The sequence below is a fragment of the Akebia trifoliata genome, chromosome 13 (assembly GCF_017979445.1).
Source record: "Akebia trifoliata isolate Shusen 1 chromosome 13, ASM1797944v1, whole genome shotgun sequence".
NCBI classification, from domain to species: domain Eukaryota; kingdom Viridiplantae; phylum Streptophyta; class Magnoliopsida; order Ranunculales; family Lardizabalaceae; genus Akebia; species Akebia trifoliata.
The window spans coordinates 30,571,950-30,643,782 of record NC_141387.1 but is presented as its reverse complement, the minus strand read 5'-3'; the positions used below and the strand labels follow the sequence as shown (position 1 = coordinate 30,643,782).

Genomic DNA, 71,833 nt, shown 5'->3' with positions numbered 1-71,833 from the left:
GGTTTTAAAATCTAAAATTCCAGGGTGTTTGAACATGCAGGGTATCTATGTGAAGAAACACACCACCTTTGAACCAATGGTTGATTTGTAAATCAATGAGTTGGCTAAGTTCAACAAACATTCACAAAGCTTCTTTTATTTATTTATTTTTTTTTTTTTTTGTCTCCTTAATTCTTATAGACAAAACACATAATCTTTCTCATTTCTCATTGATAGAGAAACCAGTAGACAAACACACCCCACCTTTGAAACCAGGGCTGATTTAGAGTGGGGGCACTTGCCTCCACAAGAATTTTCAAATTCTATGGATTAATGTGCTATTGCGACAGATTTTAAGGACAAATAAAGAAATTTATCACTATTGCCCCCATAATTTTTTTTCACTCTTAGTTGCCCTCACAACTATTTTATTCACTCTTAATTGTTCTCACAATTTTTTTTCAACTCTTGGTTGCCCCCACATGAGCAAAATCCTTGCTCCGCCCTTGAACCAATGGTTGATAATGCAGGGTATCCATGTCCAGGGTTCCCCACACCTAACTCACCTAAACTTAGTTGTTGCTTGTAGCCTCTTTAGGTGTTTAAATAAGGTAATAAAGGGGGAGATATTTTTCAAGGATAAAAAGTTCAAGAAAATAATATTTGATTGGAGCTATAAAACTAAGATACTATTGTGTGAATGTTAAAGGGGAAAAAACATTTTATTGTCTTTGATGACTTTTTTGAGGTAGTCATTTGGCATATTTTATTTATTTTTCCTATAACTGGGACTAATGTTCTCATAAACTATTTAAGAAAAGTTTGTAACTATCAAATAATGTAATCAAAAGAGGATAAAGAAAGCATTGATACAGAAAAAAAAAATTGAAAAATAAAAAAATGCTAATTTTTTTCTACTATATATATTCACAATGACATTAAAAACAAAAACAAAAAGAGGATTCACAGAGGAGTCGAAAATCCAATATAAATCTTTATTTTTTTATTGTATACATGCTAGATCTAGGGATCCATGCTCTCACATATGAGAGCATAGAGAACTAATCATATTGGCATCATTAAAATTAAACTATTTACAAAGAAAGGGAAGAATAACCCATACTAAGATTTTAATTTTTTGGGATATAATTACAGACTTGTTGGATACACAAGATAATAAAAAATAAAAAAAGAATCGTGATATTCTGACTACCCCATGTGAAAAAACTTCATTGACTACCTTGACGTTACAAGTTCAGGAACCGTAGATCTGCGCTCCTTAGGATACACAGTTCCCTTGAGATGCACTTTTTTTATGGGGAAGTGCAGCCATGTATCCCAAGGAGCATAGATCTTCAGTTCCCAAACTTGTCACATCTGGGTAGTCAATTGAGTTTTTTCACATGGGGTAATCAGATTATCATGATCCTATATATATATATATATATATATATATATATATATATATATATGATACTGCTTTCTGCATCTTAATAGTGCCAAAAAACATGTAATTCAAGCCCATTTGGCAAGTAGAGACATACAACCGGTTCCTACAAGGAGTGAAATATATGCCATCAACTGAAGCCTTCCATTGTTTTGAACCTTAGAACTCATGAAATCAGCTGCAAGTAAATCTACTAGCGCCATGTAGATTAGGATCCCAGCAGAAGCAGCATTAAAGACCCCTTCGACTATAAGAGCTGTTGGACTATTTTCATCATAAACATTGGTTATTCCTATACCAATTGCTATTCCAACTGGGGTTGTAAGGGCAAAGAAGAGTGCCATAATAGTGATTGCTCGACATTGGAACTTCGCCTACAATATCCATGATGATAATAAGTCCCTTAAGATGGTATCTAAAATTTTACAATATAAGATCCTAAACTAAAAGCTTTTTTCTATATGTTCTCTATACGATGATGTGATTTACCAAGTCTGAATAATTTTATCTTACAAATGGGACAAATAACCTTCACACATGCACATCTATAAAGAAAAAACAAAGCTATGAGACATAACCACTACCAAGAAAAATAACCTTCACAAACATTTATAGAGACAAAACAAAGCTATGAAACATAACCACTATCAAGAAAAAGTTAGACATTTTGTAAATGAAAGTCATGTGTTTCTATTCTCATAGTAAAAGCTTCACTTCTTTTAATGCTTTTGTTAATATTGTAAATTAAAGTAAGCAATGTAGTAGTTGTTTCATTTTGAGCATCAGAGCTAATGATAAAACGCATCCAATAGTCCAACATCAACTACAAACGCAAACCAAACCAAAAATACTAGAATTGATACCTGAGAGATACAGCTACCCAGTCCCATGCCTTCAAAGAATTGATGGAAGGTTAAAGCTGCTACAAGAGGCTTTATTGTGGAAGGACTTTCAGAAGCACCCATAGCAATCCCAATAATTACGGAATGAACCACAATTCCCAACTCTAAAACCTGTATCATATATATCAACAATAAAATCCTAGAGAAAAATTCAAGTACATACATTTAGTGATGAAACAGCTGAAACAAACTACCAAGTAAAACCTTGCGACGAAAATTAGTAAATAAGAATATAGAGATGGAGAAGAAGATGAAATCGTTGAATCCATTTCAGAAGAATCAGAAATATAAAAGAAAAATCCATCAAAAAGTAGAATTTGTTAAACACGTTTCAGAAAAAATGGGAGAAATTGTTGAACCTATTTTACAAAATTCTTGAAACATAATAGACAATTTATTTAAAAGTTTCCTAGAAAAAGAAGGAGGAATTGTTTTGCACGCATTTTAGAAAATGAAGCAAAAATAGTTCTTACTTGTGATATAATTCGATGCCTAATAAGTTCCACCGAACCCAAACCCGAATCATCCACTACAAAACCAGAGCCATGTGAATGACCATGTGTGGCATGTGTATGAACATGTACATGACCACCATGTTCTTCATTCCCCTCCTCAACTCCCTTCATATGCGATCTCTTATAATAACTAGTCGCAATTGTATCCACCATCAAAGTTCCAATAGCAGACATCATTGCAATAAAACCCGTAAAAGGAAACTTCCCCCATGGATTTTCTTTCAAACACGGAGACGTTAGGCGATCAAACGCATCGGGCAAAACATGAATGAAACCAGTGGATAGGATCACACCAGCAGCAAAGGCCTTGATCAAATAGAAAATGCTTTTCTCAGGTCGTAAAGCTGGAATTGTTTTTCCTAATACAGGGATACAAACACCAATTGTGCTTGCAACCAAAATTGATGAAAGAGCAATTAATTTGAATCGAAGTGCCTTACTTTTGTCACGATCTTCTTCTCCACCAACTTCACATGTGCATTCTCCATTGATTAATACAGGAAAGAGAATTAAAGAAAAGAAAATAATTGATGACTTGTATGAACCAGCCATGTTGAAAAAGAAACAAAAAAACAGAGGGAGAAGAAAAGATAAGGTGTGGGAAAATGGTAACTAGGTAGTGAGAAGGTGTGCCTATATGTTTATACACAGAGAGAGAGAGGTGTAGCTAGGGTTGCAACTTGGACTGGTTCAAATAGAGAACCGAACCAATCCGATAGCTTTCACGTGGTTTGATTCGCTTTGGTTGCGGGTTACTAATGATTTTTATGGAATAAATATATATATGGATTAGGATCCGTATACACATAAATCTACTCATAAAACTACAATGTGTTTTGTCTTATATGGCAAAAATGTTTGGAATGGGCTGATTTTTTGTGAGGATGATCTCTGTAGTGAGGAGATCATCCTTGCCAAAAATCAGCCCATTATGAAATTTCTAACCCCATGTTTACAAGTTGAAAAATTTTAGACCGTCCAATTTTTGTAAATCACTTTTGATGGGGTTAGAAGTTTTGGAATGTAATGATTTTTTGCAAAGATAATCCCTTCACCACAGAGATCATCCTCACAAAAAAATCAGCCCATTCCGAACCTTTTCAACCATATAGACAAAAGTATTGTAGCTTTATGAGTAGTTTTATGTGTTTACCGAACCCAATACTATATATATATATATATATATGGGAAGGGATCAATAGAAAAAATCTGAGACCAACATCCATAGAAATGATCGTGATCGTTAGATGCCCACAGATCCAACGGTGGATCTCGTTTAAAACAGTCACTTAAGTCACGTTTCTTTTAAGTTTTCTCTATTTGCAACTGCCTCCCCGCACATACCTTAAAAAAATTAAACATCTTCATGATCCCTCTCTTCACTCTCTCTGCCCTAAACTCTTTACTCTCTGTGTTCACATATCATCGATTGACGCCTCACCTTCTCTCTCTCTCTTTAACCCTAACATTTCTCAGGCAATCTCTATGACTAACAACAACTTCATCTCAAGAGAATGCATCTCAAACGACTTCACTCACTCCAAAATGGTTATTCTCTATTATGGTCTTATTAGTCTCTAAGGCTTACAAACTATGTATGGTTATATAGAAGCCATTCTCCCCAATATCCTTTAAAACATGTTTAGAACAAAATGATGAACCCATATGATCACCTGTGCCATTATCCTTTAGACCAAAAAAGTAAAATTTTCAACTTAATTAAACCCGTTATTCAGCAAGATGGTGAAATATTTTGTCTATTTCTTTAAATACACTCAGAATATCAACCAAATCGAGCAAAATCCTCGATTAAGAGAAATCAAGATAGAGGGATTGATGTGAGTTATGCTTAGAGATAGAGAGAGGGGGAGAACAAGCAGGGTTTAAGAAGATGCCTGAGTGAATGGTTTTGAGTCGTTAGGGTTAGGGAAGAGAGTGAGAGTGAAGACGAGGTGAAAACTTCGTCGTCTTTAATGGTGGATCTCGCTTAGATTAGACTGTTAGGATTGTGCGTAGGAGAGGTGAAGAAGAGAGAGAGAGAGAGATTTGTTTTATTTTAACTTTTGAAGATTTGCAAATAAGCGGGGATATAATTATAAATAAGTGGGGAGGTAGTTGCAAAGAGAGAAAACTTAAAAAAAACGTGACTTAAGTGGCTGTTTTAAACCAGATCCACCATTGGATCTGTAGGCATCCAACAATCACGATCATTTGTATGGATGTTGGTTTGAAAATTTGTCCACTGATCCCTTCCCTATATATATATGGGAAATGTTCAACACCAAATATTTTGCCCAAACATTTTTCAAAACATGGGTTAGAAGTTTTGGAATTGGCAGATTTTGGTGGTGAACATTTCCTGTATAGGGTCCCGTTCAACGCCAAACATTTTGGCCAACCATTCTTGTCTTACATGGGTTAAAAGTTTTGGAATGGGCTGATTTTTTGTGAGGATGATCTCTACGGTGAGGAGATCATCATCACCAAAAATCAGCCCATTCCAAAACTTCTAGCCCCATGTTTACAAGTTGAAAAATCGTGAACCGTCCATCTTTTGTAAATCATATTTGATGGGGTTAGAAGTTTTGGAATGGGCTGATTTTTGGTGATGATGATCTCCTCACCGTAAAGATCATCCTCATCAAAAATCAGCCAATTCCAAAACTTCTAACCCATGTTTTAAAAAATGTTTGGTGTTGAACGGGACCTTTTATATATATGCGGTTTAGCAGCCTTAAAATTTGCCAAACATTTTTCAAAACATGGGTTAGAAGTTTTGGAATGAACTGATTTTTTGTGAGGAGATCATCCTTACAAAAAATCAGCCTATTCCAAAACTTTTAACCCCATCAAAAGTGATTTACAAAAATTGGATAGTCCACAATTCTTTAATTTGTAAACTAGGGTTAGAAATTTCAAAATGAACTGATTTTTTAATAGGATGATCTCTTCACTGTAGATATCATCCTCACAAAAAATCAGCTCATTCCAAAGCTTTTAACTCATGTTTTGAAAAATGTTTGGCACAATGTTTGGCAAACTTTAGGGTTGTTGAACCGCTCCTCACCATAGAGATCATCCTCACCAAAAATCAACTTATTCCAAAACTTCTAACCCATGGGCTGATTTTTAGTGAGGATGATCTCCTCACCATAGAGATCATCCTCACCAAAAATCAATTTATTCCGAAACTTCTAACTCATATAAGACAAAACACGTTGGGCAAAACGTAGGGTAAATAGTAGAGTGTCGAACGGGACCCTATATATAGGGAAATGTTCAGCACCCAACAATTTGCCCAACATGTTTTGTCCTACATGGGTTAGAAGTTTTGGAATGGGTTGATTATTAGTAATGATGATCTCTATGGTGAGGAGATCATCCTCACCAAAAATCAGTCCATTCCAAAATTTCTAACCCCATCAAAAATGGTTTACAAAAAATGGACGGTCCACGATTTTTCAACTTGTAAACATAGGGCTAGAAATTGATTAATTTTTGGTGATGATGATCTTCTAACCGTAGAGATCATTCTCATCAAAAATCAACCCATTCCAAAACTTCTAACCCATGTAAGACAAAACATGTTGGGCAAATAATAGGGTGCCAAACATTTCCCATATATATAGGGGTCCCGTTCAGCACCCTACACTTTACCAAACGTGTTTTGTCCTACATGGGTTAGAAGTTTTGGAATAGGCATATTTTTGGTGAGGATGATCAATATTTTTGGTGAGGATGACCTCTTTGGTGAGGAGACCATCCTCACCAAAAATCAACCCATTCCAAAACTTCTAATCCCATCAAAAATGATTTACAAAAAATGGACAGTCCACGATTTTTCAACTTATGAACATGAGGCTAGAAATTTCGAAATTGACTGATTTTTGGTGAGGAGGATCTTCTAACCGTAGATATCATCCTCACAAAAAATCAGCCCATTCCAAACTTCTAACTCATGTAGGACAAAACACGTGGGGTAAAGTGTAAGGTGCCAAACATTTCCATATATATATATATATATATATATATATATTATGAATTATTTTATGAGTTAAGATATATATTAATGATTTTTATGGATAAACTAATGATTTTTTATGAATAAATTAGTGATTATTATATAAAATTTTATGTTTATTATACGCTTATTTTTTCATTAAAAAATATTACTTACAATTTATATAGAATATTGACAATTCGTAGTATCGAATCAAATCAAATCAACTTTAATTCGATTTGATTCCAATGGAATTTGATTCAGTTTTAGTTCTTATTTAGTGGAACCAACCTATGACAGTTCAATTCCAATTTGACTTCAAACCAAACCAAACCAAGGAAAGTTGCACCCCTAAGTGTAGGCATAGGTTTAGAATGAATGACCCAATTATTTAAGAAAAAAAAAAAAAAAACTTACTAAATAAGTCGTGATAATCTGACAACCCAGGTGGCAAATGCAATCAACTACTCTAACTTGACAAGTTCAAGATCTGTCGATCTGCTCTCTTCTGGATACACGGCTGCACTTCCCCATAAAAAGTGTATCTCGAGGGAATCATGTTTCTCAAAGAACATAGATCTTGTCACATCAGATAGTCGATTGAGCATACCACGTGGGATGGCCAGATTATCACGACATTTAGTACACTGATCATTCTGGCGTTAGCCCTTTACATCTGAGTAAGACTAGTTTTACTACCTTAGTAAAAATTAAAATCTTACTAAGTATCAGTAGGTGCACTTTGTAGAATTCAAAAACATCATCCAACGACATGATGTAGTGGAAACTTATATTTAAAAAAAAAAAGAATTTAAAAGATTATCTTTTTGTTAAATTTTAATTTTAAATTTGAGAGTTCAATAAGAATTTAGTAGTTGTCCATTTTCAAAATCTTGAATCGAAATAAAAAATAATAATTTATTATTATTATTATTTTTTTGTCGAATTGAGTTTTATTTCATTTACGAGATCAAGAGCGCTACGTTCTTGGATTGGCAATTTGTGTTCAAAGACCCTTGGTGAGATTGCAAATGAGTAACTTTCAAAACCCAAAACGCATAAAATAAGAGGATTTGGGTGTTGTCTACTGTATTATATTTAAGCTATTGTTTAAAACATTAAGTCAACCCGAGCCTCAGCCAAGTCAACTTGACTCAATTGAATTTAGTATTAACTTGATATAAAATTTGTTTGAACCAACTCAATGAGTTGACTAAAAAACTCCACCCGATTAGTTTGAGTTTATATTGGATCTCAATATTAGGATCCAAATCCTTTTGATATAACAAAAGTAAATATAATTCTTAATTTTAAAGAATTATTATTTGTAATATTTAGATATATATGATATATATTTATTTCCTTGTAATTTGCAAATCATTGAGTTGGCTCAGCTCGACAAACATTTTAGTTGAGTTTTCAGGTTTTAAAATATAGATTGTAGGGTGTTTGACAAAAGTATTTTGCAGAAATTACTAAACCATCCATATTTTTATTTTTATTTTTATTTTATAATTTAACGAAATAGCCATATACTCAATTTCATAATTATTTATTTTTTTACAAAAATTGGTTATATGTTGTGGAGTCAATATTGGCCATTTAAAATTGAAGCTACATTCAACACGAGGGTATAAAGGTAAACTCATTAAATTGTCCTACTTTGGATAACCGTTTTTTATAACAAAAATAGAAATTTAAGAAAGTTTGAAATATGATCATTTGCATAAACTCATCAAATTGTCCTGCATTAGATAACCAATTTTGTTAACAAAAATAGAATTTAACAAAATTGGAAATAGGGCCATTTTAATAAATACTTAAAAAAAAATAATGGCTGATTCAGTAATTTCTGCAAAAAATAAATAACTGTTAAGTTGATATCCTCAAGATTTTTGGAAGTGTAATATAAATCCTATACAGACCCATTATGCATGTATTATACATGCCCATCAATCTGAACCATCTAAACAATGGACCCACCCAACAAGTCTCGATAGGATCAAAACGAACATTATTAAGTGGTCTAAACATCGCATGGCTTGGATCATCTGATAAGGGTTTTTTTTTTTTTTTTTAGGGTGAGGGGTTTCTGGTAGATTGACTTAGCAATCCAGATTATAATAGAATTAATATATTATTATACTTAAAGTGCTGAATTAGTGATCCAAAATTGATCAAGTTAGAACTGAGCCTGGCAAGGTTTACATGAACCATCACCGCCCGATCAAAACTGAACGATCATAAATAATTGGTAGTAAAAAATCATTTATAACTAAACCCAACATATTAATCTTACTATGTTAAAATTCAAGAGACTGACTAAAGTCACTAAACTACACAAAAACACAAGTTTTAGTGAGATTTTTGAAAGAAGTTGAAAATGATGAGAGAGAGAGACTTTTTTTTTTCTTTTAACATACCAACATACCAATTAATGAAATTAAATGAAACCAAAATAATAAATGAACACCAAATATCTATTACTGTCTTCTGTTAGGATTTTTTTTTTAAATAAGAAACCCTAGAAAGAGAAGATCCCCTTCCTTTCTTTAAGAATCATAGGAAAAGAGTATAAAATATAAAGTAAGGAAAAAAAAAACACTTTCTGATTGCTCAACAAGAATCCATCCATTTCAATCCAAACAAAGAAACCCTTTTATTTTTCTTAAAGGAAAATCTTCTCTACAATCTTTCCTTAAAGTTCATTTTCAACTTTTTATAGGACTTCTTCAAAGAAAAGTCTCTACTCTATTTAGAGCTCTTGAAGTCTTCCTCCTGTGGGTTTCTTTCCTCTCTCTATGTGGATGATTGTGTGAAAAAACTCTAGAGGAAGAAAATTTTGAAGATGACAAGCTTTTGGCAAGAGATTTTAGAGGATGGTATTTCAGTTAATTTCTTTAGTCTTTCATGGAAGACCATGGCCAAAGGTCAAATCCACAGTTCTAAAAACTGGGTGGGGGAGGACACTTCAAAATTACTCTCCTCTTTTTGACTGATCAAACTTAAGAGGTGACAGTTATCTAGAACTAGAAAGTCCAGTCAACAGAAGGTTAAGTGCTACAATTAAAGAAATCATAAATAATCCAAAGAGTAATCATAAAAAATTCAGTCACTAATAGGTAAAGTTTAAGGAAATCCCAAACACAACTGTTAAATGGGATAAATGGGAAAGATGCGTGGCATGCAAAGAAACACTACGAAGTGTTTTGATTAGTTGATTCTAATATATGTTTTCTAAGTGGTGTCCGAATCAGAAGAACACACGGTAAAATCTCATTTTTCCTTAAAAATACTATTGAGGAGGCGCCCGAACAGGACTGCAATATGAAATACAGACTATGAACTAACCTATAAGAACAAGACCTATTTAACAATCTTTCAAAGCATAATCATCAGATTCAGCAACTTATTGAAAGAAAAAAATAACACAATTAAATAATGACATTTTTCCTTCATCAAATTAATCGCAACTTCTATGAATTTCGTGATTAAATTAGCAAAAACAAAAAAAATGAGATGACCAGTCCTAGATGATGTACTAGTAAGAGAAGATGATGACAACCATTTCAGTGATAAAGCATCAAAATAAATATGCAAATAAATGAAATTAAATTTGATGATTTCAATCGGTGAATGTGTCTTAACTTGGACTCATAATTGTACTTTTTTTTTTTAATATTTTAGACAACACAAACCTTGAATATGTTGTAGTGTTAGTCTTTGTCGATATATGGATAATATCAAAATGGGATTTGGTAATTTTTATAGTCAAATATTACAGTTGATGATATAATTCGGGAAAAAGACTCAGCGAGGACAATTATACAGTTCTAAACCTAACCCTAACCCAATTATTTCTTTATTTTTTTCCTAATTTTTTTCTGAATTTCCCCATTGTCAACTTGTTCCTGATGACAATTTTTCAAAGAGAATTATTTCTGCTAAGTACAAAAGTCTATCAGACATCAAATGATGGACCTTCAAACACAATTCAATCAAGATGAGAAGATGATTTGAGACTTAACATCAAGATTTTGGGAATGTAGTTCTCAACAGAAGTTCTAATACTTATTTTAGCCTAAGGGAATGTAAAGAGATACACTTGGTTCCTAATTATCATAAAGAAGTAGAAAAAGTATATAAATAAAAAACACTTGTATTTCCTAGCTAGGCCATAGTTTAAAGTTTCACATTATCTCAATCAAGACTAGACTGAAAAAATGATCCCAAAACATTCACTATTTTGAGAGTCAAAATTTCACAGTCGAGACAATCTCAATTTTTCTCCAACAATGCCTCGAGAGAGATTTTAAACCTTGACATTGACTTCAATTATCATTTCTTTCTTCCTAGGAGAATCAGCAGAAATGGAACTGGTCTTTACTTGAGAAAAAAGAATAAAAAAATAATAATAATAATAAATGAACTGGGTCTTATTTGAATAAAGAACCAGTAGAAATGGACTATAGATTATGCATTGTTTCAATTTGGTTTTGTGCACTTTTGTGATAATCGTTGTACCTCCATGAACAAATGCAAGCACATGCAAGGATAAAACATCAAATGATTATAACTAACATGTAAGAACAGATGTATTAGAATAAAACATCAATGGGAACAAATTTTAATAATTGGGCCTCTATGGAGCTGAAGGTAATTGGTAGCTGTTTTATCTAAGAAACATGAAACAAAAAAATAAAATACACCAAACATATTAAATGAACATAGCATACTCTGGTTCAGCAGAAAGGAGCTCAACCTTTTCCTCAATGGATAATTATAACTTTTAAGATCTTACAATTTTCTATCTGAATACATTCCTTTTGGCAAGAGATTGAAGAAAAGGGTATTTCAGTTATTTTTTGTTAGTCTCTGGTGGAAGACAATGGTCTAGGAGGCATAACAACAGTTCATAATAATGGGTGGGGGCCATCTAATTTTTAACAAAAGCTAAAGGGGTGACTCAAAATTACTCTTTCTTTTGACCGATAAGAGGGTGACAGTCATCTAGAACTAGAAGGCCCAGTAAATACAGGGTAAAGTGCTCCAACTAAAGAAATCATTAATAATCCAAAAGGAAATAATGAAAGATTCAGTCTCACAAGTCACAAATAAAGTAAAGTTAAGGAAGACCAAAAGACAATAGTTAAATAAAACTTAACTTCAATACATTAAAGTTGTTTAAATAATCAGAGGAAAAAATGGCAATCTTCAAGCATGGAGTGTGTAATGAAAAAAGAAACACTAGGGAGTGTTTTGATTAGCTGATTCTAAAATATTTTTTCCGAGTGATGTCTGAATCAGAAGAACATAGGATCATGAACAAACCTATATCTTTCAAAGTACAGTCATTAGATTCGACAATTTATTGAAAGTCATAGTTAAATAATGACTTTTTTCCTTCATCAATTTAATCAAGACTTCTACAAACTTTGTGATTAAATCGGGAAAAATGAAAAGGAGATGACCAATCCCAGATGATGCACTAGTAAGAGAAGACGACACTATTGAAGATGATCATGACTTCGTGACCATATTACCGATGAAGCATCAGAGGATGTAGTGTGGTGGAAGCGTAGAATTTAGAGTCAATGGACTCGAGTCGAACCTATTCAAAAAGTTAAATCAATGGATTTACAACTCAACTAGAAGATATTAGAACAAAGAATTGTATTGATTGATAATGATCAATTTTCGAATTTGGAACTCCTTATATATAACTCCATCATAACAACTTAGAATCCTTTTAAAATACTAAAAATTAACATTCCTAACCTAACTATAACATAATAACAGTTTTCTAATCTTATTGTAACTCAATTGGAATACTTCTAAGTATTTTTAATTGCAGTCTAAATAATAAAAACGAATTTTAAAATAAATTAGAAACTAACAAGGAATTATACTCCTAACATAACTATGAAATATAAATCCTACTAGAACTATAAATATAAATCCTACTAGAATTAAGAAACTACTAAGACTCTAACTAGGATTATAGATGTCTTACATAGGGCACACTTCTTTGAAAGAACTCGTCCTCGAGTTGGGAACAAAAAATATAACATCTTCAACTGGAAAGTAAGGGAAAATATCCTTAACATTGATAGTGGAGGAGATGTTCATATCAACAGGGAGATTGACAACATAAGCATTATCATTGATCTTGCAAAGAATGCATAGGGGACCAATCTTCTTCTGCTTAGCCTTGTTGTAGGTGCCTGAAGGAAATCTACCCTTGTTAAAGTAGATCATTACCAAATCTCCTTCCTCATATGATTTGAAACGCCTATATTTATACTCGAAGAAATGTTCCACAATAACAAACCAATTAAGGTAATCATCGATGTGGAGAAGGTCATTGAATTGTGGGATGTTCATCTTAAGTCGATATTCTACCTAATTGATTCGCGTGGGTGATGGTGTATAGTAGGGATCTAATTTATTAAGATAATCAGTGTAAGGGGCTGGTTGAGTTTGGCAAGGATGTTGATGGTCATTTGGAGGGTTTGGGTTATGAGAAACATGTTGTGAAGGCTGATATGAGGCTGTTGTAGGGTCTGGGTTTTGATTTTGAGGTATAGGAACTATGTAGTATGACAAGAAGATTGAGGTAAGGGGGTATGAGGTGTGGGAAGTTGACTATTGAAAGGGTTTTGATGAGAAGGTGCTGTAGGATAGGTAGGGGGTGCTGGTTGGGAGTTACTCGTGGCTGAAAACTTGTGGAGAACTCTCTAATTGCCTAGGTTGATCTTCTCTTTCCTTTTTCTTACCATTTTGTTTTTCAAAAGTATTGGAGATCATCTCTTTCATGGCTGCGATGGACTCTTTTGTCAAATCTATCTGGAATTCCTTCAACCATTGATCAAGATGATCATTAGTCACATAACTACCTCCATCATCCATGGTAGGCTCTCAATCGAGGCTCTAATACCTCTTAGTGTAGTGGAAGCGTAGGATTTAGAGTCAATGGACTCAAGTCGAACCAATAGCTTTAAAAGGGTCAATCAATAGATTCAAAACTCTAAAAAACTAGAAGATATATTTGTTCTAAGCAAAGAAGTGTATAGATTGATAATGATCAATTTTCGGATTTGGAGCTCCTTATATAGATAACTGCATCATAACAACTTAGAATCCTTCTAAAATACTAAGAATTAACATTCATAACCTATCTATAACATAATAGCAATTTTATAATCCTATGTAACTTAATTTGGATACTTCTAAGCACTTCTAATAACAGTCTAAATATAAACTAAAATAAAAAGAATTTTAAAATAAATTAGAAACTAACAAAGAATTGTACTCGTAACATAACTATGAAATAAAAATCCTACCAGAACTAGAAATATAAATCCTACCAAATTAGAAAATATAAATCCTACTAGAATTAAGAAACTACTAAGGGTCTGTTCTTTACAGAAGCCAACTCCAGCTTCTGGAAGAAGTAGAAGCCCAAAGCCTGAAAAGCCACATCCAGCAAAAGTTTGTTTGTTACAGAAGCACTTAAGCCAGAAATTGATGTTTATTTGACAGCTTTTTATTGCTGGATTCTGATAAAATGACTAGAATACCCTTAATATTGATAATGCACCTAGAATGCACAAAAAATTAGCAGAATACCTTAATAAATATACAATTACACTAAATATATATAACTATAATAAATTTATATTAAAAAATTATAAAAAATATTATTTTTAATTTAAATAAATTTATAAATTTTATAATTCTATCGAAATTTCAACAACATATACTTTTTCAAATGAACATATGATAAAAAAATACTTGCATAATACACAATCCAACATCCACATACAGATGAAGGGTGTTTTGGTAATAAAGTAGTGATGATGAATTACTTGATCTTTGTAGTAAAGATGAAGGGTATTTTAATAATTTCTTTTATTTTTTAAGATTAAGTTTGATTGGAAATTTGATTAAAGATGAAGGGTATTTTAGTAATTTCTTTTTATTTTTTAAGGTTAAGTTTGATTGGAAATTTGATTTAAGATGAAGGGTATTTTGAAAATTGGTAAAGATGAAGGGTATTTTGGTAAAAATGAAAGGTATTTTGGTAATTCCCTTTTGTTTTTAAGGTTAAGTTTGGTTGGAAATTTGATTAAAGATAAAGGGTATTTTGGTAATTCCCTTTTTTTTTACGGTTAAGTTTGGCTGAAAATTTGATTAAAGATGAATGGTATTTTGGAAGATGAAGGGTATTTTAGTAATCTCATTTCATTTTTTAAGGTTAAATTTGGTTGGAAATTTGATTAAAGATGAAAGGTATTTTGGTAACTACACTTGAATCATTTTACGTTTTTGGCTACCCGCAAAAGCCATTTGAAGAAACCCCTCTTGAACGATTTCTTTTAGGAACTACTTTTGGACTTCAATTGAAATTCACAGGAGTCAAAAAATTTCAAACGAACATCATTTATCTGACTTTTTTGGCTTAAAAGCAAAAAAAGCAGAACAAACTGGTTCCTGATACCCAAAAGAACAGGGCCTAAGACTCTAACTCGGTTTGTAGATGTCCTACATCAAAATGAAGATACAAATGAAAATAACATTTAATCTTATGATTTTGATCAATTGATGAATCATAAACTGGGCTCATGATTCTAAGTTTTTTTATATTTTAAACAACATAAACCTTGAAAGGATTGTGAACCTCAATGGTTACCTTTTGTACATGTTTGAATAATATCAATATGGGGTTTGCTGATTTCTTTTTCTTTAATAGGTAAAAACTTTATTGACAATAAGAAAAAAGGAGAATGATCAAGGAAGCCACCCACCGAACAAACAAAAATGAAAATAAAAGAAATCCAAGCAAAAAAGAAAGACACCAAAACCTACTAACTCATGCGTCACATGCAAGATCCCATTTGAACAATAAATCCTAAAAGAATACTCCTCTAAATTCTTTAAAACCCATGCTCCAGTATAACAAGAGACCCATGACAGACATGATAACCTTAGGAAGAGACTGCTCATTCCCTTCAAAAACCCAACTGTTTCGTTCCAACAAGATGCCCCAACAAATGGCGAATGGCGTTAATGACCATAGGATTCTTTTCTTGAGGAAGTTCTTAATATATTAGTATGTGATTTGAAACGGCGAATGGGGTTAATAATTTTCTTGGTGATCTCTTATGATAGTTTAGTATGTCATTTGATGATATAATTAGGAACACCACTTAGTAGGAAAAATTAAAAAGTCCTAACCCTAGCCCGATTTTTTTCCTTTATTTTTTCGTGATTTTTCTTTTTTTCCATTTTTCCGAACTTTCCCCTTCCAGACTTATTCCCAAAACCTTACTTGGTGAATATATTTCAAGGAGAATTATCTTTGCGAGTACTGAAGACTACCGGACATCAAATGATGGACCTTCTACATCAACAATTCAATCAAGACGAGGATGATGATTGAGACTCTTAACATCAAGATTTTGGGAATGCAGTTCTCAACAAAAGTTTTGTACTTATTTCAGGCTGAGGGAATGTATGGAGATACATGTGGTTCCTAATTATCACACAGAACTAGTAATAGCATGCAAAAAACTCTTACAGCAAAGGGTCTTTCCTAGGTTGGCCATTCCTTTTTTTTTCTCTTTAAATGCTACATGGCATGTACAGGTGGGATTATTTGATTTACTAACATTTCAAATGCGAACCATCATTTTTACACGTTCAATGGATAGATCTACTGTACAGGAAAATCAGAGGTGCTACATATTAGCTTACATGTTGGTTTCAAGAAAAGCAAATACGGCCAAACCTGCAACCCAAACATCATCATCCAAAACATGCTCTGCAGGAGAGTGGCTTATGCCTCCACGACAACGGACAAATAGCATACCAACCTGCTCCAGTATTAGCACCCCATCACCACACAAACAAAACAAAACAAAACAAAAAAAAAAACATAATTTAACCATCAAATGTGAGGCACAAGAGAACCAACCTTAGATAAATGAGACATTGCCATAGCGTCGTGTCCTGCTCCACTCATCAGCACGGGCACTTCATCTTGAATCTCACCTGTCTCAGTTGACACTCTCTTGAATGCAGAATAAGCTGCAGACATCAGCTGTGAGCTTAGCCCAGGATCACACATCACTGCTTCTGCATCATGCTGTTATATCCCAAAGCAGCTTGAGTCAGTGAAAATAATTCGAGCAACATAAGAAACATCAAAATACTATGAAACTCTCAGACCTTACGTTCAATGATGCAAGAAACGGAACGCCGTTCACATATTTGATGCATCTGGTTTGATAATTCAAATATAATAGCCTCACGTGCCATGTTATCCATTGCACGCAAATCCACAGTGAAGGTTACCTGCAATCAGCAAGTCAATGTCCATCACATGTGTTACTACCAGTCACCAAGTTGGCAGTTCAGGTAAGTCGGCAAGGTAAAAATTCGAAAAATACGGTAAAATAGGGAAACAATCGGAAAAAATTGTGAAAAAATAGAGCTAGGGTTAGGATCATGTAACTGTTCCTACTAGGTGGTGTTCTCCAAGTATATAATTAAATACCAAGTTAAATTACAATAGCAAATCACCAAAACCCATATTAAATCATATCAAGTAACCACATGTCTAAAACACAATCAAGGATTATATTGTTGAAAATATAAAAAGATAACAATCATGAGTCTAAGTTGAGATTCATCAATTGATCAAATCAATGTCATCTTCATTGGCATCTTCATTATCTAACACTTCATCAGTGGTCATCTTCTCTTACTAGTGCATCAAGGTCATCTTTTATTTTTTTTCGATTTAATCACAAAGTTCACGATTTAATCGAGATGTTCATGATTTAATCGTTAAGTTCATAAAAGTCGACTTATCAAAAAAAAAAAATTCATAAAAGTTGAGACTTAATGAAAAAGTCATGATTAAATCGTTGAAGGAAAATGACACAATTTAATCACGACTTTTCCAATACATCGCAGATTTCGGCAACTATGTTACTCGGGTATGGGAAAGATACAGCCAGGGGTGTGCCATGGAAAATTTAAAAACAAAGCGTTCGACATGAGTATGTCATCCACTTTGAAGAGGCCAGTAGTGATAAACTATATCAGTGAACCAAAAAAGATATAAGAAACAAGCTCCAAAAACAGAATATGAAACATCCACCAGAGGTTGGAAGAGGAGATATAACTATTAAAGTGGGTTAAGAAAAGATTTAAGAGAATGGGTCATTGCCTGGCCTGGAATGACGTTACTTGCACCTGGCCAGCTGGATATCTCTCCAACTGTACATACAAGGGATCCTGCAAGCGATTCCGTGTCGAAACCGTTGCAGTGGCCATCATAAGATATGAAATTCTCTGGATGTTTACACAGTCTTTCCAACAATAAAATTAGTTCAGCAGCAGCAGACATCGGATCTTGACGCATAGCCATTGGGACCGTTCCTGCATGACCTTGTGAACCTCTTACTGTTACCTGTCAAATAATTTAAAGGAAAACTTCAGTCACTTATAGAAGACATTTGATTTTTGGACTAAAGATTTGGTGGGTGGTCCCTTTTCAAGGTTCAGGGACTAATTCTGTGACTCACATAAATGAGGACTTCAGATAGTTAAGGTTTGAAACTAAATTATACCATCTGATATGCAGATTTATTTGTGTTTTGAGGCTCTAATTCTTATATGGAACGGATATTTATGTCTATATGACAATAAGTTCTTGGAAGACCTATATGCCCGAATACCATTTTCCTACAAACAATAAATTTATCCCAAAAAAGTGAATGAAAAAACGAAATATTTCATAAATGATTCGTGCTCCAGCAACTTAAACATTAAACATGGAGCTGCAACAAAGTCAAATAACACTGGGACTATATGGAAAAATAAACAATGATCAAAAAAGGATATCCGACATAGAATAGCACACCGTTTCTCCCCTATTGGAGACCAGGTCAAGTACTCACTTAACAGGTCACATTCAATCAAGGGTGTTAAGATGCTGTCAGTTCATTGCATTGAAAAATTGGTGTGCTGCCTTCCTTCTTCCCCAGAGACTGTTGAATCCCGGTTGCAGAAGTCCAGAAATCTCTTCAGCATCGCACATAGTGCAGGTGTGTGTGCATGCGTGTGTGAGTGTGAGTGTGTTGTGTGTGTGTGTGTGTCTGTCTGTCGAGGAAGTGGTAGGGGCAATTCTGTCTTTGGACAACACATTGAATGAATGCCTCAGCTTGCTTCACTGCCAAACAGTTAAATTCTTCTTTTGCTCAATTTATTTACAAATATATTAATTACTGATTACTAGGTACACAAGCAGAGCCAACTTTTGGTTGATTTTATACCCTATGTTTTTGAGATAGCCCTGGCATGTGTTTTGAATTGTTTACAGGCCCTTTGATCTTATTGCCCCCCCCCCCCCCCCCCCACCCCCTGAATTTTTTTGGTGATTGGACACCCCTCTACACTTGTTGAATATTTGAGTTACATCCACCTTTTGTTTTCAAACTGATAACATACCCCTTTCGACCTTATTCCCACCCCCTCCACCCAATTTTTTGGGTGACATAGACACCCCTCTATCAAATTTGGATATTTTGCTTTTTCAAGCTGATGACATTTTCTTCTTTTTTGGACTAACAAAAAATAATCAAAATACCTTCCTTTTTAGCTTGTAACAAAAAAACCTTAGTTTCCTTGTAAAATTATTCGTCTTCAAGAACTTCAACCTTTATAGAAGATTAATTTAATCTATTTAATTATATCTTCAAGCCATCCTTTTGAACATTGCCTTAATTCCTCTTAGAATAACTTAGAATTTTTATCAAAAATCTCATCGTCTTCTATTTCAAAAAGCTTCTCTCGTTCTTTAGATTTAAAGGCTAAAGTAGATTAAATTTAAGGTTTGAAATTATAGTAAACAAATTTCTAAGAGGCTGAAGATGACTGATATTTCAAGCTGAAGACGAGGGTAATGAGGTCATTTTGCATTTGTCTAATGGAAAAGACCGAGGTCGAGGGGGCATGTAGGCATTTTGGAAATTACCTAAATTCCCTTTACTTCAAACTCTAACCAAAAGCACTTGAATTTCCTCTTCAAAACCAGTGATCATCAAGCTCTTCAACATTACCATTAACTTTGCCCCCTTGCCCCACCCCTCAGGTGAGGGAGGAAATCCTGGCTCTACCTTTTAGGTGTATATGCTATGCTTTTTTGTTTGGATGTGGGCTGCCACTATGAAATAGGTTAGAGAAAATTATATTTTATTTGGCTGCTTAATTATTTTTGTTTCTTTTTTCTGTTTAACTATAACAATGCATAGCCTGGAACCATAACCTTCATCCCTATTGATTAGCATTCACTAAAGAAAGACAAGGATTGTGGTAGAAAAAGATCACTACTAGCTATTAATTTTAAGCTTCAGTGAGTGATCCTTGAGGTATGCTTAGAATGTTTAAAATCTCATTTTGACATAATGTTTTGGTCAGGAGAAAAACAGAAACGGTCTCAACTGAACATTCCAAAAAATTCCCGAAACACTCAATGGCTCGGGTTCAATGTTTTGTTCTGCTCTCTACTAAAACCAGAATATTTCTGCCAAAAACATCCTGAAATGGCACAAAACTTTGAACCATACACATAGCTGAAACGAAATTCTGATAAGATAGAAAAGTGATAGGTCAAATACCTTTAACCGTGTCTGTCCAGCTATGCCCTTAACCACTCCAAGAGGAAGACCAAGAGATTCCAATAGAGGGCCTTGTTCAATGTGAACCTTTGACATGTAAAAGATTAAAAAGGAAAAAAGAGTTTTACAATGCACATTGTCAAATATTTATTTTTAGTAGTTAATCTACAAAGAATTCCCACCATTGGCTGGAATTACCTCAATATAGCCCCAGACAGATTGAGGGTCATACTTAAGCTGAAGAACACTTTCTTCAGTAGCTTCGAAAGAGTTCTCCTTAAGAACAGATTGCATTGTTACCCCACTGAATAAAGTTCTATGCATCAAACATACTGAGAAAAACAGTGTGTATATAAATGGAGATATAGAAATATTGAGTTTTTTAAGCAAACCTCTTGTCGGATACTTGCAATATTGAAACTGGTAACACGCCAGCAATAGCAGCACTTCCTAAAAAGGTGGACTGAAATCTAACACCCTCCTCGTCACTAAATGCAATTACCTACAAGCAGAAATCAAGGTCGCAAAAAAAAAAAGATACAATTAAAACTTATAATGTAGATGGGTTCTGAACATGTTAAGAACTCCTTAATTGATATAAATTCAAAGTTTCAGTTTTCTGGAGCATTTGAGTTTTGTCTAGTGAGGAAGCAGTGAAACATTTAAGAGAAAAGGCATTAATACTTTCGAACTTCACAATCAGGTGTAAACTCAGTGTGTTGGGGGATTTGGTTGGAGAGAAACAGAAGAGTTTTCCAAGGAATGGAATCCTCAACTCAGGAGATTTTAATTAGCATGCTACGGCTGTTATTCTTTTGGTGTAAACTCTTCATTGAGTTCAAAAGTGTATTTTTAGAAGATTTTGCTTTTAGGTGGAGTCCTTGTGCTCTTCCTAGTTTTTCTTTTTTGCACTCTTTGTAAGGTTGGTCACCTCGACTACCTTCGTACATTCTTCTCTTTTTATGGAATAAATTTATACTAATAAAAAAAAAAGGTACTAGAAGAATAAAAGATATTGGCCTTCTTATCAAGGCAACCAAGTTTCATTTCTATGTTTTATTGTCTTAGATTCTGTTTAAGATTCTTAATTTTCAAACATTCAGCAAGAAGTTGTGCTTTGAGTTGTCAACAGTTGGGTCCGACACTCTGTATATGCTCGGCATTGGCAGCACAAGAACAAGACTATTGTTATAGTCCACTCAACCCAACGTGGACATAGCTGTGTTCATTGAAAGATATATATTTCCTTCAAGAAAATTGTTATAGGCATGAAAATAATAAAATATCTCATAAAACATCTAGAAAAAAAGAAAAAAACCAAGAAATATCCTGGAAAAAAAAAAGGCAAATAAAGCATGAGAGCTGCTATTGGAACCCCTATGTATATTTATTACACCCCAACTAAAAGTAAAGAAAATATTGAATGGTTGAGAATAAGTAAACGTTGGGGCACCAATATAAGCTCTCTCGTATTTTTTTGCTTTCTATTTTTTGGGTTTAGTATTTTATATGAGCCTAATCATGATTGTAAACAACTACTGAAATTGTTTGAACGAGTGTTATAATGTTTTGTAATGTTGAGACTATAATTTGAGCCAAATCTTTGGAATTTTTGAAGAGTGTCTTTAAATCTTTAATTGGGGTGTGATAAATAATTAAGAAATTGGGGTGTAATAAGTAAAAGTTGGGGTGCCAATAGCAGCTCTCTAAATCATTAATATAATGACACTTAAGCAAGTCTACAGCAAGCAATAACATCGAAGTATCAGATGACATCACCAACCTCTATCGGTCTCTTCAGATTTCCTAACTTCCCGCTGATCTTCATAACCTTCAGAGCAGATACTGCACAAACTATACCTAATGACCCATCAAACATTCCAGCATCGACCACAGTGTCCTGTTTTAAAAAACCAAGAACTGTCAGCCACCAGCATGTATAAATATTCCATGTAAAGGTGTTTTTAAAAAAGAAGCTGATTGTATCACCAAATGAGAACCAATTAATAAAGCTTCAGCACTTGAATTCCTTCCTTCAATTCGACCATGAAGATTGCCCATCTGATCCTCCCATCTGGAAATTCAACATCAATATCAGATATATTTCTGACACACCGTGCTCGAATAATAAAAGAGAGAAAAAGCTAACGTTCTCAAACCAGCATCATCCATCCAACTACGAATAAGATTGCGAGCTCTTTCCGAAGCTGGACTCAAGAACGTCCGCTCAAGATAGTGTTCGGCATCACTGACCTTCAAATAAAGATAAATGAATGTTTAGAAATAACTGGGTAGTCATGTCAATTATAATGGTCCTAACATGATTGAACAAAAAGCAGGAGCAGATTGTCATTTTCTTTAATCGGTCTGGAAATGTAGATCAATCAAGGATAGCTCTTACCCATCAAAATAAATAAATAAAGCATCACTCTTCCCTAAGGGCCACTCTACAGGGTGTTCTTCACACCCTACTCATTGTATTGATGTAACATATTCCCTTTTGATAATCCAGTCATAAATGCAGAGGAAATTTTTTTTGGATTCCAAACAATCAGATATAAATTCTTCGAGAATCCAAGACTAAATAATGTAAAATCCATTATAGTGAAATTGATCAAAACATTAATCATTAGTTATATAAATAAATAAGTTTGCTTTCATACCTTCCCTAACTCATGAATCCTGGCCACTGCCTCTTCCCTTAGAATTTCCGGGAACAAATCATATTTCCTGCTTTCTATATCTCCCACATCCATGCCTAATTAAAAGCCAATTCAACAAATAAATTAGAGATAAACACTATATAGAACCTCTACGTTACTAGTCTTGTAAGTAAAGAAAATTCAACTCAATTTTCTCACAAAATTTATTATTCCTCATTTCCAAAAACTTTTCTTAAAACTGCATTGAATTTGAAATTATAATTACGATAAATAAATGAGAAAAGGTTCTATCTACACCCAAGAGGCAAGAATTCTCCATTATTAATGTTTTTCTTACACGTGGTAGTTGAGGTGGAAGAAGAAAAGGGATTCACGTGTTGTACCTCTCCTATGCTAAACATACAGCAAGTTTCTACCCAATAATACCATCTCTTCTTTTACTCTTTGCAGATGATGCCCAAAAATACCCTCCACGCTTGCAAGACTACATGTCGTTGATTGGCACAAGGAAGGCCACGAAGGCAGTGTCGCCGCGTCATCCATTAGAAGAGTGCCATGTGTCATGGGCCCCTTGCAAGGCACCATGTGGCACCCGATGCAAAGCATGGGCTCACTCCTTGATTTTTTTTCTTTAAGAGCCTTGGGCTCACTCCTAAAGCAAAAAAAGGCACCCTTTTGAAAAGAAGAATTCATTCCACCATTCAGTTATGATGTGATAACCGTACATTCTCAAATCTAAAAGGAGTCGGTCTATAGCAGTTCCCAAAAATGCTTATCTTCCAAACCCCAAGGGGTTGGCTCAATGGCAATTTCGGACCGATAAGCGGTTAATGCCTGTAGGTTGTGAGTTCAATACCCAATATGAACATTATTTCCTCAGGGGCCACCCGCAAGGGCACACCCTCACTTACCTGGTGCGTGTGATGTGCGAGCGTTGCACATGCCCCAGGACTAATCCTTGGACAAAACCATGGTCTATGGACTGGGCAAAGCCCAAATACGGAGCTGGTCTATTGTCTTCAAGGATACCTAGTTATTTAAAAAAATGCTTATGTTCCTGCTCCATAGCGGTTTCATAAACCCCAGAAAATACCCATGAAAAGTCCTCATTCACACATTTACACGAAATTGAACCTGAGAAGGCTCCTATCAATTGATCTAACAAAGTCATGTAATACTTATTCCACATAGTGATGATGTCTCCCGAGGAACCTATTGTCGGTGGTACTACCCACCCTTTACCACGGCCCCACAACTTTCCAATCACTCCCCAAAACTTCATTCAATTTGGATTCTTGTAGTGTTACAATATGAGAATTCCTAGATTTAATCAAATCTTTCACTGAGGCCCATTTTGTACTTTTACCCAAATCCCTTATGCTCTACGATAATATTTTGATCACAATAATGAACCACTTTCTCCCCTCCAATACCTGGTTACTACACACCCATTCACTGGATGTCCAACTATATTTATTATGAGGCTCTGGATTTTTCTATCCAACCTAGGTTTTGTGTTGTATGTTGATGATACTATACCCATTTTCCTATTTTTCCATGTGATGTGATTGCTCTATCATTTGTCCCTCCTTTTAAGTAGATTCCTTCACAATTTGTTTTGCATTCCCCTTTATTACTTCATCCATTTCTAATAATCCCACTGTATCCTGGGTTTCTGAAAGGTGACCCCTAATTCCTTTCCAATCACCACCTTAGATGCTAATGTTGGATCCTCATTTTTACCTAAGTGAACGATTCTCAAGGATACTGCATCGTTCATGATGTGCTCCATCAGCTAATAGAATATCTCCTATTCGATTCTCTTCCTCAAAATTTCACATTTCCCCTCTCCAATGAAAACTCCCCCATCTCCTCCCCTTCTCATGTTCTAGGTTTTGTAATCAGACACTGTTATTGAATTTTTCCCCCAATATTTTTGTTGCATTGATGTTGGACCTCATGATTTGATCTCAATAAAGCTCTCTAACGATCAACCAACCAACTCTAACGACCCCACTATCATTCTGCCAACAAATAACCATTTGGCCTATAATAGAAAACCTTTTTCCTTTAAAATTTAAGAAAAATCTCACTTTTATTATGGTTTTGATTGAAAATTAAGTTCTATCCAAAAGATATGATAACAACTATTGGGATCTAATAAATCACAATTATAACTATAAATCCATCGGATCTAAAACTTTATAGCCAATCAAAATCAAATAAACAAATTATCATTTACAAAATTTAAACCTCTACCTTTTAATCACAAAAAATAACCATAACTTAACAACAAATTTTCTCATGTTTTAACACCCAATTTGTAAGAACATCGATAACAAGAACAATAGAAAGAGAGCACTACCCCCAATCCCAACATAACCAAAGTGATGAGAGAAAACTAAAATAGCAAATTAGTGTGGAAGGGAGGCAACTACCCTCCCTACATAGAGTTGCAATCCTAAAGTTCTTTCTCATCATGGAAAATAGATAATGCAGAACGCAAATCAAGTCAACGGTCAAGGGTCCCAACGATTTTTTTTAATTATTTAGGTTTTCACTTATTTGGGTCTAGATTTATCGTTTTATTGTCCGTGGTTATTTTAGAGTAGTTATTTATTTATTTTTCTATTTTAGTAATTTAATTTTATATTTGTTGGGCTTATTGTGATGTTTTATTAGGCCATGATCTTAGTATAATATTTAAGGGCAATTTAGTAACTTTAATTTATCTTTTATTTAAATTTATTAGGGTTGAAAAATTAGGAGAGAGAAAGTTATGAAAATTATATTATTTATTTTCTTTATATAGATTGTATTAGGGTTTGTTGTTATTAATGAATGAATATGATGAATAAAAAGAAAGCTTGATCTTGATCTTCCCAACAATGAGTGTGGTCTGAGGCCATTTTGAAGTGAGTCCAATATAATATTTTTTTCTTCTAATCTTTATTTTTCTTTTCTATTCTTTTGTTTTTCTTGATTTTCTTTTAGTTTCTTGATTCTTGAAATCTCATTCTTGATTCTTGATCATCGATCCTCACAAACCTCAACCCTTAATCCTTTCCCCATTTTCTTTAATCCTTATTTCATTAATCTCTTTTCCAAATCTTTAACCTCATCTAACCTTGTATTTTTGGTCATTGGGATTGTGGTCATACTTGAAACCCCTTTCTTGATGTTTGATTCTTGGTGTTTGATTATTGATTCTTGAAACCTACAAACCTCAACTCTTAATCCTTTCCCCATTTTCTTTAACCCATATTTCATTATTCTCTTTTCCAAATCTTTAACCTCATCTAACCTTGTATTTTCGGTCATTGGGAGCCTGAATGATCGTGGGAAAATTATCCATAATGAAATTGATAAATAGAGGGGGGGTGGTTTAAGGAAGACCATAAGATAAGTTTTAACTTCTATCTGAGAGTCACTAACTTAAGCATCAAACTTTTTTGAGTGGGTACCACACAGGTGGCCCCTAGGCAATAGCAATCTAGGAGAAGATCGCATCTACAACAAACTGAAGCTCACACATTGGCATCATCCATAGTACCTAAATCTATTAAACCAAATATGTCATTTTCTAAAACCTATTGATATTTGTGTGGACCAAGTGGGAGAACATTTTCAATATTAAAATTATTAATATTAATATATTTTATAAAATTAGAGAAACCTCCTTGGTGGTCTTACACAAATATAGTTTTCCTAATTTTGATTGTAAAATTACCTAAGACCAATTAGAATACAATTGAAATTTTCCATTTGACAATATAATAGGGATTTTAATTGCTAATATAGGTTGTCATTTGCCATTAAAAGAATAATTTCTACCAAAACTCTAATTTCCATGATGGGAATGTAACATTTTAATTCTATATATAAAAGATAGTCATCCCCCTCACACACTAATTAATTGTTTCAATTTTCTCCCATCATTTTGCTTGTGTAGGGATTGGAATAATTTTCTCTTTCTATTGTTCTTACGATTTATATTCTTAAAAATTGGGTATTGGAACATGGATAATTCTTTTGTTATGCTTGGATTAGTATTTGCAATTAAAAGATACAATGATTTAAATTTCATAGATGATATCTCGTTTATTTGGCTTTGATTTATTGTAAAACTCTAGATCATGTGGATATATAATTGTAATTGGGATTAATTCCTAAGAATTGGTATCAGCGCCTTTGCATTGAGCTTTATTTTCAATCTAAATTGAGAGAAAATGTGATTTTTCCATCAATTTTAAAGAAAAAAAATAAAGATTTCCATTTGTCGGCCAACTAACCATTTCTTGTAGATTGACTGGCATAATCACTAGAGTTGATTGCTAGGTTGGTCAATGGTTCCAATAAGCCTCAATAACCCTCCTCTATTAAGTCTTTCCCATATTTGGCCTTAAAAAACTTCCTCCACAACCCATTCCTTTCAATCCCAAAATGCCACACACTTACCCAACAACGACTTATTCACTAACATAAATCTCTTAATTCCTAGACCCCCTTTATGCTTGAAACTACAAACCATCTTCCAAATGACTAAATGGAATTTGCGATTGCTAGCTTTATCATTCACTCATTCCAAAGGAAATCCCTCACCATCAATTTTAGTGGAGATTATATCTTTTTCAAGATCGAAAACAGAGACAAAAAATGAATCGTAATGCTAGATCTATGGCTTTCCACAACCCCAATCTTTTCCTAGCATGCTCAATTATTGGATCCCAAATGCTTGACATTATGTACACCCCGGGAAGGCCCAAATAGGTTGAGGAGAAAGCACCAACTTGACATCCAAAAAAAACTGCCCAAGCATATCGAGAGCAAAACCTACTTCAAAGATCATACTCTACCTTAAATTAATGGGGAGGGAAGAGACTACCTCAAAACAACTCAACATATCTCTTCGGAAGTAGACATGATTTGGGGAAGCATCCAAAAATATGAGTGCCATTTGCACATTGAAGGTGAGAAATTTTAGGCCCAAACTCGCCCACCTCAAACCCTCTTAATGCCCTCACTCTCAATGCTTTGGATGTCATCTTACCCAAAGCTTCGAACAATATGTTCAAAAGAAATGGGAATAGAGGATCACCTTGCCTTAAACCCCTGGAAATCTTGAAGAAACTTGCCAGACTGCGATTTACCAAGATAGAAAAAAGTAATGGATGAGACACATTTACCTATCTAGGAAATCCATTTTTCACCGAAGTCCATGAGCCTAAAGAGGTACCAAAGAGAATCTCAGTTAACATGATCATACACCCTCCCAATATCAATTTTGCATAACAACCTTGGTCTCCTTGGTCCTTAACCTCGAGTCAATGCATTCATTTACTATCAATTCAAGACCCCATCCAAGATTTGCCTCCCCTTGATAAAAGCTCCTTGATTTCAACCAATAATGTTGGGAATTACTAATTTGAGCCTAGAAGCAAGAACCTTCGAAAAGATCTTATACACCGAGAACATAAGGCCAATGGGTTTGACATCCCTCAACTCCTCCACTCCATTCTTTTTTTTGGAATTAAGGATATAAACATGGCATTTGAGTTGAAATCAAGGAAGCACCACTCATGAAATCCTTCAAAACCATCAACATATCATCCTTAATAATTTCCCAACAAAACTGGTAGAAAGCCATGTAGCCTTGTCTCCACAACATGCCACCAATAGCATTAACACCTCTTCCTCTCCAAAAGGTCTTTTCATCCACTCCCTCAAGATATTTTCCATATTAATAATTGAAAAAAGTCCCGACACTGACCATGTGCATTTTTCAAGCTAATTCAACCAGATTGACTTGACAAGTTCGTTCCGTCGAATGTAGAGGCCAAGTCACCTCAAAACCTAATCAAGTTAAGTTGACTCGGCCAAGTTTGAAGTAGGCTAGCCGAGTTTTAAAATTATGCTACAAACCAACTCTCTTTTTGATAATTTTCCTAAATACAATCAAACGGTGAAATTCATTCTCCTATAGCATTCATTTTACCATGACCATCTTCCCTATGAAATTTCTAATCCCTTGAAAACAAAAACCTTGTTATCAAACAAACCCTAAAAATAGAAATACGGAGAAATCATCCAGAACAGAAACGAAAATATAATTTTTCAGATATCTGAAATCTCATGTCCAACAAAAATAAAATGTGAGAAAAAGAACAAGAACATATACTGAGAATTCTTCACCAACTAAGCCAAATGAATCAAAGATAATCTCTTTAAAACCCTAAAATTTACAGAAATCGAGAGAGGAAAGAAAAAAAAAAAAGACTCGCTTATACCTGTGCAAGTGCAAGAGTAAGCCAAGGTGATTGTGGAGACCAGTAAGAACAACAGAAAAAGAGAGAGACTCGCAGTTTTGTCCTTAGAGATACTATGTTTCATGAGGAGAGACGCCATGGCTGCACCTGTAAAGAGCAGCCACAATCACAGAGAGCTCAGACAAAAGACGATAACAGCGTGGCTTTAGTGAAGAATTTTCCTCGAGAGCTTCTAATTATTCTATTAACACACCCATTTTTTACTATAAAACACCAAACTATGTGTAAAGTGTAAACTGTAAACTTGGGGTGCAACTTAGATCGGTTTGAGTCAAATTATAATTGGTTCGGTTCCACTAAATTGGAACTAGAACCGACTGATGCAATTTAGTTCAGTTTGGGGCAAATTAGAATCCAATTGACATAGGTCGAATCCACTAAGTAAGTGCCAGAATCGAATCCAAACATAAATGAAACCAAATCATACTAAAGTCATTTGATTTGGTTTGATTTTCTGAATTATCAAACCAAATTAATCCAAAACTATCGGTTTGATTCGATTCTTAATTTGAATCAGATCAAGTTGCTCCTAAGTGTTAACAACCTTTTAATTTTCAATAAAATTAATGTGCTGTAAGTAAAAGTTGGTGTGCCAATAGAATATCTCTAGCCTTTTTCACGTGGTGGAGCTAGCAATCGTGCCCATATTTCGTCAGCTGTCAATGCGTATCTTAGTCACGCACGATATTATTTAAACTTTTTTTGGTGCTTAACGTACGCAGCAAAATAATCAACAATCAATTCTGCGAGCGCCACCAACTCAATTATGTGGGCCCTTGGGGTTTGTTAACCTGCATTCTCTTGTACACAATAACGTACGACGCCTTATTGGAGAACAGACATCAGGGACTAAATCATTGCATATCTCAGACTGTTATGCATTCCCCTCTTAGGAAGGATTATGGCGGTCAAAATTGATCAGGTCGATCTTGGACCAATCCCACTCGTAAGTGATCTGATAAAAGTCAGATTGAACCCTTTTCGTACCATTTTTTATCGGATCTCGATATTAGGATCAAATTGAATTTCTACACAATCCGATTGAATCAATTTAAATTTGATACATAAAATATTGATGAACTTCGTACATTTAAAATATATATACTAAATTTTATGTCTCTTCTCCTATTTTATGAATCAAGGTTATGATTGACACAAAATTGATCTTAAAGATTATCACGTCCCTTTCTTCTCAAAAGAATTCATTGATCCAGATCTATGTTACCTAGTTCACTGATCATTTAGTTCGAATTCGGATTCCCATTTCATGGTTCATCAATCTAGAATAAACCCAATTCATAGTGGTAGGCAGAGATACTTTGTTTCTTGGTTTGCTTATGTTTCTCGATTCGATTCACTCAAGGGCGGAGTTAGGATTTTCTTTTAGTGGGGGCAAACGTATAGTTAATTGGAGGGGGAGGGGGCAAAAATTGCAAGAAGATGAGGAAGTGGGGGCAACAGGGTCAAACGGGGCCTATCAATAGTTCAAAATGTAGGGGTATCTCAAAATTAAGCGAAAAAAATTGAGTGATGTCAATTGCCCCAATGTCTCCTTACTAGCTTTGCTCCTGTATTCACTTGTGCTTATGTATAATTCAAGCATAGAAGTTCTACGTACAACTATTATAAAGTTAAAAAATTCTACGAGTTCAAAATAAAAGCTGAATTGTTGCAAGGAATTTTGTTTTCTAAGGAATTTGAACTCCTTGGGAAAATAGATACCATAGAAAATGAAAATTTTCACCATTTGATTATAATTAGGAAAATATTTGTTTAACAAAAAAGTGTATGAGAGAGATGACTGGGCATAGCCCATTTTCTTCATAAACATAGATCACAAGAACGAAGAAGTTAAAAATAAAAAGTTTACTAAATTGCTAAGTTGAGAAAAAGAGGAATTTGAAGATTTGGCAAAGTATGCATAAGTGAAATTGAAGAAGACATAGTAGATTGATTAAGATCAGGAAAATGCTGGAATGACACAAAGGTGACACAAATGATGTGGTGGCGCGCACATAACTGTAGATGTTTTTTGCTTGTATCTCGTGGAAAAGCATTTACGATAATGTGCACAACAACACGTTATTGTGTCACCCCTGTGCTCCCTTTGTGTCACTCTAGCACGACTCTTAAGATAAAATCGAAATGGTGGAAGGGGATATAATCTTATTTTTCTATTTGTTCTTGTGTCGAAGATGGTGAGAAGAGGATGAGTCATGTTTCAGTTCAACCAATTCATAGGTCTAAGTTGAAAATTGAATTCTTGTTGAAACTTAATTATTGATTATGTAAGGAAATTATTTTCTATGAAAAAAATACAATCAAATACAGAAAAATATGATTTAAAAATATGCTTTTCTTGAAAATCAAATTTCAAATATTTTAAATACATAAATCAGACAAAAAAAAAAAAATCGTATTGATTCGCAATTCAGTCTAGTAAGAATAAATCTGATAACACAGATACAAATCCAATGTTAATGGATTGGTTTTTGGGGTATGGTCCTATCCTTCTACAGCTCTTTGGCAGGAGCATCATAGTTGAAGTCCTATGAAACACTGAATATTCTCCCATCACCAAATAAATACGACTAAGAGGGACGACAAGAGTAGATGGTGTGACGCAACCACGCAATGAGTTTTCTAAAATACCTAATATAGTCTTATATAGATAACCTGACAAGGACCCAACTTTTCTACTTACGTGGCATAAGATGAGGACTTGCGATTAAAACATTTGTAGGTCCAACAGCGTTGGTTCCAGGTTTTAAAAACTCGTATAGCCAACTCGAAACTCGTCCGAGTTGACTCATCTTAGTTTGATTTTAGCGATTATAACATTTGTAGGTCCAACAGCGTTGGTTCCAGGTTTTAAAAACTCGTATAGCCAACTCGAAACTTTTCCGAGTTGACTCATCTTAGTTTGATTTTGACGTCCATCACTCAAAACTCAAAGAACCAACTCGATGAGTAAACACAGGAAATTGCCAAGTTAACTCATCAAATCATCCGAGTCAAGTAAAAAATTACCGAGATAAAAAATCTCCCAAATTTTGCGTGTCTAAATTTAATATATATATATATATATATATTGGAGAACAAACCATAAATATTATTATTCTTTAAAATAATAAAAATTACATTTATTAGTCCCCAACTGGCCCTATATTAACCATTTTGTTGGAATCTATAAAAAAAAAAAAAAAAAAATTCCTCCCCAACACTTTGGTACAATTTTGTGAGTCCAAGCCCAATATATGTTATTTCATGAAAACATGAATTTTCCCGAAAAAAACTAAGTGCATCGCTTGATTGTATCTTTGAAAATAACACGAAGAGAGTACTGGATTTCAACATGGTTTTAGAATTTTTCGAGCCAACTCAAATTGATTGAATTTTGAGGTGATTTAACCTGAAAACTCGATAAAATGGCGGTGGGTTGCTGTGATAGTCCTCCCTGAGATTAGTCGTGGTGCGCGCAAACTGGTCCGGACACTCGGTTAGCTAAAAAAAAAACTCAATAAAACCAACTTATCAAGTCAACTCATTAACTCAATCGAGGTACATACCATATGATCAATAAGATAAGGTGGAACTCCCAAAAATGCCTCGTGTGTTTTTGTAAATGGACAAAGATTATCAGTGTTCAAACGGTCTAATAGGTTTATCATAGACTGTATATCAGTGTTATGATGGTCAAATAGATTATTTGTGTCCAAACGATTTTTTTAGTGTTTAAACGGTTTATTAGTGTTTAGATGGTCAGATGTGTTTGCTAGTATTCACAAGTTGATCAGTGTTTAGAGGGTCAAATGTTTCTAGTAGTGGATTTATGATTCACAAATGTTGTATTCTTTCAATTTAATTATCTTATTATATAAAAGATCATTGTTCATGAATTCAAGTCCTTTAGATTCATCGACATCTTCTCCAATCAATCAATGAGATCATGTGTGTATATATATATAATTGAAATCCACTCTGAATCATAAATCAAAGTTCAATTCCCTTGCATTGTAAGTAATTAATGTTCAATACATTTAAACATATATATACTTGAATCCTTAATTCCTTAGAAATCATTCTCAATTGAAATATCCATTCAAATGCTCAAAATCACATTCCATCAACTAATTGTAGACACCCAATTTGGGCTGTGAGAAGGACTCAATTTGATAACTTATAATATCAGTTTTGTATCAACAAGGGCTGCAGTGTGGGTGGGCTGGCCCTAGCTCAACCCGATTGATGGCAAACCTGGGCCAATATTCATAGAACATGAGTTGAGCCTGGGCTATAACACCTTCAGCCGATCTTAAGAATATATAAATATTTTTATATTAATTATATAATTTTTAAAATATTTCCCAATTTTTTTTATTAAGTTGTAAAATTTCTTTGCTAATAAAAAAGAAATAGGATTACTCAACGAGCCTAATCCACCAAAACCATCCAAAACTGTCTAATTTGGGCTAACTCAAGCTCAACCCGAATTTAGTAGCTCAAGCTTTTGGTTTTAGGTTGAGCTTGGATTAATGATCCCAGTCACTTAATGCCTGGGTTGAGGGCTTTTCCACTTAAGTTCAGTCTGGGTCTACACTCCAACCCGCCCAAGTTGCACCCAAGAATCAATCATGTCCCAATTTGGTAATGTGTTTGGACCGGATTCGAAATAGCAAATATTATATTGGATTGGGTTTGAAACTTTATACAAATCCAATCAAGTCTATAATCTAAATTATTTATCAGATCATTACCAATTCGATCCAAACTAGATACATTGACAATTCTACCAATATGAATAATGTCTGTGACGGTCCCAACCTTATGTCAAATTTTGAGTTGATTCGCCGTGGCCAATAACTAGTGGGGTAGCAATTGTTCTGTTGGTTAGAATTAGGTACCTTAAATGACATTTAATGGGTTTTACCAATATGGCCTTAGGAATCAATGCCCACGTGCATTGTTTGATGGTAGAGGTACTTTATACCTCATATGGTAAAAGTACCCTCATATGGTTCATTCTAAATTTTCCTTGAATGGAGCATTTTGTCACTTTATTATACTTGATAAGTGTTCATGTGCAACTTCTCCTAAAACGGGGCATTTTGTCATTTTATTGCCCTTAGTAAAGTCATAAATAACAAAGTTATCCTCAAAAAGAAAAATTATTTTGGAAACAAAAAAAGATGAGCTTAGCCATGCTGTTGACGTTTTGGTGAAGAATAATTGAGATATCCCATATTTTCGAACTCATGATATACCCCTTGGCTTTGGTCTTCTCTTATAAATCAATAAAAAATAACCTAAATGCCCTCATCTTCTGTAATTAAAAAATCGTTAATTTTTCTAGAAATCTCTCATCGTCGAGCTCATCATCTCTATGGTAAGTTTCTTTTAGGGTAAATTACACTTTCACCCCTTTACAGTTTGGCACAATTCTATGTTGACCCCCTACCTTTTTGACAATTGCTCTTACTTCCCCTATAGTTATGTAACAGACTCACCTACCCCCTTCTGTTTACTTGCCATTGATTAAAGAGTAACAAAAATGTTTTTTACTCTTTAAAAAGATCATTTTACCCTTTTGAAAATATCATTTTTTGTTTTCATAAAAAAAAAAAAATGGGTTCATGCTTATGGTGTGAGAATGCTTAGAAGGAGTATTTTTATCATTTTAAAATATAATTTTTTTACAATAAAGAAAAGATAAAATGAGAGGGTAAAATAGAAAAATAGCAATTGAATCTTAACATCGTTAGTGACAAGGGACATAAGTGCAATTATCAAAATGTTAAGGAGTCAACATAGAATTACGTCCAAACGATAAGGGGTCAAAGTGTATTTTACCCATTTTTTTTAATCTATTCAACCTTATCTTCAATTAGTCGTTTTCAAACTCACCTTAACCTTTTGTTTAAAACCCTTCATTTTCTACTCAAAATTCTATAGATTTATTTGGCAAAACCTATCTTGGGACATGTTCGGTTGCCAACCCAAAGCGGGGAGGGGGAGAGAGACGATTTTTCTTGAAAAGTGCTATTTTTAGGTGAATGATTACGTATTCTCCTTTGAATTCTATTTTCGCCCCACAATGGTTTGAGTTTGACCTCATTTGAGGGAAAATGTTTTCTCATTCAACCCTTCGGAAAATAGTTTTCCCATCTCCTATTGTTATTTTCTCACGATAACTCCCACCCCAAAAACTAAAATCCATAGTTTTAAATAGGGCGGAGCTATTAAGGAATTGGTGGGGGCAATTGCCCCTAAATATCCATTTCTTCAACTTCTAACAAAAAACCTCTGAATTTCTCTTTAAAACCATTCATCTTCAAGTTCTTTAACTATATAACTAACCATAGTTTGCCCCCACTACAAGAAAATCCTGGCTCTGCCCCTGGTTCTAAAATTCAAAAAACATAACTCGAACTTACATGTGCATCGAGTTTTTGATCTAACTCAATAAATTTTCGAGCTAATTCAACCAAGGTGATGATGAGTTGACTTGTTGAGTCAGTTCCAATCGAGTTTTGGGCTCGAATCATGTCGATCAAAATCCAATCAGGTAAAATTTATTCAACTGAGTTTTGAGTTGACTCAATGAGTTTTAAAGCTAAAAACCAACTCTTCTTTTTGGATATAATATGCCCAAGATCCTACATCATAAGTGTGGGGACAAGTAAGGAGTTGATGTAAACTACAAGCAAAGAAGGCCTTCTTTTCTTTACTTAAACCTAAAGAAGCAGTTGGTAGTGATCGAAAAATTCAACAAAGGCATAAATTCTTTTCCTTTCTCATCAAAAGTTCTAATCAATCACTCCATCAACCTTATACTATATTATCAAACAACCTGAAGATCCAAACAACCAAAAATATTACATTATTATCCTTATTTTTGCTCTATTTTACTTGTTTGCCATTGTTTTGAATATAAATTGTTAAATTTATTAGGTTAAATAGTTTTTTCAAAGCTATCGTATTAGTGAAGTCATGCCTAAATGTCCAAATCATCATATATTTGCTAGAGAAAAGGTGGTGTAACAGAAAGGTTGGCTAAAAAGTGAAGAAATATATATCAATGTCTACATATATTATTGAAAAATATTTGCTGACAATGTCAATGGATGATGACGATGGAAAGATGGAACGATTATCTTATATGTTAATTGTATAAAATAAAATAAAAAAGTACCGATTAAATTTACTTCACACACCACAGTTTTGTTGAGTTGTCTTGATTTGAATGGATTTCAAGGTGACTCGATGAAACCAATTTGCCACCTCAACTCAGGAAATCATCGAGTCAATTCACCATTTGACTAGCTCAACATGAAAATGCATTGGATCAGCTTAGAAACCGAACTGAGCTATATTTAAAAAACAAATTTGGATAAAAAAATAAATAAATATTTTTTAAATATTAAAAATAAATTTATATTTAATTTATTTTTGTTTAACTAATTTGAGTTGACTCGTAACTCTTCAATTCAACTCATCCCAATGGGCATTTATGTTGAGCTGAGTTTTTGAGTTTTAAATTATGAGTCACAGACCCTAATGACCATGGTGAAAGGTGGGAGTAACAAAAAATTATGTAAGTAAAAATGGAAGGAAAATCAATTGAGATGATTTGATTTTTTGCGACGAAGGTTGACAAGGTTCCAGTTACAAAGAATATATATATATATATATATATATTATATATATATATATATATATATATAGATGAGACTATATTGCCGAGGTATTTGAAAAATTATTGGATGTGTGCCTAGACTCATGAAGTCGTTTCACCATGTAGAGTCTATAGAGAATCAATTCAATTGGCCTGCCCTTCTTTAGGCCGAAAGGGGTTATATATTTAAAAACTAATTTTTTGAATTCTTGTCGTTTCGAATTCTCCAAGGAATTTTCTTTGGAGAGTTTTATTTCGATGTTGAGTAGTAACGTAGAGCATCAGGCATTTATGTGAGTATTTTAAGTTTGATAGATTAAAACTAAGGTGATACTTCTTCCTGATGATAACAATGGTGTGAATCCCGAGATACTACGTGGATGATGGATAAGGTATGCAAGTTTTTTGCAATCACAGACAACTGAACAAGATTCATTCAATAAATGTGAAAAGCACTTCTCAACACGAAAAGCACGAGAACCAAACGGCGCCTTACACTTAAGTTAAAAATCAAATACCATCTAATAATAAATTTAAGTATGAAATTATAGATAGATATTACAAATGGCAGCAAGGTGTATGCCTGTAATACCTTTATAAAACATGATTAAATTATGGAATCCTTATGGTTGTTAAGACCCATAATTTTTTTCTCTCAAAATCTCAGACTTCTAAGAAGGTCAATAAAGAATAGACAATTATATCATACATCATGATGTATCATTCTCAGTACATCCTATCATCTCACACCATTAATTTCTCCCCCACTTATCGATCTAAACCATTCATCTTCCAATCAAATGATGATGGTATGTCTCCTTGGTCCCACCCAAGAAATTTCAATCAAGTGGATGATATGATGGGATCATATGAATTATCCTAGAATTGATTACACCATGTTAAACCCCATGAAAACAAATATCCTTGTAAAGCTTATGTAAGGAGTGGGTAATTGCTTACTTTTTTGTCAGATAAAGAAGATTTGAAAAGTTAGTATTTAGAAGGAAGGAAGGAAAGGGTTTATAAAGAAACAATGGATGGTATCATTTGAATGATCCAATAAAGAAGAAAAACTTAGATCATTTATTTGGAAATCTTGGTTAGGTCTTTCTCTTTACATGTTCCACAACTCTCTTTATTCCTTCCCTTCTTACTGTTACCTCTCTCTTTCTTTCTTTCCCTCTCTCTTTCTTTCTTTCTTTCTTTCTATATTATAACTGTAATGCTTCTCATGTTGTCTATGTGATAGAGCAAAAGAAATGAAGATAACAATGGCAAGAAAAGCTCTAGTGTTCTCAATATTGATGGGTTTAGCTAGTTTGATTGTAATTCATGTCTGCGGCGATAATTCGAAGATGGGTCGATTTTCGGGAAGTAGTTATGATCAAATGGTTCAAATCGAGGCGTTTAAGAATTCTCTTCTTCATCGTCGAGATTTGGCTTCTATTTCGCCTAGTTCGATGTCTCCTTCTCCTTCTCCTAGTAACGGGCCTCCTCCGGTGATTATCATAATCTTGTTGTCTGTCGATATTTTTGGTAGATAATATTTTGTTGATTTTGGTTTAGTATTTTTGATTCTTGATAATATATTTTTTAAGATTAATTTTAATAATATTTGTGTTCTTTAATCCAGAACTTATTATTTGTTTGTAATCTTTGAGCCATTGATGACAATGCTAATGATGATGATAATGGGTTCTTGTTTCTTGTTGATTTATAAAGAAATGATGATGGGTCACATTGTTGTTCTTGAATTCAATCTTTGAATTGGTATTAAAATTGATTCTATTATAATGATGATGATGGTTATGGTGGTGGGTTCAAATTTTTGTTGAATTACCAAGAAATGGGTCACATTGATGTTCTTGTTCTTTGTTTTGGTTGTACAATTGATCACTATGATGATGATGATGATGATGATGCAGATGACATTAAGTTCGCGAGTTTATCATGTTACGAGCTACGGCGCAGATCCAACAGGAAAATCAGACAGCACAGAAGCACTATTAAGAGCAATTTCTGATGCATTTCAAAGTACAAGTAATAGAGTCCTGATGCAGGGGATCACTGATCTTGGTGGAGCAGAGATTAACCTTGAAGGAGGTTCTTACTTGATTAGTAGTCCTCTGCAACTCCCAAATTCTGGAGGAGGAAACCTTATGGTAAGTTCTAAATGATTAATACTTGCAAAATAATTTTGATTTTTTTCTTTCTTTTTTTTTTTTTTTTTAATTATGATAATCTGATGCATACACTCTCTCCACCTCATCAAAGGATTGTAGAACATTTACCTTGGGATACGCAGAACCATAATCATTTTCTTGTGTATCTCGAGGCAAATGATCTATGGTTCTGTGAGGGGGCGTATGTCAGAGGGATACACTTTTTTCTTTTTTTATTCTAACTTAAGTCAGGGTATGTATGATTGTTCATGTAAAATTATTTTCCATGGAAAATACAATTTTTAGGTGTATGGTTGCATATTTTTTGTACTACTCATTTTCCTCCAAAGTGATTTTATATCCTAGGTGGGAAATGGGAAAATGTTTTCCCCCTCCATTCCTTAGGAAAATGAAATTCCCTTCTCCTTAACCCAATCAACTCACTTTTTGACATAATCCTAGGTGGAATCAAAAGGCGAAATTCATTTTCCCATGACCATTTTTCTGAAGAACTCATATTTTCTTGAAAACAAATTCCCTGCTCAGATTCAAGGTCGATACGACCCGGATTCTATGTTTTTGTGGGGAGTCATTTTCCGACAAATTATACAAATTTTCCATCTTAGAAGGAAAATGTTCTTGGTGTTTTAAGACCTTCAATTCGAATATTTTTTTAAGAAAGTTTTTAATTGGCCTTAGGTTGAACATGCCCATACTATATTGTGGATTATTTGGGGTTCAATATATATTTATTTATCGATTTTTGGGTGAAACAGATTCATGGAGGATCGTTACAAGCAACCGATGATTTTCCCACCGATCGATATCTAATAGAGCTATCAACATCTTCATCTTCACCTTTTGCTTATGAATATATCACCCTTAAAGACCTACTCTTAAATTCCAACTTCAGGGGTGGAGGAATTTCAGTAATTAACTCACTAAGAACTTCAATTGATAACTGTTACATTACCCATTTTACAACTAATGGTATTTTAGTCAAAAGTGGTCATGAGACCTACATTCGAAATTCCTTCCTCGGCCAATACATAACGGCTGGTGGTGATCGTAACGAGAAGAACTTCTCGGGAGTTGCGATTAACCTAATGGGCAATGACAATGCTGTGACCGATGTCGTCATCTTTTCCGCTGCAATTGGAGTAATGGTGTCGGGTCAGGCCAACACACTCTCCGGGGTCCATTGCTATAATAAAGCGACGGGTTGGGGTGGGACGGGGATTTATCTCCGGCTACCTGGTTTAACACAAACCCGTATCGTGAATTGTTACTTGGACTACACAGGTATTGTTCCGAAAGATCCCTTGAATCTAGATGGTATTGTACATTTTTATATGGGATATTCATGATCTAAAGTTTCATATAGTCTTGAAATATTTTGGCCGAGGCAATTTGATTTTGGTTCCAAAACATTTGATTGCAGAATATTTCAGATTTCCTCAAAATGTCTAGGTCAAATTAATCTCAAATTTTCTCCTGACCGAAACATTGCCTCAAGACAAGATTTGAAACCTTGTTTACAACCAAATTGGAGGGGTCACATGGGCATAAATTAACCCCTGTTAGTATTTTGGATTTTTGGGAGATCAAAATCGAAAAACTAGGGTTTCTAGGCCTTGGAGGTTAGGAGAAATCTAGGACTATAACTTCTTTTGAAGAAATTATAGTTATGTCGAACCATAAAATCTTCTTGTGTTCTGTATGTGATGTTTTTTTATTATTGCCTTCATGATTTGTTATGGGGTTCGATATTCATAGGTATCGTCGCTGAGGACCCAGTCCAACTTCACGTCTCTAGTACGTTTTTCCTTGGCGACGCCTTCATTCTCTTTAAGTCAATAAATGGTAAGATAAATGGAGTCAACATTGTCGATAACATGTTCTCGGGGAGTGGTAAAGGGATTGACATTGTTCAATTGGACCAATCGAAGGGGCCTTTCAATACCGTTGATCAAGTTGTTATTGATCGAAACAACGTACAAGGAATGAATGTTAAAGCAACTGTTGCTAGGGGCTTAGCACAAGGGAATGGGAGCTCATGGACTGTTGATTTCAATGGAGTTTTATTGTTTCCTAACCTCATCAAGCATGTACAATACACGTTAAGCACGAATGGTGACACGTTCCCTAATCACGCCTTAAGGAATGTGTCTGGAAACCGTGTCGTGGTCCATTCTGAGGTAGCTGTGCCTGCTAGTATCTATGTCACGGTGGATCAAGGCACAGTGAGTACTAGCTGAGCTTGCTTGGAAGAGGATTATACAGAATTGGTGAATCTTACAACATTTGACACACAACAAACAAAAAAATTCTTGAGAATTCCTTGATGAGCAATTTTTATTTTTATTTTTTAAATTATAGCACCATCGCAACAGTTTCAAGTAAATTTCAAGGAAGAACTGATGTAATGGGTGCTTTATCGTAAATGAATATAAGATCAATTCAAAATGTTGGGTTGATCCCATTGGACGGTTTTGTTGAAATTAATTGCTTGATTGAATTGGACTTCCATTGATATAAGGAAAAATGGGTCCTCAGTTGAATTAGTTTTCAAAGGTGTGGAATGGTTTTATTAATTTTTTGTCTTGTTGAATGAGACTTTGACATGTTTACAACATCATGGGAAGAATTTCTTCTATGTGGTATTTCTTTTATGTGAAGGCATTGTATGAGGTCAGAGACAGAGCATTTTCTCTAGGAAATTAATTTTCAGGTAAAATGATCCTAAGAAAATTGATCTCCTTGGAAAAAAAAATGTTAATTGAAAAGTGCCATAAAAAAGAGTTGGTTATTAGTTCCGAGTCGTGATAATTTGACGTTCTCCTCTGACATACGCCCCCATCATAGAACCGTAGATCATTTGCCTCGGGATACATAAGAAAAAAGATTTACGTATCCCAATGTAAATGACCATGGTTTTGAGAAGAAGATTTGCCTATCTCAAGGTAATGTGTGTGTGTGTGTGTGTGTGTGTGTGATCATATAAATCAAAGTCTAAGAAGAAGAAGAAGAAGGGTGAGATGGTAGTAGTCTCCAAGTATAGGGTTTTGAAATTCAAACCTCAACGTCATGTAAGAGGTGTTGTCAAGTATAACTAATCTTGCCTTTGCTGGTGTGGTTGGTTGCCCATCTTATGGTAAGAGTAGGTGAGTACCAACCTTGACAATTGAAATTCTTGAAAACTAAAATAAACTAAAATTGATTCAAGTTTATTCTAAATATAATTCAAGTATTTTTTTTTTCTCCCTTTAAAATGTTTCACATGGCTGATATTTTAATATTCAAAAAAATATACATAATTTATGCTTAATCACAAAATATTTAAATCATTAAGAAATTAATTATTTAATATAAAAATACAAACTGATTAACTCGCCCAATTATCTTCGAGATCAGGATGACTCACCCAATTGTCATCTCGGGGTGAATTTTGAAACCATGATTGCATAGTAATCCTTTAAATTTTAAATGGTAAATTGGAAAATTTTCATACTTTTATAATTTTAATTTTATTTTGCCTTTTTATATTTTTGAATTTTAAATAGCCAATTATAATTTTTTTCATTTGTTATTATTGTTAATTGTCCCACCTAATGACTCCAAATAACTTTCTTTCTTTGTCATACATTTGGTTGATAAGCTAACTAGGAAACTTGACAAGAAAAACATGGATTCTTCTAGTGTACAAAATCGTTGGATACTTCTTTGTCCAACAAGAATAAAACAACGGCTGAGATGAAAATTGATTACCAAAGCTCACAGGTTTGTTAATTAGATGGTACAAATTTATAAAGTGAAACCTTTTCCTTACTAACATTGTAAGATTCTGAGCGTTACAAAGGGTCATTTTGCTCAAATGGATTATCACCTCAAAAATCCAATACCACAACTCTCTAAGTTTCGTTGAAAAAATTAGATAAAAAAATTAATTTTTCTTTTTTCTTTTGAGCTAGATCCAAGGTTTTGAAAATAGACAGTTACCGAACTTTCACAAAACTCTCAAATTTAAAAATGAAAATTTACTGTGAAGATAATTTTTTTTTTTTTTTTTTAAATTCATAAAATTTCATCCTCTACAATTCTGTCACATAGGATCGTATTTTTGGATGCCAAGAGTGAGCCTAAGGACCCTTAGTAAGGGTGAAATCATTATTAACTTAGTAAGGCTAGGGGGATTCATTTATTAATCATTGGACTCTTCTTTGACTGACGACTTAGACTTTATAATCTTGTTTTAAGGATTTATCTAGTGTGTAATGACGGATGAGATTGAAAGTTAAATACAGGTTTCATAGGGATGAGATTTCCCTAGGTGGTCGGACAGATAGTGTCTAGCGACATTTGACACTAGAAAATTTCGTTTTTTAGTGGCTGATTTCGTTGGTAGAATTGAATACAACTATACAAGTAGTTGGGCTAATTCGTTAGCCCGGTCGGGCTGAGTGGATTCTGTCCGTACAATTAGTTGGTCCAACGAACTTATCTTTTAAGAGAATTAATATTATTAAAAATAAATAAAATAATAATAAAAGTAAAAATTAAAAAAATGCATGAATTAACTATTGAGCTTTTCAACATATATTGGTATGGCTGTCATTAGATCGGATTTTGATCGGATCAGGGTCGATTTGGTATCCATCCGATAAGGATTGGATAGATTTAGAACTTTTCTGATAAGTATCGGATCAAGCACTTAACGGATTAAATTTTTATCGGATCTCAATATTAAGATCCAAACCCAATCCAATAACATTTAGATCGGGTCTGAATTAAGCCAAACCTGATTTGATGTGAAAAGTCTTTATAAAAAAAAATTCATAAATTTAGACAAATATATAATATAATTTACATAACTTCTAACATATAATCGAATCAGGTCCTTATCGAATCAAGACATGGTCGAGATATTGTTTTTTAGACGAGCTATTTCCTATGAGAATTCATTTTCAAGAAAATATAGATTTCTTGGAAAAATGATATTAAAAAAATGAATTTCACTATTTCGTTGCACTTAGGAAAAAATACCAAAAAGTGGCCCCAAAATTCAAGTAGAACCAACTTGTCGTACCTCCTTAACAATTTGATGGAGTCAACTCAAAAAATTAATCGAGTTAGGTTTGAAACTCAACTTAGTTATTGGACTATGATATTTTTTTGTGGATAGCAAAAAAAAAAAAAAAATTATTTTTAAATAATATTAAAAATTATTTTTAAATATTTACAAATTTAATAATTTATTTAATTCATTCAAGTTGATTCTCGAGTTGTCCACTTGACTTTACTAGACTCAATGAACATCTAAGTCAAGTCGAGTTTTTGAGTTTTAAAAATATCTTCTTTTTTTCATTTTTTAATTGGGGGAGAAGGATCAAAAAAATATTTGGAGCAAAATACCCTTGGAGTAAATAAGAAATTTTAGGGCGATTTCCAATTTAGAAATGGTAAAATGTTTACGACTTCACAAAAATGGCAAAATATTTCAAGGTGATTTAGACATACTACCTTACATTTTGGTGAATATTTGAGATTACCAAAGTAGAGTCCCACTCTAAGACACAACAGAATGGGTCCCACTCTATCACAAACAACCACAAGAGAACGTGGACTCTCTCATAATGTGTGTGAGACGCATCAGCAGCAAATGATTGTGGAGGTCTCCCATCACTTTGTGAGTGTGGGAAGTTTAGTTTTCACTTGTAAAAACCTCTTGTAACCATTTCCTTTCCCATGTTTGTTATAGTTGTAATTGTAATTATAAAACAACTATAAAACCATCGAATATACACACTCTCCTAATCAAGTAAGATCAGGGGCGGAGCTAGGATTTTCTTGTAGTGGGGGCAAACTATGATTAGTTGTATAACGAAGATGAATGATTTTAAGGAGAAATTAAGAGATTTTTAGTTAGAAGTTGAAGAAAATGATATTTAAAACATTTTCACTTAATATTTGAGAAGTCATGGTCAAGAAGCAATGTCATCAACAAAAAATTGAAGAGGTGAGGGAGTGGGGACAAATGGGGCATGTAATTAGTTGAAAATATAGGGGTGTCGCAAAGTTCTGTGGGGGCAAAAATTGGAGGGAGGTGAGGGTGTGGGGGCAAATGGCGAGAGAGGTGAGGGAATGGGGACAAATGGGGCATGTAAATAGTTGAAAGTATAGGGGTGCCTCAAAGTTCTGTGGGGGCAATTGCCCCCACCAACTTGTTACTAGCTCCGCCCTTGAGCAAGATAGAGAGAGAATTCCCAAAGTTTGTTCCTGTTTATTTTTTATTGTCTTTAGAAATATCTTTACAAAATTATATGGTCCTGCTTGTTTGCATCACAAATCGTTGCAAATACAAAATTTTGTGTTTGCAGAAATTTATGTTTACTGAGTTTTATGTAGTTTTATGATTGTGGTGCTTAGTTGTGTCTAATGCAAAATTTTACATTGCTTAATTATCTTGCACAGTGCAAACGTAAAAAAAAAAAAAAAAATCCTTAAAATCTTTTATAAAGTTAAATAATAATTGACATATGGTTATATATCATTTTAAAATAAATCGAACGATAAATTAAATCATTTCAACTAAAAGTCTCATACAACTCATAGAATTGTTCAAAATTTAATAAATTCAAAATCGTGTTTGAGTGACCTCAATGAGAGACACAGAGGGGACCTCTTGATGTGGTGGCACCCACATGTCCATAAATACGTTTTACTCGTATTTAAGAGAAAACGCAACTACTAGCAGGCGCGCACTGCCAAGTCAAGATGTCCTCGTGTGTCTCCCACTGAGGTCACTCCAGCATTAATCTAACTTCCATATGGCAGGCCAACATGTGCCTATTTTATTTTGAATGATCTTACAACTTGATAAAATCCCCTTACATCAGGGATTTTTTTAAAAATAAGAGTCAAAGAATGTTGATATCCTATCTTATTTTGGATTTTTTTTTTTTCCATTTCTTTATAATTCTATTGTATCACACATGTATTCTACTAGTATTATTAAAAGACCAGTAATATATGGTAGGTATCGTCCACATGGCAAATCCAAGAGTTGTACTATGGACAATAGTCAAGCTGGCCTTGTCACATGGGATAACTAATTCCATATTTCTATACTATTGTAGCAAGGGAAAGGTGATATTTAATTAAATTCATATTAAATAATTTTTTTTAAAGTTATAAATGTACTCTTTGATAGACTCATTAATGCCTTACAAGTATTCTACCTATAATAACTTGTAGGTGGTGTGTGTGCTAAGGCATGTGTATTATAAAAACCGTCTTGTAATTTAAATATTAGTTAAGGGGATGAGGATTATAATAAAAGATTTTTTTTTTTCTAACTTAGAAACTGACCAACATGTTTATAGGGTCGTGCGATTATAAATTTATTAATTTTTTTACCAAAATAATCCTAATGAAATTAAATTTAAATGTGAAGTAACGGGGACATTTGTGGGACTCCAAATTTTGGTGTCAAACCATTTCTACTCAATCAGAAATATGACTCAAAAAATAACATAAGATCTTGACCATATAAGCAAGAAAATCTAATTATTAAAAATGATCATTCAGAAAAGTTTCATCAGGATATGTATTATTGAGATATACATAAAATCTCAAACTTTAGATTTTGTGTTTACACGATCAACATCTTATGTGATTTTTTGAATAACGGAACCAACTCTACAACTAAATAAAAATTTATCTTACAAATTTTTTTTACCTAGTAATAATATGTAACAACAATGGACCACGATTTTGAGTCGAATTATCAAACCAAATTTGGAATTTAATCCGTTTTGATGATTTTTGATCTAGTTGAGGATACCATTTTGAATGGTTGTTAAATGTCAACCATGTCACAATGTGGTAGGGATCTCAATCTTGACAATTATAACGAGAGAAGATGGAGTAAAAGTGGTTCGACACCAAAATTTGAGTAGGCACAAATATCCCCACTTTTATATTTTAATTTTTTACTATAATCAGGGTTGTTTTTGGTAAAAAATCAATAAAATTTCAACTTACTAATCACATTGCCTCCTTGTAATATGATATAATGTGGGAAAAAAATATGCAAATTATGTTAGAACCACTAACTGGCTAGCTTATCAATAAATATATATATTAAATTTATTTAGATTTTGTGAAACAAATTGGATTTAATTTAATATGACCTGATCTCATGAAATTATTCTTTATTCTAGTAAGAAGTGCATAGCATGTATTAATCATAAAATATATATATCTAAAATAAAAACAGACCATATTGCATCCAATCTCAATATATTGTCTGATAGATAGTGTCCAGCGTTGTTTGACACAATATTGCTTCTTTTATTTGATATGCGAAAAATTCGAATTCTATTTTCTTTGGTGTTGCAAAAATCCAGTCAAAAATTCGATAAATTGAAAATATGCAGCATATGTTTTATACATGTATTACATGTCTCATTTCAAATATTCAAAAATAAAAAATCAGTAATATGATAGCGATGGTGATGTTAATGGTGAGGTAAACATAATGTGAAAAAAAGTTCAAATTTGACAGTTTTGGGCCATCAAATTTCATAAAATTTGACAGACCAAGAGGTCGAATTGATATCGAATTTTTCCTTATCAAGTATTTTTTTTTCCTTTAAAATGTTTCACATGGCTGATATTTTAATATTCAAGAAAATATACATAATATATGCTTAATCACAAAATATTTAAATCATTAAGAAATTAATAATTTAATATAAAAATATACAATGATTTACTTGCCCAATTATCTTCGAGATCAGGATGACTCGCCCAATAGTCATCTCGGGGTGAATTTTGAAACCATGATTGCATAGTAATCCTTTAAATTTTAAATGGTAAATTGGAAAATTTTCATACTTTTATATTTTTAATTTTATTTGGCCTTTTTATATTTTTGAATTTTAAATAGCGAAATATAATTTTTCCATTTTGTTATTATTGTTAATTGTCCCACCTAATGACATCAAATCACTTTCTTTCTTTCTTCCATTTGGTTGATAAGCTAATAAGTAGGAACTTGACAAGTAAAACATGGATTCTTCTAGTCTACAAAATTGTTGGACACTTCTATGTCCAACAACAACCAAAAAACGGCTGAGATGGAAACTGATTACCAAAGTTCACAGGTTTGTCGATCAGATGGTACAAATTTATTAAGTCTTTCCTTACTAACATTGTAAGATTTTGAACTTTACTAAGGGTAGTTTTGCTCAAATGGATTACCACCTCAAAAATCCAACACCACAGTCCTATAAGTTTTATAGAAAAAATCAGATAAAAAAATTTAATCTTATTTTCTTTTGAACTAATCCAAGATTGACGGTTACCGAACTTTCACAAAACTCCCTAACTTAAAAATGAAATTCCATAGTGAAAATAACTATTTTTGAAATTTTTTATATATCAAAATTCATATAATTTCATCCTCCACAACCCTGTCGCATAGAATCGTATCTTTCGATGCCAACAATGAGCCCAAGGACCCTTACAAAGGGTGAAATCCTTAGTAAGTTAGTGAGGTTAGGGGGACTCATTTATTAATCATTGGACTCTTCTTTGACCGACGACTTGGACTTTATAATCTTCCTTTGTTTTAAGGATTTATCTAGTGTGTAATAGCGGATGAGATTGAAAGTTAAATACAGGTTTCATAGGGATTAGATTTCCCTAGGTGGTCGGACAGATAGTGTCTAGCGACATTTGACACTAGAAAATTTCGTTATTTAGTGGTTGATTTCGTTGGTAGAATTGAATTGGACCAATTCGTTAGCCCGGTCGGGCTGAGTGGATTCTGTCCGTACAACTAGTTAGTTCAACGACCTTATCTTTTAAGAAAATTAATATTATTAAAAATAAATAAAGAAATAATAAAAAGAAAAAAATTAAAAACTGCATGAATTAACTATTCAACTTTTCAACATATATTGATAGGTATGGCTGTCATTAGATCGGGTTTGGATTGGATCAAGGTCGGTTTGGTATCCATCCGATAAGGATTGGATAGATTCAGAACTTTTCTGATAAGTATCGAATCAAGCACTTAACGGATTAAATTTTTATCGGATCTCAATATTAAGATTCAAACCCAATCCAATAACATTCGGATCGCGTCTAAATTAAGCCAAACCTGATTTGGTGTGAAAAGTAAAAAAAAAATTCATAAATTTACACAAATATATAATATAATTTACATAATTTCTACCATTTAATCGAATCAAGTCCTTATCAAATCAAGACACGGTCAAGATATTGTTTTTTAGACGAGCTATTTCCTATGAGAATTCATTTTCAAGGAAATATAGATTTCTTGGGAAAATGATATTAAAAAAATGAATTTCATTGTTTAGTTGCACCTAGGAAAAAACCTAAAAGAGAGCTGATTTTAGCATTTTAAAAAATCATAGAGTCTACTTGAAACTTGGCCATATTTTACTTCACTCGACTCAATTGACTTTCATTTTTCAAGTGATTTGGCCCCAAAATTCAAGTAGAACCAACTTGTTGTAGCTCCTTAACAATTTAATGGAGTCAACTCAAAAAATTAATCGGGTTGGGTCTGAAACTCAACTTAGTTCTTGGACTATGATATTTTTTTGAGGATAGCAAAAAACTAAATATTTTATTTTTAAACAATATTAAAAATTATTTTTAAATATTTACAAATTTAATATTTTATTTAATTCATTCAAGTTGATTCTCGAGTTGTCCACTTGATTTTACTAGACTCAATGAACATCTGAGTCAAGTCGAGTTTTTGAGTTTTAAAAATATATATATATATTTTTTTTCATTTTTTAATTGGGGGGAGGAGGATCAAAAAAATATTTGGAGCAAAATACCCTTGGAGTAAATAATAAAATTTTCGGGCGACTTCCAATTTAGAAATGGTAAAATGTTTATGACTTCACAAAAAATGGCAAAAGATTTTAGGGTGATTTAGACATACTACCTTACATTTTGGTGAATATTTGAGATTACCAAAGTAGAATCCCACTCTCACACACAACAGAATGTGTCCTACTCTACCACAAACAATCACAAGAGAACGTGGAGTCTCTCATAATGTGTGTAGGACCCATCATCGGCAAATGATTGTGGAGGTCTCCCATCACTTTGTGAGTGTGGGAAGTTTCGTTTTCACTTGTAAAAACCTCTTGTAACCATTTCCTTTCCCATGTTTTTTATAGTTGTAATTGTAACTATAAAACAACCATAAAACCATTGAATATACACACTCTCCTAATCAAGTAAGATCAGGGGTAGAGCCAGGATTTTCAGGGGCAAACTATGATTAGTTGTATAGTGAAGATGAATGGTTTTAGGGATAAATTAAGAGAATTGTAGTTAGAAGTTGAAGAAAATGATATTTAGATCATTTCCAATTAATATTTGAGAAGTCCCAGCCAAGAAGCAATGTCATCAACAAAAAATTGAAGAGGTGACGGAGTGGAGACAAATGAGGCATGTAATTAGTTGAAAATATAGGGTGTCGCAAAGTTCTGTGGGGGCAAAAATTGGAGGGAGGTGAAGTGTGGGTGCAAATGGGGAGAGAGGTGAGGGAATGGGGACAAATGGGGCATGTAATTAGTTGAAAGTATAGGGGTGTCTCAAAGTTCTGTGGGGGCAATTGCCCCTACCAGCTCCTTACTAGCTCTACCCCTGAGTAAGATAGAGAGAGAATTCCCAAAGTTTTTTTTCCTGTTTATTTTTTATTGTCTTTAGAGATATCTTTACAAAATTATATGGCCTTGCTTGTTTGCACCGCAAATCGTTGCAAATACAAAATTGTGTTTGCAAAAATTTACGTTTACTAAACTTTATGATTGTGGTGCTTAGTTGTGTCCAATGCAAAATTTTACATTTGTTTGATTATTCTCTAAAGTGCAAACGTAAAAAAAAAAAATCTTTAAAATCTTTTTTAAAGTTAAATAATAATTGACAGATGATTCTATATCATTTTAAAACAAATCGAAAGATAAATTAAATCATTTTAACTAAATGTTTCATACAACTCATAGAATTGTTCAAAGTTTAATAAGTTCAAAATCGTGTTGGAGTGACCTCAATGGGAGACACACGGGGGACTTCTTGATGTGGTGGCACTCACATGTCCGTAAATGCGTTTTACTCGTATTTTAGAGAAAACGCATCTACGGGCAGGCGCGTACCACCAAGTCAAGATGTCCTTGTGTGTCTCCCACTAAGGTCACTGTAGCATTAATCTAACTTCCAAATGGCAGGCCAACATGCGCCTATTTTATTTCAAATGATCTTACAACTTAATAAAATTCTCTTATGTCAAGTATTGTTTTAAACTAAAGAGTTAGAGAAGGTTGATATCCTATCTTATTTAGGATTTTTTTTTTCATGTTTTTTTAAATTCTATTATATCACACATGTATTCTACTAATATTATTAAAAGATCAGTAATATATGGTAGGTATTGTCCACATGGCAAATCCAAGAGTTGTGCTATGGACGATAGTCAAGCTGGCCTTGTCACATGGGATAATTAATTCCATATTTCTATACTATTATAAAAGTTATAAATGTACTCTTTGATAGATTCATTAATGCCTTACAAGTATTCTATCTATAATAACTTGTAGGTGGTGTGTACTTGTAGGTGGTGTGTGTGCAAATGCACGTGTATTATAAAAATCCTATTGTAATTTAAATATTAGTTAAGGGGATGAGGATTATAATAAAAGAATTTTTTATTTTTTATTTTTTATTTTTTTTTCTAGTTTGGAAACTGACCAACATGTTTATAGGGTAGTGCGATTATAAATTTATTAATTTTTTTTTACCAAAATAATCCTAAATGGGGACATTTGTGGGATTCCAAATTTTGGTGTCAAACCATTTCTACTTAGTCAAAAATATGACTCAAGAAATTAGACAAGATCTTAACCATGTAAACAAAAAATCTAATTATTAAAAATAATCCTTCGGACAAGTTTCATCAGGATATGTATTGTTGAGATATACATAAAATCTTAATCTTTAGATTTTATGTTTACACAATCAAGATCTTATGTAATTTTTTTAATAATAGAATTGACTCTACAACTAAATAAAAATTTATCTTACAAATTTTCTTTACCTAGTAATAATATATGTAACAACAATGGACCACGATTTTGAGTCGAAATATCGGACCAAATTTGGAATTTAATCCGTTTTGATGATTTTTGATCTAGTTGAGGATAACATTTTGAATGGTTGTTAAATGTCAACCATGTCACAATATGGTAGGGATCTCCATCTTTACAATTATAGCGAGAGAAGATGGAGTAAACGTGGTTCGACACCAAAATTTGAGTAGGCACAAATACCCCCACTTTTATATTTTAATACTATAATCAGAGTTATTTTTGGTAAAAAAATCAAGAAAATTTTAACTTACTAGTCACATTGCCTCCTTGTAGTATGATATAATGTGGGGAAAAAATATGCAAATTATGTTTGAACCACTAACTGGCTTGCTTTTCAATATATTAAATTTATTTAAATTTTGTGAATCAAATTGGATTTGATTTGATATGGCCCGATCTCATGAAATTATTCTTTATTCTAGTAAGAAGTGCATAGCACGTATTAATCATAAAATATATATGTCTAAAAAAACAGACCATATTGCATCCAATCTCAATATATTTTCGGGTAGATAATGTACGGGAATTGAATTATGGATTATATATAATTGTTCTCCATAGTTTGACTAAATTAATATCATATGAGCTCACGAATTGGTGTACGACATGATTCATGTCAACCAGGCCAAGCTCGATCGAAGTTCAAATAAAGAAGACATAATGGGAGCAATAATTGATAAATGAAGTAGTTTATTAACCTTACTATTTAGATAGCGAGCCTGAACTGTTGTGGCTATTAGATCCTAAAATGTTTTTCATTTATCGAATTTTCTTATAAAAAATGAAAAAGACTTGGAAATGTAAAAGAATGGAGTGAAATTCAAATTAAAAAAAAAAAAAAAAAAATGAATAAAACCAACTCTCCAATGACAATAAGGATATCAAATAGATGATGTATAACAATGCCAGGAAATTCAAGTGTGATTGTAAAGTTCATACATAATTACATAGCAAAAGGTATTCAAAATTAGAGGAATAATTGTTGTTGCTTTTTTTTTTTCCATAAAAACACAAAAATCGATATTTAAAAGCCGTATCCTACAGGACCTTAGCTGTTATGTTAGCTTCAATTTCTTCATTCTGTTTGATAATTAAGCTTACTAAGCATGTACACTCACTCACAAATAGAGTAAGGGCCGCCTAAAAATATCGATTTTTTTTTTTTAAAACTCAAAAAGTTGTTTCTTACTTAACCTGAAAAGTTAAATTTGCACAATGTGAGTATTGCCTCTTCATACTCATTTTCCCCCATATGGAACCAACGTTGTCGTAAAGTATAGTATGCCTCAATTGTTTTCATTTTCAATTTGAAAGCACAAATTTCATATAATTTCAGCAATGATACGATGAAGAGAACAATTAAAAGATTAATTTGCAATCAATTAGAATAATACAAAATTGGTTAAAATCTTCTCCCAAACTATAATCTATCATTCCAAAAATCAGAATACTTCAAAAACTATCAATTATGTTCAAAGATATTAAATAACAAAAAATTGTAAAAAATAAAAATAAAAATCAAACCACTAAATGAAAGGGATGTATTAAGGTTTTGGTCTGAGATTGAACTAAAGAAAGCATAACATGCTTGATGCTTTATTCTTTGTTTTCTATTTTATCTCACCAAGATAAGATAATAAATAAAAAAAGAAATAAACTCATCCCCAGTTCTTACCTTTGGTGTTGGGCCTCCAATTCACATGAGAGTGAGTTTCAACTATCTAACTCTTAGCAACCCAACCCAACCCAACCCACTTGAAGAAATCAAGTCAATTAGATGAATAAATTGCCTACAATTCAAACCCAACACAAGACCTCCAAAAAAACAAAAAAACAAAAAAAAAAAAATCCAAAAAATGATATAAAATGATTTTTTTTCCTTTGGTGTTGGCCTCCACATTTTGGTGAATATTTGTGGTAAACCTTTCAAATTGATGATATTACCTTTGACATTGGTATACTTCAATAGATCAATAAAAATTATATAAATGCCCTTCAATTTCATCGACTAACCAAAAAAACCTATTAAAAGGGTTTTAATGCTAAATAAGATCCAAATAAACTAATGCCAGATGTTACCTACATTGCCTACGTGTATAAAAGGAAAATTGTCTACCTACTTTTTTTTGTCATTTTCTGAATGCCATGTCATCAAATTACTCATCATCTCTTTAAAAACTCATATTCAACCGGGTTATCACACTAACCTAGTAAGATTTCAAATCTTTCTAAGAGTCGTTGAGTTGACATGGATTATCACATTGGAAGTTTAAAACATTACAACCTTTTAGATTTCATGGAAAATCTCAAATTATTATTAAAAAAAAAAAAAAAAAAAAAAACTACTCTTTTGATCTTCATTGAAGGTATTAAAAATGGACAGCTAGTGAATTTACAAATTTTAAATTAAAATTTAATGACGAAAATTAAGGATTTATTTATTATTTTTTAAATTTTGTTCGAAGTTCTTAGAATTGTGTATCATTTTTTTGATTGCCAGATGTTAGGGGTGTGAATGGGTCGGCTTCGGTTCTATTCTTAAGGTAATTAGAATCATAATAATCATTATATTTTTATTATTATGATTTTCTTGGTTTCTGATTTTGATTCTAAAATAAGTGGAAAATGAAACCACATGGGTACCAATCGATTCCGATTCTCAAGAATCAGACGAAAAAAAATTTAATATATAATGCCCAAATTATCAATTTACTTATAAAGCTATGAGTTAATATTTTTTTTAGAAAAAATAAATTAAAATTCATCTTTTTTACAAGTAATAGTTTATTTGAAACATTGAAGAACTTTCGAGTAGTAATTTTAAAATGTAAGAAAAATCAAATCATGTATAATGTAAAAAGGAAATTACAAGATACCTCGGTCCTGGGTGTCAAAGGCGGAACTACAAAGAGACGAGTGGAGGCTATGGCCCCTTATAAATAAAAAAAAAATCTATACTTAACCCCTTTATTTTAATTATTATTTGAAGATAGTCCCTTTGTTTTTTAAAAGGGCAGAGCCACGTAGGTATAATCTATGATTTACTGATTTAGCACCCCTCAGTTTTGATCAATATTAGAGATACCCTCTTAATTTTGCCGGATATTAGAGAAACCCGTGAAATTTTCAAACGTAAGCATCTGAAAGTTGAAAACCACTTTCCTCACTAGCTTAGCAAGATTTCAAATCTTACTAAGGGTAGTTGAGCTCAAATGAGTGACAAATTGGCAATCCAACAACAAAGCCCTTTAGATTTCGTGGAAAAGCTCTTACTTATGGCTACTAAACTCCTAACCAACTCCTAAATTAAAAATTAAAATTCAAAGGTGAAAAATAACTTTTTTTTTCAGAATTTTTTTTTACTACGTAAATTTTTTTTCTCTACATCACTATGGTGTTGGATCATGTTTTTGGATGCCATAAGGGGAGCTCAGTTCAATGACCCTGAGCAAGATTCAAAATTTAGAAAGGCTAATCTTACTCTTGGAAGTGACTAGGGCCAATTGAAAAATATGGAGAAACCCTCCTTTTTTTTTACTTGGAAGTTGTGTATTTTTGTATTCAAAATTACGATATGGCCATCAACTTTTCTATGAATATTTGAGATACCTCCTTATTTTATTCAAACTATAGTGACAAAGTTATCCTATGGGGTTGGCCTAGTAACAAGTTGAGCTTAAATATGCTCCTCAAGAAGGGGTAAGTGAAGTGTTTCAAAACCCACAAAGTAATGAATTCTCTGGGGCCACCCTCTAGGATCCGCTTGATCCTCGAATCAACCAGTTGCACGTAGGGCTTTCTAATGGGGCATTGCGTGGGACTGTGAGATTAGTCTCACCTAAAGGATGGGGTGAGGATAATAAGCAAGGAAAAAAAAATAGTGATAAAGTCAGGGTTCAAAAATACTTTGGCCAGATAAAACTTTGGAAAAATTTGATAAATAAATAAAATTTTTAAGTATAAAAATATATAAAAAAAATATGTAATTTATATATTAAATGATAAAATTACACTTAAAAGATGCAAAATAATATTAATTTGTGATTTTTTATATGTAAAAGTTGTCGATTGAATCACGATTTAGTGGTATTTCGTTGAAAAATCAAAGATTTTAATAATTTTTGTGACTTTTTGAAAAAATCATGATTCAATAGACAACTCTTAAAATCGTGATCTAATCACGATTTTTCAAAAAATCACAGATTTTTATTACTATGTTTCAAACTGATGACATTCCTCTTGACATTGGTGTTTTCCTATAGTATAATGAAAAATGACTCCAATGCCTCATCACCAGCATCATACTCATCACTATTACAACCATCATCATTGTTATCATAACCGCCTTCATCATCATCCCATTATCTTCATAATATCTAAGAGATGGTTGGTTTTGAGAAGAAAAATCAAATGTTTCAAAGTATTTTTTTTTTCTTTAACTGATAAGTGAAGACTGAGGTTAAAGTGTACGTAAAGAAAGTGAAAATAGTGAGATATTATGAAAATTCACCAAAATCTGGAACGAACACATGTCACTTGAAGACAATAGTTTGAAAACATTGGATTGAAGGTGCAGCTGGATACGTAAGCATCTCGAATTTGAAAACCACTTTCCATACTAGCTTAGCAAGATTTTAAATCTTACTAAGGGTTGTTGAGGTCAAATGAGTTACCAAATTGGCAATCCAACAACAAAGCTCTTTAGATTTCATGGAAAAACTTTTGTTAAAAAAAAATTGGCTTGATCTAAGGTTTTGAAAACACTATAAAATATGAGGTTTTTTTAGGCGATTTTAAACAATCACCAATTTCATAGAAACCGCCTCAAATATATATAAGGGAGATTTAGTCAAACCACCCACTATAATGGCGTCGCTAATTACTTTTAATGGTCAAATGAGGGTGGTTTTAAAACCGCCTCTAAATAATATGATTTAAGGGTGATTTTAAAACCGCCTCTAAATAATGTGATTTAAGGTGGTTTTTATATTTTTAGAGGTTGTTTGAAAATCCCCTCTAATAAAAGTAATTTTAGGGCGATTTTAAAATCGCCTTTAAATAATTTGATTTGAGGGCAGTTTTTATATTTTTAGAGGCTGTTTGAAAATCCTCTTTAATGTTGTAAAAAATATCTATTAAAATTTTCGTTTCAAAATAAAATCTACAATTATATAAAGAAAAAGAACTGCTATTGGCACCCCAAATTTCACTTATCACACTTCAATTTCTTAAGAAATGCTATTGGCACCTCATATTTACTTATTATACTTCAATTAACTATCACACCATAATTAAAATAAAACACAGCATTCACATTCCAAAACATACAAGGTTTAGTTTTTACAGTGATAAACCAAGTACTAATTGAAACACTAGCATTTTAAACAAAGAAAATAAAATTAAGAAACAAAAAATCAACTACTCAAATATGGTCCTTCAATATTGTTGTACTCTCATACTTAATTATGAACACTATAATGTACTGCCTGCCATCAGTAAAAATTCACAGGAACATAATCAACATCTAAACAAATACTATAAAAACCATGTAAAATCAGATATGTGAGTACAAGGTTGCAATGCAAATTGATTCCTACTAGAATAGTAAGTTTCAACAGAGAAACATATACATAAATCAAATAAACAATTAAGGTAGACTCTTCTAGGTTGGAAATGACAATGGTTGTGGATATTGGATTTGGATGGATAAACTAAAATAGTGTAGATGTGGGTGTGGACCTTGCAAATTAATAACTACCACATCAAACAAAAATGAAAATAAAGGAAATTTCTTTTATTTTAATGTTGTCCGAAATCAACTGTAAGTGAATTTTTTTATTTGTACTGAATCAACATTGTAGTTTATAGTGATTTTTTTTTCTAATTATGTGAATTCTTTTTCAGTCAGAAAAAAATGGTTGCGATTTTTTCATATGGGATGAGGAGTTGAAGACTAATGCATCAACAAACGTAGAGGCGGGTGAAGAAATTACAAATGGAAAAAAAAAAAAAATCGAAGACCTATGTGAGAATATTGTAAATCTTTGTAATAATTTGAAAGAAAAATTAGATAAATTAGAAATTGAGGACTAGTGTAGACATTTGTAATATTTGAAATTTGTATATTGTGTATGGATCCATCTAAAGAATCTAATATCACCAAAATTTGTAATAATTTTCTTATGAGATCCCAAATCATGGTTAAATGAATCATGTTCCTTCATTCCATTTTATTGTTGTGTGTTGATTACATTCCATTACAAAGTGAGAGCAGGTACTACTAAGTAGAATTGTTATGAGATCCAGCTTGTTCTGTTGTATGATCTCTTGAACAGATAAGTAGAATTGTCGATCTATCGATGAATCCATGGAGATGGGTCTCCTAATCTATTTTTGGATAAGGATCTCTTGGAGAAGGATGTTGTAATCTATTTTTGTGCTACTCTTTGAATGGTGCATCTTTTTTTATTTATATTGCCTACAGCCTATTAAGACCCATAATTGAACTTAACTTGGATGATATTTTCCATGCTCAATTTTCAATCATCATCTAAGTTTTGCGAAACCATTCGCTTTCTGTTAACTAAGTACTGTAATATAATTACAATAAAGAAAGATAGGAGAAGGTTGTTTTCTTTCTTAACTATTCATTTTCCTTTGAATTTATAGAGATTACTGCAGTTACAAGAGGTTACGTAAGTTACAAAACCTTCTCATTATCCATGGCAGTTGCAAGACATTACAACAATTAGTTATTGTGTGATATTATTGATTTTTCTTGACATTAGCGATGGTTCACCTTGTGCCATCTTTAGATTTCTCTTCAACTTGAACTGAATCTCGAGCAAATACAAAAAGTGAACAAATTATAACCACATGAATAATTAATGAGAAACTAGGAAGTACAAAAATCCAAAACTTCCCAAAACTTAAGTTATAGAGAACAGTTCACAATGGCTACATAAGTAACCACTTTCCTTATTTTATGGATTCAAAACAATTATAGGAATGCAAAAAAAAAAAAAAAATGACCAATATAACCAACATAAGTGTTGCTAATGGCAGCAACATCTCTTATCCTATTTACATAACCAAGTTAACAGACCAGCCTTTCATAAGAGATACTATCTTCGAGTATGCAACTTCAAACCATCAATTTCAAAATCCTGGGCTGCTTTTCTCGAAAATCAAGATAGGATTGTCGTTCTTCGAAACAAGAAGATATGATTTTAAAGTTGGAGCGGAACTTTTCTTGCTCCTAGCTTGATGGCTCTAAGCTCATTATCATATTTCCAATCACTTTGAGAGTGAACTGCATCATCCAAAATGACACTCTTATTAGTACAATCTCCGAAGTCGCTCGTGTTCCTCTCCAATGGTTTGAAGTAAACTTGTTGGACCCAATACTTGCTTCCCTGTATAAAACAGGTTCAAACTCACCATCCCATCTTTTCCTGTCAACAAAATCTTGCTTGCTTCTCTTCCAGTCATGAACACTGTATATCACCCCAAAACACTACTTTTGAACACCTTACCATACCTGATAAAATATAGCACAAGCAAAGGATCAAAACCAAGGCATGAAGTCTAGAAAAAAAAATACATAAAAGTCTGCAATTTTATGGTTTAGTCTTTAATAACCTTTGTTGCCTCTTGTTCATGAAGCTGTAAATACCAGATGGACTTGAAAAATCTGACAGGAACGATAAGCTCTCCCCGATTATCGGCCAGCCCATGCTACCTGGGATCATTTCCATTTATGATTATGATCTGCAGCCACTTTTCCAATCAAATTGCCAACAAAAACCATAGCAAATATTTTGTTTAATTTTGAAATCTAACCAATATCTACTGATAACTAGTTCTACTTACCCTGCTCCATAGTTGTAGATTTCATGAGACATCTTGAAGAAGAGCTCAGGTTGAAGACCTCTAAGGTGTTGGAACTCACAGTTGTTGTAAGCTGACGACCCCCCGCAATCGCCTGATTCGACTTCGGCGGTCGAAGCAGCAAAATTACAGAAACCATCTTCCCAAACCAATATCCTTCACATATGTAACATGAAAGTATCACTCAAGTGCATTGTAGGTATATCATAGAGAGAGTGCAAACACCATGATTAAGGTCCAAAAATTTATCACCAAAACATTCAATATTTCAGAATATTTTGAATTGTTAGGATTCTTGAAGATTTTCTCCTAACCAAAATATTTCATCAAAACTATATTTTAAACTTTGATCAATAAAGCTTAAAAATTATGTATACTTGAACCAATACCAGTTCCTCCTGTTTCCTCTTGATGTGTCATAAGCTCCTCCTTGAACATCCGATCTGTTAAAAGGAAATAAAATATTAGAAAACAAAGAAAATAATACAACTCATACATGTATATATGCATGAAATAGATTTGTAAAAACTAGTTTTGATCATTTTTCATGCACTGACCTCTAGCCATTGAATTTTAAATGTTCTGTTGTTGCTTTTTTCAGATTTTTTTTTCTTCCAACTTATGTTTTCCCAATTGTTGTGATTTGTCTCACCAATACACATTTATTATTGCCGAAATTCCGAGATGTCTCGAATGAGACAAACTGAAACAGAATGAAATTCTAAACCATAGCTAATAATGAATATAAATTGTGCAAATGTAACCTGTCAATGATAGTCGAGGGAGAACTTTATCATAAGATAGGGGTTCCAAACAGAGATAAGTCTTGCTACTTAATAATGAATATAGATCTTGATTAACCACTTCAGCAATCAAAATTTACAATAGTGAAGAAATCAAGATCATTTTAATAAAGGGTTTGACCTTAATTGAACACAGAGTTCCCGACTTAAAATTCCTTTAAAACATTCTCATTAAAGGAAAGAATTATAACTAAGTGAAGGGCTAGCATACCTTCGATAAAAGGCCGCTCTTCCCTAACCTGTAATTACTATCTGCGTGACTCTTCGCAACTACACATTCATCAGCCCAAAATATATACCACTTGGCCCAATCCAGAGTCTTGTTATAGGGAGCTTCACATAGTTTTCTGTTTCAAACCAAATTTTTTATCCTCCAAAACCAAGAATATAATAAAACAGATAAAAATGGGGAAAGATAATTTAAAAAAGATACCCCATCAAGTTAATGAGAGAACTACCAGATAAAGCAATGGCAAAGAATCCCCTTGCCTTCAACGATACCTCCAATAATTCGGCAATGATACCGTAAAAGGAGGAGGGATTGCTGAACCTGTAGAAGACTCTTCCCAGGGTCATTTGCCAGCATTTGGTGTATAACAGCCAGAGAGCCAATATCATCTACAGAAGACCACCGATCATAAAGTTCCATCCAACAGTCTGCCTGACTCTATTGCTGAGCGTGTTTCCGAAGGAGCTCAACCAATAGTTCCCCTTGCACCTTCCCATGGAACATCAACCAATGTTGGGCATCCTTGTACTCCTTTCTTTCGAGCATCACACAACCTAAATGGACAAAAGAGGTTGATGCTAAACCACTCATTCCTTAGAAGAATAAACCCTGAAAAGAAAAAAGAAGTTCAACATACTAGTACTGTGTTGATTTGATTACTACTGTATGTGCTGGTAAGTTGATTCCATGTGCAAGAGTATTAGTAGTGCATAGAATTTGAACATCTCCCCTAAGGAAAAGACCTTCAATGAGGTTTCGATCCTTCATACAAAGCCCACCATTGTGATAACCAACTGCAAATAACACAAGCTTATCATTGAAGACATAACTTGAAATAAAGTACAACAATACTCATTTCCTAGGGCAAGAGTTATCAGTATCTACTAAAGGGTTAAGAGACACCCCTAATCAAACAGGGAAAACAAGAGGCATGGATGATAGGAGGAAGGAAACTCAGTAATCATTTAGTATGTACCAGCTAAAAGAACACATGATTGCATTTGTTTATCGCTGAATGACAGTGAAGCTTCCTTTAGCCTTTCCTGTTGTTCCTTGCATTTTATGAATGGATTCGAATGGTCAAAGGTCATTGCTGTCCGAGATAGCTGTTAGGCTGCTTCTTGTGCTCCTTTTCTGGTGGAACAGAAAACCAGGCAGATTTTTCCTCTTGAGTGTGCATAAGAATATCTGCAACCAATTTTTTGCACATAATTCAATGGAAGTGAAAAAGATGAGAAGATGCAAAAAAAAGAGAATCAACATAACTGTCTCTTAAACCTGCTTACCAAAACATAGTTTTTGGAGGCGTTGGATAATAAAAACAAGATATTAAATAGTCAGACGAAAGTGACAAAGGTATAAGAGGACATTTCCAGAATTCCAATTTTCAACTACAATTACCAAAGATATCAACAGGTTTTAAGCAATTACCCTTTCAAAAAAGTCATTTTTTGCGGAGCATAGCCTGCAGAGAAGGAAATTGTGAGAACAAATGAAACGAGGAGGATTGAGACTTAAGATATTATCCATTCACTAGATATTGCTTGAATCCTCATGAAACAAAGAATTAAATAAAATGAAGTCTTGATGCTACAATTTATATCTTAGTTAGAAAGTTCCTTTTCTAATTTTATGAGGACAAATGGAGGAACTCCACTTTAAATGAAACCATAATCTAGAAGGGAAACACGAAAATGATTGATGTCTACCAAATACTCGGGTGGTCAATTTTACAGGTCTCATTTCTTCTCCAAATCTGCACAACAAACATTAGAAGGCGAAACAAAATTAACTTGCTGCTGCATTTACATTGAAGAAAACAAGAGCTTGTTTATATCAGTCATATAAAGAGGAACCTTTTAATTCCTTGGACCGGAACCAGAAGCCATTCCGCTGCAGAAGTAATGTGCAGTCAGAGGGAATAATAAAAATCCGTTCTTAACTTGTGATAATTGCATATCATCACTTGAATTTTTGACTTCAGTTAAAAATTTGAATTTTCTTCCATTAAAGCAACTTAGTGATGATAGATAATAGCAGACTGATGATGTTGATTGCAAAATTTACCAAGGTCCTCAATATTCGGGATGGTAGCAGAAACAGCAAGGAAGCGAACACGAGCCAGAGGACTTGAATTCATTTCAGGATTGCGTGCAAGCATTTTTATTCTACTAACTATTGCCTCCAAGGAAGCTCCTCGTGAATGACACAACCTGTTAAGACAAAACAGGTTTCAGTGAGAACATAAATGGAACTACAAAAACAACTTTCTTCAAAGTTAAAATTAATGCCAAACCATTAAATTGGACAACTTGACAAATAGACAAATAAAGCTATTTTTATTTATTTATAGGTAAACAAGAGTGTATAACTTGACCAATAGAACGAACTAAAACAAAACATACCCTCATTCCAAAGGAAAGACTTCGTGATCGCTCTCCATATCTTTTCCCAATTCTTGTATATCATTAATTTCTGAGGAAAAATTCATAAATAAATAAATAAGACATAAGTTATAATTTATCTAATTAAATGCATTAAATGAAGTCATTAGATTATAAAAATAATTATAATTACCTTGAGTACAATCTTTTTTCTTTCTATTTGGATTCATAAGACATATTCGCTTATCGTGTCCAAGTTTATGACAGAATGCACATTTTCTTTTCTTCTTTTGTTGGCTCAACTCAATACTGCTTTTCAACCTATTCGTAATATCAACCTTTTCTTTTCCCTTCTCATCATTCTTTCTACCCTTTGTTTGCGTGATATTCGGGCCTAAAAGTAACTGAGATAGGTTACATTTTCCTTTTTCATGTGCCTTTCATTTGGTTGAGCAACAGTTTCTGTCATTTCTTCCATTTGAATTGCATAAATTTGTTTCGACAAATCATTTATGGCATTTGTGAAAAATGTGTATGCTTTCATTGAAGATGATGCATAACTGGCCAATGTATTAACTTGTTTACACATATTGCCATATCTCAATGCTTCAGACGGCTCATTCCCATCGATTGTTACTTGTACATCCATCACCCTAAATTTATTAGCCCCTTGTCTCCATCTCTCAATAATAAAGTGTGATGGTATAACATCAATGTCAAGGTGTGTAAACACCTTTAAAAAATGTCGACAAATAATTCCAAAAAACTCAAATTTTTTACACCCGCATGTACCCTCGTAGGTATTTACATTTATTTTCAAAATAAAGTCATCAGGCTCGCCAAACTTAGTTTTCACTAAAAATGTCTGAATTCCTTCTTCCATCTCCCTTCTTTCAACTTTATATCGGAAAACTTGGACCCATTCTTCCTTTAATTTTTCAAATATATTTCTCGTATAAATTTTTGCTGCATGTTTCAAAAGCAAGTCGTTGTCATTGACACATCGAAACTTGTACTCTGTCTCATAATCTTCATCACTTTCTTTTTTCAAAATATTCTTCAATGCTTCCTCATACTTCACAACAAATTCTCGGAGATTTGTTGTCGAATTAACAAATCCATCAAAGAATGCATTGATGCTTTTGCTACGTCCAGTGGTATTCATACCAGCAAAAAAAGTTGTTCGATTATACGTAGGCACCCAAGATTCCCGTATTTCAAACAGGTGTTGCAACCATTCATTATCTTCTAATCCATTTTCCTGAATCACGTTCTGCCATTGTTTTTCGAACTCTTCCCCGGTGTATGTCGACCAAATACATTTTTTAATCTTACTTCTGAAAATAGAATTTTCAAAGTATTTATGGGACAACTTCTCAGCAAACTTTTTCCGAATGTGCCAAATGCATAGACGATGACGACTGTTGGGAAAAACTTTGGCAATTGCATTCCTCATTGCCAAATCATGGTTTGTAATTATTGAAATTGGATGTTTTCCCCTCATAGCTTTAAGCAACATCTCGAACAACCATACAAAAGTAGTCTCTGTCTCATCTCCTATAAGAGCGCATCCAAATTGAATAGGTTGAAAATGATGATTGACTCCAGTAAACGGGACAAAGGGCATCTTGTTCTTATTTGTCCTATAAGTCGTGTCAAATGTCACCACATCACCAAAATATTCATATGACAATCTTGACCTCGCATCCACCCAAAAAAAATTAATTGCTCTCCCATCTTCATCACATTGTATCCCATAGAAAAATTGTGGATTTTCATTTTGTTTTTCAATAAAGTACTCAAGTACACATTGTGCATCGCCTTTTTCCAAATCCTGTCGCCTAACATTTCGAAGGTGATTGTAACAGTCTCTACCATCAAAACCGATCATATCCCCACGAAGAATTGATGGAATTTTATTAATTTGAAGGTTCTGATTACGGATTGTTTCTGTTAGATCCTTAGCTACGCTCGGCATATTTCGATTCGGCTTCATTTTCATTCTCCTCGATGGCATAACAACCTTGTGATTATGATCATCGTTGAAAAGCGACACTTTCCATTGTACTGCATATTGGTCGAATACAATACGCATGTATGCTTCACATCCACATTTAAAAGTGGAACAACTTCTTGCAACTCTCTTCTTCCCCTTTTCATTCTCATCTGTCATCGCATCTTCTTTTATCCTCGATGTATGTTTGCCTTCATGTATGCAAACATATGTTATCCCAGTCACCGCATTTGAACCTCGTATTGTCCTTGAACTACTTCGTACACGAATGCAAAATCCTTCCTGACGTCCATATTCTTCATAGTATTTTTTTGCTCCCTCGGTTGAATCAAAAATCATCCCAACATATGGTGCATTTATCTTTCGAACATCTTTGTTAGGACTAAGGCAATCAACACGTTCCCCACAATCTATTTCCATAATCGAAGATGATCCCACATTTTCATTCATAGGTACAATCTCACACTTGTCAACGTCAATCGTATCCATGAAGAATTATCTAAAACAAATCAAGAAATTAACAATTAACAAATTAATTATTTTCGATGAATCGTCATAAAAATCCACGAATTTATTTCTTTTCTAGATAAAAATAATAAAGTCCTAGTTCAGGAGTTGAGGTTAACTTAAAGATATTGAAAATTCTATTTATTAAACATCTAAATAATAATGCAAAAGGAGTTGGCAACTCATATTTCTTACATTCAAATCAATGATACTTGAAGTTATCTGAAAGAATAAATGGTGCAAAGCTATTTCTAGGCCAAGGTTTAACCAACAGAACTCATTATGAAATATTTGTAAGCAAAGCAAGAATTTCTTCAACATTTATAAAATACAACTATGTACTAGTGAAAGAACAAGAAAGCAGCAGCTGAAGCAAATTGGAAACACAGTAGAAACTAAAAAACTATATATATATATATATAGAGAGAGAGAGAGAGAACGAAATTTATAATAAAAACACATACGAATTGCCATTCGAACGAAATTTTCAGATTAAACAAATTAAATTTAAGTGCAAAAAAAATTAAAAAATAAGGGTTTGTGATTTGTTACCTTAGGTTTCTTTGCAACAAGTTAGAGAGAGGGAGAGGGAGAGGGAGAGGGAGGTTTGAAATTTCGGGCTGGGTTCTGTCGAGCTAGGGTTCTGTCGAGGTAAATACAATGGGATTTATAGAAGAAATGTTAAATGGTAATTAAAATCAATTTCAATTTATGAATCCTACATTAGTTCAAGATTTTGTATTTAGTATCAAATGAACTTCTGAAGATTATTTCTCATCGATACTCCTAAATCAACATCAAATTCCTCTACAAACTACCTAATTGTGGAATAAAAATAAAAATAAATTAAAAATCCTTTTTTCCTCTATCAAAGACTGATAATAAAAAAAATTTATTAAACAAATAAAAGCGCAAAAAAATTAAAAAATAAGGGTTTGTGATTTTTTACCTTAGGGTTTCTTTGCAACGAGTTAGAGAGAGGGAGAGGGAGGTTTGAAATTTCGGGCTGGGGTTCTGTCGAGCTCTTCGTTTCTGTGAGTCGCCGTCTGTTCTAGAGAGAGAGAGAGAGAGGGAATAATAGTTGTCGAGAGAGAGAGGTCGAGAGATAAGGAAGAAGCGCTGTAGAGAGAGAGAGAGTTTCTGATTTCAGATCGTCTTCGTTTCCAGCAGATCGAAGTGAGAAGGAAGAAATCGATGTGTTAGCAAGTCGATGTTTCCAAGAAGATGAGCAGAGAGTTCAGACTTCAGCGCGAAGAAGACGAAGTTTCGATTTTTTCGTTTTGTTTTTATTTTTTTTTGTTAACGGGGAGGTAGTTGTAAATTTAAAAACTTCATTGTTTTTAAAGTAACAAATGATCTAGACCGTAGATCCAGTGCTCATCGAACAACATATCTGATTTATAGAGATATCAGTTGTTATATTTGTCTTCCGAACCCCACCCATATCTATATATATATATATATATATATATTATATATATATATATATATATAATTCAAATATAATTATAATTTTTTTATTATAAAATTTGGTAGATTAGAAGATGTTTAGTTATAACTTATATTTATTTGTATAATAAATGGAGAGGAGTGGGAGGGGCTCAACTTACTAATATTAATAATTTTAGGAATAATCTTTAAATTCTAGTTCTAATTAAGAGCATCTTCAAGTGCAAAAAAGGTTAGATATTTATGAATGTTTCCTTTAAGTTTGTTTAGGATACTTTGTTTATGTCCATTGTGATGAAGCATTTTTATTGTTTTACCATGACATACAATATTTTGTGAATATTTTAATAGATTTTATAACATTCTAATTGATTGACAGTTAGGGCCTGTGTGGATTGACTTTTCTAAGTACTTCTGACTTTTGCGGGGAGTTAGAAGTACTTTAAAGGTGTTTGGATAATTACTCCTAGAAAGAATTACTTTACTGTGGAGTCATTTTAGTGCTTTTTCACGGAGTACCGATGGTGCTACTTCTCTAAACTACTCTTGCGCGGAGCCACAAAATATTGTCAAAATGACGAGATTAGGACAAGTATGCTCCTCATAAATTTCAAAAATTACAAATCTACCTTCAAAAAAGCAATTGAAATAATATTATATTATTATCCATTGATATGGTGGTAGCCTTTTGGTGTAACATTTGGGACAAGTATACCCCTCATAAATTTTGAAAATTACAAGCATACCCTTAAAAATGCAATTGCAGTAATACTATATTACTATCCATTGATGTGGTGGTAGCTTTTTGGTATAGCATTTGGGACAAGTATGTCCATCATAAATTTTGAAAATTACAAGCATACCCTCAAAAATGCAATTAAATAATATTTTATTATTATCCATTGATGTTGTGGTAGTCTTTTAGTGTAGCATTTGAATTTGAATTTCTAACTCCTCAAATTGCTTATTCAATGATTTATCCATGAGCATTCCAACTATGGTTGAAATTTTCTTATTGGAAAATTGATGTGAACAATTACACACAAATTTACTATCCATTGATGTGGTGAAAGCTTCTTCATATTTTTAGTGGTTGTATATATTTGCTCACAATATTTTCTATTTATTTATAATTGTTGGGTGTTTATATTAGTTTTTATGGATAAAAACAATAACTTTTATTTCTTTTGAAGAATAATTTGTTGAGTTATAATGTTAATAATAGTAACTGATACTTATAAGGGCATTTTGATCATTTAAACAGAATTCAAAATAGTTTTCAAACACAAAACTCTATCAAAAGTACTTCTAACAGTACTTTTCAGAACCTGCATCCTAACACACAACAGTTATCCACTTACTCCAGACAGTACTTAAAAAAGTACTTATGAAAATACTTATGTTCTAAGTACTTCTGGCTCCTGTATCCACACGGGCCCTTAGCTTTTTAATTGTTCTCTTCATGGTGTCATTGCTGAAATTTGTATGGAATAGGTTCCTCTAGGAGTTAGGCTGATTATTTCTTCATTGAACGGTATAGTGTCTTTGATGTGTTATCCTTGTTTGGTTGTTTGTTTTTTTTTTATAAAAACATTTCCACTTTAATTTGGTTTATTTGGTTTTGCTTACCTGCTTTGCCTAGGTAGGTTGCTTGACTTAATCTTGAAATAGAGTCCCCTTTAATGAGTTTGTCAAATGGAATGAATAAACTAATGCCAATGTAACAACAAAGTGATGGCAGACACAACGATCCGTTTTATAAAGAACAAATTTTCTTCAATGACTTCATATATTACTGTATAAATTTATACTGGTTAATTTAGTAAAAGAAAAAGGTTCTTTAAATGGCTAACGGTTTTAGATCTTAATCACATGGCTTCTCAAAACATTAGTATTAATTCCTGAAGACATCAATGCTTCAATACTCTTGTCCAGTCTTCCTTAGAAGGTAGGTTGTCAATTATTCCTTAACTTGAAATATCAATTTGGAGAGGGCAACAATAATTCATGTAGTTTGGATTACCTGTTTGTTTAAACTTTAAACTTGACTTTGTTGAAGTTTTCTAATTTGTCTTGTTAGGTTTTTGGCGAGAGTTAAAACATGACAAGGCTTTTTCTTTTCAATTGAGGTTCAGCCTTATATACATATATATATATATATATAAGGAGAGAGAATAATTTGGAATTCCTAAAAATGTTGTAGATGGGAAGGTTGATAGGTTTAACATGCAACATTAAAGAAAGTTGAGTTAGAATGCAAGTTTACAAACAAGTTAGACAAGTAGACAAGTTATGCAACAAGGTGGGGGTGAGGCCATACAATAAAAACTACCCCAAAGGTTAAATATTTGACACCACAAGCCTAAAATAAGATTAAAACCTTACTTGAACTATTTAGTAAAGAGAACCTCAAATTCAACTTCATTTTAGTACTATCCTATCTCACTCAATGACCATTTTACGGTATTAATCTTGAGACCATACTTGCACTTTAGATTTTACAATGAGGACATAGTGTGCAAGCAATAAAATTGTGTGGAAGAAATATTTTTTTGTGTATCGCTCTTCTAACTTCCTCTCATTGGGTCAGAGGAAAAGGTCTGAACATCTCCTATAAGACTAGAAGGTGCCTTCATGTCATAAGCTTGGGGTTTGCAAGGATAATCACATGCTTGTAAGCGATATATGGTCAAATCTCAGCATTTTTATCCTTAACATGGTTCATTTGGAATCTTTTATGTCATACTCAAGCCTTTGCCTTTTATGACAAGGGATGGTGTTCTAGAGCTAAACTCCAAAAGTCTTGGGAGTGATGGGTTTCCATTACAACTAGAAACTAAGTTGACAAGTTTAAGGGGCCACTCTGTTTTGCTTCATTATCCCTTCCACTATAGGCCATGTGTTAGATGGATAGTCTGGATCGGTCAAGGCCATCCCTTCTATGCCAAGCAGGAAATGCCAGGTACATTGAACACTTTCGAAGTGTAGCTTCGAAAAAAAGGAAAGGAAATATTCGTAGAGACATGAACAATATCTTCATTCGACTTATATTTGGAAAATGTGATACTTGGTAAGAAACATGACCCCTTCAACTATAATATGTTGCAAGCCCTTTTAAATTTCTCTCTAAATTGAATAATTGCCTTGGTCTTCTTATTCATGCAGCACAAAACATACATGATAAATTTATTGTCAAAAGCCAATTTCTTTTGGGTTAATTAAAAAATATCCATTATTTGGGACCAGAATCCACCATTTGTTCGGAGTGATTAGAAAGGGATTTTGGTGAACATGATGTTTGTGAAGTACCCTCTGCTATCATGAGATGTAATGAGGCAAAACACTAGAACTACTATGAATAAACATAAAAAATAGTAAAATATAAAAATTTAAAATTTATGTAGTTATTTTAATAAATTATATGATAATCCAAGTGCGACACGTGCATTTTACTAGTATTTCACAAAAGAAAATTAAAAGTCTAAGTTTGTAATTACAGACTAATTATGATTATATCACTAAAATGAACTGTGCAAAACATCTCTCGCCCTACTAAAGAAAGGAAGTACATTCAATTGGATGAAGGAGTGGGACAAGGCATTTAAAGACCTAAAGGGTTACCTTGGGCAACCTCCCTGCCTAAGTACACCCTCCGATGGGGAGGTCTTGAGGAGTTACCTTGTTGCAATACCGACCTCTATAAGTTCAATGTTGTTTAGAGTAGAGAGGAACAATGAGCTATCGGTTTACTCATTGGAAGAATCTGATGGTAGGTACAACAAAACAGAGAATGTGGGGGACTCGCCCTTATAAACTCAGCTTACAATCTCAGGCCATACTTCCAGGCGCATTGTATCTGAGTATCCCCTCAGGGAAATTTTCAATAGGACTAAAAGGTCTCAAAGAATTGCTAAGTGGATCATCATGCTTAGGAAATTCAACTTAGAGTAGTATGGAAGGGGTAGGTAGTGCTCGACTTCTCTATAGATGACCCACATTGG

At 33.2% G+C, this 71,833-nt stretch overlaps 5 protein-coding genes across 21 annotated transcripts; 1 reads left to right on the top strand and 4 right to left on the bottom strand.

Annotated features, from left to right (window-relative positions):
- Nucleotides 1-963: 963 nt before the first annotated feature.
- Nucleotides 964-5,276, bottom strand: LOC147388278 (zinc transporter 8-like). Its single transcript, XM_086421617.1, has 3 exons — nt 2,802-5,276; nt 2,290-2,439; nt 964-1,800 (listed from the first exon to the last, which is right to left on the bottom strand). Exons 1-3 carry the CDS (start codon nt 3,393-3,395, stop codon nt 1,495-1,497), a joined length of 1,050 nt encoding a protein of 349 aa, XP_086277743.1. The 5' UTR covers nt 3,396-5,276; the 3' UTR covers nt 964-1,494.
- Nucleotides 5,277-16,419: 11,143 nt separating this feature from the next.
- Nucleotides 16,420-29,645, bottom strand: AAH (allantoate amidohydrolase). 2 transcript variants are annotated; one of them, XM_086420377.1, is made up of 12 exons: nt 29,482-29,645; nt 23,195-23,289; nt 22,681-22,784; nt 22,521-22,605; nt 22,315-22,431; nt 20,924-21,033; nt 20,730-20,835; nt 20,532-20,618; nt 18,080-18,322; nt 17,074-17,199; nt 16,820-16,990; nt 16,420-16,718 (listed from the first exon to the last, which is right to left on the bottom strand). In XM_086420377.1, exons 1-12 carry the CDS (start codon nt 29,597-29,599, stop codon nt 16,596-16,598), a joined length of 1,485 nt encoding a protein of 494 aa, XP_086276503.1. In that variant the 5' UTR covers nt 29,600-29,645; the 3' UTR covers nt 16,420-16,595. The 2 variants fall into 2 exon arrangements, with proteins under 2 accessions (XP_086276503.1, XP_086276504.1); XM_086420378.1 differs by lacking the exon at nt 16,420-16,718 and having other exon boundaries at nt 16,849-16,990; nt 17,079-17,199.
- Nucleotides 29,646-38,170: 8,525 nt separating this feature from the next.
- On the top strand, nt 38,171-41,921 carry LOC147388276 (polygalacturonase QRT3-like). 3 transcript variants are annotated; one of them, XM_086421435.1, is made up of 5 exons: nt 38,171-38,294; nt 38,445-38,694; nt 39,121-39,357; nt 40,134-40,659; nt 41,134-41,921. In XM_086421435.1, exons 2-5 carry the CDS (start codon nt 38,455-38,457, stop codon nt 41,613-41,615), a joined length of 1,485 nt encoding a protein of 494 aa, XP_086277561.1. In that variant the 5' UTR covers nt 38,171-38,294; nt 38,445-38,454; the 3' UTR covers nt 41,616-41,921. The 3 variants fall into 3 exon arrangements, with proteins under 3 accessions (XP_086277561.1, XP_086277560.1, XP_086277559.1); XM_086421434.1 differs by having other exon boundaries at nt 38,171-38,299; XM_086421433.1 differs by lacking the exon at nt 38,171-38,294 and having other exon boundaries at nt 38,366-38,694.
- Nucleotides 41,922-59,440: 17,519 nt separating this feature from the next.
- LOC147388275 (uncharacterized) lies at nt 59,441-62,625 on the bottom strand. Of its 10 annotated transcripts, XR_015171476.1 has the most exons (9): nt 62,455-62,625; nt 62,116-62,272; nt 61,683-62,032; nt 61,461-61,596; nt 60,824-60,889; nt 60,429-60,602; nt 60,198-60,297; nt 59,997-60,096; nt 59,441-59,868 (listed from the first exon to the last, which is right to left on the bottom strand). XR_015171476.1 is itself a non-coding variant. In XM_086421622.1 (8 exons), exons 5-8 carry the CDS (start codon nt 60,882-60,884, stop codon nt 60,060-60,062), a joined length of 372 nt encoding a protein of 123 aa, XP_086277748.1. In that variant the 5' UTR covers nt 60,885-60,889; nt 61,461-61,596; nt 61,683-62,032; nt 62,116-62,272; nt 62,455-62,625; the 3' UTR covers nt 59,441-60,059. The 10 variants fall into 10 exon arrangements, 7 of the variants coding, with proteins under 7 accessions (XP_086277748.1, XP_086277754.1, XP_086277752.1 ...); XR_015171478.1 differs by having other exon boundaries at nt 59,441-60,096; nt 60,198-60,326; XR_015171477.1 differs by having other exon boundaries at nt 59,441-60,096; nt 60,198-60,326; nt 60,836-60,889.
- Nucleotides 62,626-62,942: 317 nt separating this feature from the next.
- On the bottom strand, nt 62,943-67,673 carry LOC147388274 (protein FAR1-RELATED SEQUENCE 5-like). Of its 5 annotated transcripts, XM_086421198.1 has the most exons (6): nt 67,333-67,673; nt 64,056-66,375; nt 63,884-63,953; nt 63,546-63,691; nt 63,335-63,371; nt 62,945-63,234 (listed from the first exon to the last, which is right to left on the bottom strand). In XM_086421198.1, exon 2 carries the CDS (start codon nt 66,363-66,365, stop codon nt 64,257-64,259), a length of 2,109 nt encoding a protein of 702 aa, XP_086277324.1. In that variant the 5' UTR covers nt 66,366-66,375; nt 67,333-67,673; the 3' UTR covers nt 62,945-63,234; nt 63,335-63,371; nt 63,546-63,691; nt 63,884-63,953; nt 64,056-64,256. The 5 variants fall into 5 exon arrangements, with proteins under 5 accessions (XP_086277319.1, XP_086277322.1, XP_086277321.1 ...); XM_086421195.1 differs by having other exon boundaries at nt 62,944-63,234; nt 63,335-63,691; XM_086421197.1 differs by having other exon boundaries at nt 62,944-63,371.
- Between the last annotated feature and the right edge of the window lie 4,160 nt (nt 67,674-71,833).

Coding starts and splice junctions, on each gene's coding strand:
- LOC147388278 (XM_086421617.1), bottom strand. CDS start 3,395: ATGGCTGGTTCATACAAGTCATCAATTATTTTCTTTTCTTTAATTCTC. Junction 2,440..2,801: donor GGCATCGAATTATATCACAA/GTAAGAACTATT, acceptor TATATGATACAG/GTTTTAGAGTTGGGAATTGT. Junction 1,801..2,289: donor TGGGTAGCTGTATCTCTCAG/GTATCAATTCTA, acceptor TGGATATTGTAG/GCGAAGTTCCAATGTCGAGC.
- AAH (XM_086420377.1), bottom strand. CDS start 29,599: ATGGCGTCTCTCCTCATGAAACATAGTATCTCTAAGGACAAAACTGCG. Junction 20,836..20,923: donor TTGCAAGTATCCGACAAGAG/GTTTGCTTAAAA, acceptor AACTTTATTCAG/TGGGGTAACAATGCAATCTG. Junction 16,991..17,073: donor CTTGCATCATTGAACGTAAG/GTCTGAGAGTTT, acceptor GGGATATAACAG/CATGATGCAGAAGCAGTGAT.
- LOC147388276 (XM_086421435.1), top strand. CDS start 38,455: ATGAAGATAACAATGGCAAGAAAAGCTCTAGTGTTCTCAATATTGATG. Junction 39,358..40,133: donor CTGGAGGAGGAAACCTTATG/GTAAGTTCTAAA, acceptor TGGGTGAAACAG/ATTCATGGAGGATCGTTACA. Junction 40,660..41,133: donor TTGTTACTTGGACTACACAG/GTATTGTTCCGA, acceptor CGATATTCATAG/GTATCGTCGCTGAGGACCCA.
- LOC147388275 (XM_086421622.1), bottom strand. CDS start 60,884: ATGTTCAAGGAGGAGCTTATGACACATCAAGAGGAAACAGGAGGAACT. Junction 60,603..60,823: donor AGGAACTGGTATTGGTTCAA/GTATACATAATT, acceptor ACATATGTGAAG/GATATTGGTTTGGGAAGATG. Junction 60,298..60,428: donor ATCTACAACTATGGAGCAGG/GTAAGTAGAACT, acceptor AAATGATCCCAG/GTAGCATGGGCTGGCCGATA.
- LOC147388274 (XM_086421193.1), bottom strand. CDS start 66,365: ATGGATACGATTGACGTTGACAAGTGTGAGATTGTACCTATGAATGAA.